At 38.0% G+C, this 51,599-nt stretch overlaps 4 protein-coding genes across 4 annotated transcripts in view; 3 read left to right on the top strand and 1 right to left on the bottom strand.

Annotated features, from left to right (window-relative positions):
* Positions 1-4,008: 4,008 nt before the first annotated feature.
* On the top strand, positions 4,009-21,033 carry LOC125238222 (uncharacterized protein K02A2.6-like). The gene is made up of 4 exons (XM_048145497.1): positions 4,009-4,209; positions 16,574-17,101; positions 17,498-19,481; positions 20,126-21,033. Exons 1-4 carry the CDS (start codon positions 4,009-4,011, stop codon positions 21,031-21,033), a joined length of 3,621 nt encoding a protein of 1,206 aa, XP_048001454.1.
* Positions 21,034-31,622: 10,589 nt separating this feature from the next.
* Positions 31,623-32,063, top strand: LOC125238221. The gene has a single exon (XM_048145496.1). The coding sequence runs from the start codon at positions 31,623-31,625 to the stop codon at positions 32,061-32,063; it is 441 nt and encodes a 146-aa protein (XP_048001453.1).
* A 6,051-nt stretch (positions 32,064-38,114) lies between these two features.
* Positions 38,115-39,739, top strand: LOC125238238. The gene has a single exon (XM_048145514.1). The coding sequence runs from the start codon at positions 38,142-38,144 to the stop codon at positions 38,901-38,903; it is 762 nt and encodes a 253-aa protein (XP_048001471.1). The 5' UTR covers positions 38,115-38,141; the 3' UTR covers positions 38,904-39,739.
* Positions 39,740-47,409: 7,670 nt separating this feature from the next.
* Positions 47,410-51,599, bottom strand: part of LOC125238220 — a 6,399-nt gene continuing 2,209 nt past the window's right edge. Inside the window, exons 3-4 of the mRNA XM_048145495.1 lie at positions 50,793-51,076; positions 47,410-47,752 (exon numbers count right to left, since the gene is read on the bottom strand). Coding sequence (XP_048001452.1) covers positions 47,681-47,752; positions 50,793-51,076 — 356 coding nt within the window. The 3' untranslated portion in view covers positions 47,410-47,680. The remainder of the gene's footprint in view (positions 47,753-50,792; positions 51,077-51,599) is intronic.

Here is a 51,599-nt window from a genome sequence, read left to right as displayed (position 1 = left end):
TACATTTTATGATTGCGCGGAGACTATAGTTATGTCCCAAATTGATTTGTAATCGTACACAGTTACAATACAGTGCAAAAAGAACATTATTGTCTATGAAGCTTACATTTTACAATCGGTGCGTATGACTTTTTTTTTAAATTTTAGATTTCAAATATAAACACACAAAATGGATGACATTTAAATATGAATTTCTTTTTTTTTCCGTTATAGGTTTTGGCCGGCGATGCTATCTAATATAACCGAAACGATTTTTGTCCTGTGTGGTGACGGGTAAAGAATTACGACACCTGGGGGCCGATTTTTGAGTCTCGGCCATTCGATTTCGTGAAGTTCGTTTTAATAATATCTCCACTACTAGCGATTTAAATTCTACTAACAGAATCGAAAAAGAGTGGTCATTACCACTAGTTTGATAACCTAACCACAAAATTATAATTTTGAAAAAACCCCCGACTGCGACATAGGGGACCGATTTTCATGAAACATGGCTAAGAACACTCCCGACTAACTCAGCTTTCAGACAAAAAAACGAAATCTAAATCGGTTCATTTGTTCGGAAGCTACGATGCCACAGACAGACACACACACAGACAGACAGACAAACAGATAGACAGACAGACACGTCAAACTTATAACACCCCTTCGTTTTTGCGTCGGGGGTTAAAAATAGTCATTTCCGTCCGTCAGCCGTTTCGGCCATTTCGGCCGCCCTTTTTCAAAAATAGCATAACGTCGTTTTCCACAAACTTTCAAACGGCGAACTCGTGCTTTGAAATTCAAAAATCGATCCCCTGTCCTCTCGTCGGTATCGTAGAAGTCGACTGGCAACTTGTCACTGCATGTCATAATTTCGTGTTCGTTCAACCCCTGAATTGCTAAAAGTGGTACTGAAAATTGAGCAGCTTCATGAGCTCTGCCTACACCTTAAAGAAATGTATGAGTATATTATGTATAGTATGGTTTTGTACTTAAAACTTAAGTTATATATGTATATAATATTTATTAATTCTAATTTATTATTATAATTTTATTACCTATTATTTTTAATTGTGATTTTTAATTATTATATAAATTGTTCTATTGATTTTTTTTTCGTTATAATTGAAATATGGTTTTGTTTTAATGTACAAATAATATTAAGACATCTTTTGTAATATTTTAATATTATTATAACAATGTTTGAAAGTGCATGATCAGTACCAATAAACGTCTATCTCTATCTCTCTATCTCTCTATCTCTATCTCTATCTCTCTATCTCTATCTCTCTATCTCTATCTCTCTATCTCTATCTCTCTGTCTCTATCTCTCTATCTCTATCTCTCTATCTCTATATGCACGTTAGATACTAGAACATGTAACTAATACGCACTAAATTTAGCAGCGATTTTGACAGCACCCCCCCTCTTGCATAATAATTATGTTACTTTAAACATCGGACTTCTATAAATTTATGACGTTACTCCTTGCTCCATCAAAATCGTTGCAAAATTAGCTTGGTCTGACTCTAGTAAGTTGCCTAATCTACGTATCTTCGTGGCTGAAAGTAAGAAGGTGGCACGGCAAAAGCTGGCTCTGTATCAAATTTATAGGACTACATTTCCTTAGCTATGGTAGCTAACCTTTCTACGAGTACAATTATTTCAACGGGGACTAGTACCAGCCTAGCCATGGTGACAATCACTTGCTCTACGACAAATAACAACGCTCAGTGTGCATAGCGGAATGCACAAACGCTCACGATAATATCTCTCTCGTAGCTATCTATCTCTATCGCTCTTGCGTATTGGCGCGACAGAGCTTAGACTACCTTTCGCGGCGTTTCTTTTTCGTTTCGCGTCGTAGAAATACCATTCGGCTACCAGGGGATCAAATGAACGACGCAGTAACTTACCATCACGCGACACGTGTCTCCTCGTTTGCCACCTATCGCATATTTTTTTACGTAAATTGGCTTTTAACATAGTAAATAGTTGCCCCGCTGCTGCGTTGCTGTTGCCCCGTGTGGTGACGGGTTACGAATTTCACCACCCTCTTTCTTCCCGTGGGTGTCGTATAAGTCGACTGTGGGATATGGGTTAAATTGTGGCGTAGGCGAGAGGCTGGCAACCTGTCACTGCAATGTCACAATTTGGATTTCTTTCAATGCCTGTTTCCAAGAGTGGCACTGAAACTTAGTAGTTTATGTGCTCTGCCTACCCCTTTATGGCATACAGCCGTGATTATGTGTATGTATGTATGTAGGTATGTAAATAGTTTTTTTTAAGTAAGTACCTAGCTGAGAAGCGCTGGTAGCCTAGCGGTAAGTGCGTGCGACTTTCGTTCCAGAGGTCGCGGGTTCGAACCCTGGCTCGCACCAACGAGTTTTTCGGAACTTATGTGCGAAATGTCATTTGATATTTGCCGGTCGCTTTTCGGTGAAGTAAAAAATCGTGAGGAGACCGAACTAATTTCAATAAGGTCTAGTTACCCTTCTAGTCCATGGGCCAGCTGGTCCAATTTTGCCAAACGGTATAATTTGGGGGTACTAAGTTTCCTTTTTACAGCAGTTAGGTAGGCTTATAAGGATGTTAAAAAACCATGATTGCCATCTCAAAATGGTAGCTAAACAAAATGGCCGCCAATCCAAGATGGCGGATATTGAGTTTTAAAAAATCGACCATAACTCCAAAAGTATTGGTCCGATTTCATTTTTCTATTTTTTAAACGAAAGCTCTTTTTGTGTACTTAAATACTTGTCATATTCTATGTTTCGCTAAATTCAACCATTAGTTAGTAATTAACGAAAAATGTAAAAAAAAAATATTTTTTTCTAAGACTTTCTGTCAAAAATCATGTTTCTACAAAATACCTTGCATATTCTAATAAATATTTAAATGCAGAAAAATAGTGCCATTAATCACCTTTGATTTGATGTATAAAAGATACAGATTTAATTTACAAAAACACATAGAGGCTTAAATTTAAAGCTGCCTTCGTTGAAATTCACCGTTGTGCATACAGTACTAAAAGCTTCAGGTTGGAGTGCATAGAGTACTAAAAGATGTGTGCAGTTAGGCTGCATACAGTACTAAAAGATGTTGTAGAGTACAAATATGCTATTTTTAGTTTATTTTAGCAATTGTACAATTATATTATATATAGTTTATTTTAGCAATCGTATTCCGGATTGAAAATCGTTCCGCATTCAAGGACTCTCAGATTTGAAAAAAAAAACCTACGCACGAGCGGGTTAGTGAAGAGCACCCCCAGAATTCGGGCAAACTTTAGAAATGTTCTTTAGTACAGCATTAATAGATATTCCTTACCTATATTTTACCGATTACTAAACAACGAAGCCGTGAAATACCGGTTGGACAAACTTTGAGACATTTATCACCGCTTAAAGTAGAGCCAAATATTATTAACATGTATTGTTGGTCATTACCGAACGAAAAATGTTAGACGTTAATAACAGACGTTTTAATTACCTATTCACGTGAGTTGAATTTTCATAACAGGTGTACCAAAATGCGAATTTTTCTATGCAACCTGCTATTGAATCAGAAGAAAAGTTTGCACCCGTATCGACGAATCTCAATTATTAGAGAGGAACTCCGGGGTTATGCAATTTGGCCAAGTTTTTAAACAGGAAGGCATTTATAAAAGCCTCAATAGGGATGATAGATTATAAATGTATGCCTCAATTATCTTCGATATGCGGATAACATCGTCATCTTCAAAGAAGCACATGTTCCCCGTCAGATGCTGGAGGAACTGTATGCCGTCAGTGAGTGTTGGGCTAAAGTAGTTAAACATATGTACAAATTGAAAGTTACGGCAAGGACAGGCTTATCCAAAGCTCCATATATCAGCCTTTATAACAAGTAACAGAGGACAAGTTATCCGGAACAACCAATAAAGCTTGGGTTAAGGAATCCCATAAACGACTAACAGAGGTAAGTCATAATAACAAAATCATCCTTCAATCAAATGGACCAAAGGACACAGTGGATCTCGAGGTGATGATGTGGTCTACGAGCTGGCCAGGCAGCTGGGGTCGACTGCCGATTCTCCTGATGCCCCTCAACAAGGTATGCTCAATAGGAAACTACACACAGCACACTGGCAAAACCAGATCAAATGCTGCTTTCAAACAAGCCAAGCCTAGCATCAATGGAAAACCCACAAAGACGCTGCTTCAACTAGGAAAAGTCCGCATGAGAATGGTATACCATCAATGTCAGAACAGGTCGTAGACTATTTAACAAACATATTTTCATAACAGATGCTATGAACATTCCTCTGTGACGAGGGTGCCTCTCACCTGGTGATGGAGTGAGTGGCTCCATACAGGAAAAAACATATCGGATCCCCGAGAGACCTTTCCAAAGTTCTCCTACTCAACATTAAAGATCTAATAGGATTTCTCGAGGAGATAAGCGGGCAGGACTAGCTAAATCCCCCTCATCACGCAAAATAGGCACAAACGTCGAGTTGAGGCGAACCATACACAATACAGAGACTTGGGTCGGCCTCGCTGCCGGCGGAGATCACAGGGAGGACTTGGATGGCCTTTTCTAGGCTAAAGGACGTATTAAGGGCCAGAATACCAGTGACTGAAGACCAACATGTTTGATCAGTGTGTAACTGGGTACTTCCCACCGTGACATAAGCTTGCGAGACGTGGACACTAACAATGTACTAAATGAAGAGGCTAAAAGTTGCATATAGAGCACAACACGTTCGGTATGTCTTTCTACGATGGAAGCGAAACGAGATGATGTTGATGCGGCGACGGGTCAGAGTTATAGAGATCGGATTGCTACTATAAAATGGGCTTCGGTCGGGCCAGGGCACGCAAGTCGTGATTGGAGGTGGAATATGCGTGTATTGTTTTGGAAGCATAGCCCAGAAACAAGAAGACCTGCCATAAAAGTTCGAAAAATTAGGAGAAAATTAATCTGTTACCTGTGATTGTCTTGAAGGCTTGATATTAGTGATATTGGCTCTACAATCTACATTAGCAGTAATAAGTAATATATTTCTGTGCGTAGGTGAATTAAGGTTTATTCGGTAGGTACCTATATCACGTTGTTTATTAGTAGTCGGATACTTCATAGATATGCCTTATTAATGCATTATATGTATTTTATATTTTTCTTTTGGGGTGTGTTCTTCACCTTTTGTATGCAAGGATTATTTTAACTAAATATAAGTTTTCTCGAACACGGATCAGAGATCGCTTAACCTTTTAAACGCCAAATAGTGAAAAAGAATATGTCGTGCCCCGGACACCAGACAGACGTGAATCGCGATTATTTGAGCAAAATTAGGCGTTAAGAAGGCCCGCTTGGGTCCCAAATGTAATTGGCAAAACTGATGGCCATGGTTAGCGTCCTTAGGAAGCATTTCCAACGACGGCCATATCCCACCATGGTGGTCAAAAGGTTAATGTGATGAGATAGGAACTCAACAATGTCTAGTTTATTTATTTTGTATTATCTCGGTTGGTTGGCGCTGCATAACTAAAGAAATTTTATACATATAATCACATATCTAAAACTGTACTTTACGTCCTATGAGTCCTATGACGTATTTTATTATATTCTTAAAGCTAATAAATTTCGGATACTATCATGTTCAGTTCTTTTCTTAATAAAATTGTAAGTACAATTGCAGAAATATCATATAAATATATATAATCATGTCTTTATTAGTATTCTTTACATATCCCGCACCTTTTTTGGTCTTCTCTGTTTGGCCTAAAGGTTGACTGGTAGAGAATGCAATGTAGTATGAAGTCCGCCTTTTGTAACTGTATATTTTTACTGTGCAATAAAGTTTCAATAAATAAATAAATATACTAAAAACAGCATATTAGTAATCTACAACTTCGACCTGAAGCTTTTAGTACTGTATGCACAACGGTGAATCTCAACGAAGACAGAATTAAAATTAAGCCTCTATGTGTTTACGTAAATTAAGTCTGTATCTTTTATACATCAAATTAAAGGTGAATATAGGCACTATTTTTCTGCATTTAAATATTTATTAAAATATGCAAGATATTTTGTAGAAACATGATTTTTGACAAAAAGTCTTAGAAAAAAAGATATTTTTTTTACATTTTTCGTTAATTACTAACTAATGGTTGAATTTATCGAAACAATGAATATGACAAGTATTTGAGTACACAAAAAGAGCTTTCGTTTGAAAAAAAGAAAATTGAAATCGGACCAATACTTCTGGCGTTATGGTCGATTTTTTAAAACTCAATATCCGCCATCTTGGATTGGCTGCCATTTTGTTTAGCTACCATTTTGAGATGGCAATCATGGTTTTTTAACATCCTTATAAGCCTACCTAACTGCTGTAAAAAGGAAACTTAGTACCCCCAAATTATACCGACTTCTTCACTGGCCCATGGACTATTCGGGTTGGAAGGTCAGATGGCAGTCGCTTTCGTAAAACTAGTGCCTGCGACAAATCTTGGGATTAGTTGTCAAAGCGGACCCCATGCTCGGACCGGATGCTATGAGCCGTGGCAAATGCCGGGATAACGCAAGGAGTTATAATAGTTAGTTAATTATTAGTTATTCACCAATATATTACTATTTATTTTCAGCAACTTTTCGTGCTACAATGTGAGCACTGAGCACCAAGTGTAGAACTCAGTTCAATTAATTTAGGAAGTATTTATGTAACACTGATTTTTTTACTTCTTTAGATATTACATCGCAGATAATTTTATAGTGTAAGATCCAACTTCAACATTCTATAGCTGGTTATTTCTATTTTTTAAGAAGAAGAGAATTGAATTAAATTACTCTCAAAGTATAATCCGAAAATACATTGAAGTTCATGTCTAAAATTCATTTTGCTCATATAACCCGGCAACCTTAAAATCAAGAGTGAACAGGCATCTTCTGGGCGAGCTCACTCCATCGTAGGCCACGTCTTTGCCTTGGCTAGTCTGTGGCCAAGAGTAAGCCCATTTATTTATAATAAAAAAAAAAATGAGAAAATATTCACTTTTGTATATGCATTTCAAAAATTGATTTCGTAACCACACTGGGCGAAAACGCAGTTAGTAATTACTGTAGCAAACGGTTACACTAATTATTGAATGTATTGTCCAGTTTTTTATAACGTAGCCCAGTATTTAGTTCATCACTTTCATCAAATAGCCCAGTTAATTTTAGATTCCATTAAGGGCCAGTTGCATCGACCACATTTGACAGACACATCATCGTCACGCAGCAGACGTCTATGGAACTTCCCATACAAAAAAACAACGAACGCTTTAACGGAGACAGACAGGTTTGGTGCAACCGACCCCAACTCTCAAATAATAGTTCTTACCCTGAGCAGCCTCGCGGGTGCTGTCTCTGCTTGTGTCTCATGATACGGGCAAGGGCAACATCCTCTTGGTGTACCCTTTTACAAAGGCCTGTCAAAAAGGCTTTTACGCGTTGGCTTCGGCCCCGCGCACGCCTCCCAAAGGTCCGGAACACCATTGTTCCATGATGGGAAAGACTGTAACAAACGCGTGTATCTCTAATTATAACATGGTTCCTTATCATAACTCAGTATTTTATTTCAGTAGGTGTGACGATTTCGTTTTCTTTTAACCTTAATTGCTAAAAGTGCCACTGAAACTTGAGCAACACAGAACTAAATCAAGATAGAAGGAAAAAGTGTATCTACTTCGCGTGCGGAAAAGTTAAATAGCGAGCAACATTGTTCGCCGCGCAAGTCAGTCTGCTCCCGACCGCTGCCCGCGAGTGACATACAGTGAAAAATACAAAATGGGTCGGTATTCGATAATTAACTGTTCAAACAGCACCAATAAAAGCAAGGGTGTTAAACAAAGTGTTTCCTATCATCGGTAAGTACCATTTGTCCTAAAATATTTTTTATTAAATAAAAAACACGATTTTCCTATTTTTATCATCAAAACATTAGCTGACGTACGGCCGTCAAACTAGTTTTCCATTGCGGCTTTAATTTGACGAGTCCGACTTGGCGTGCGTTTAAAACAAGCGATATAAAAATAGGCTATTCAAACTGTCGAGACAAAGTGAAGGTAGATTTGTTATTTTGTCCGTCGAACTCACGTCGAACTTAAGAATAGTGGTGCACCACGGAACTATATCGTCATGTAATCATATGCTGCGATTTCCTTATTCGATTTAAATCGATTTTGCGAAGCAGTGGAAATTATAATTATGTTTTTATATTGTTATGAAACTATACATATAAAGTACGAGTGAAAAGTAAATTTAACTTTGAAATAGGTTACAGTTACGGTATTAACGTTGAATTTGTGGTCGGCAGAAAAACAAATACAAACATAATACGCTCTATATTTATTATGAATAAAAATAACTCTAAAAATGTGTTAATGGTTAATTATATTTATATATTACGAAAAGTTGTAACAAATAACATGAGGATAATGCTGTGAGTACATGGTCGATTTTCTTAAAAATATTACGAAATATTAACTAGTATTAATACCTACCTACTAAAATCTTTGTTCCTGGCCTTAGGCAAATTATATACCTACTAGTGAATTGTTTGTCATCACACGAATACAGGTATATACTTACTTCATTTCACAACGAAGATGAACATCCGATATTTTTAACTTCGGCGGGCATCCCGCACGCAACCTCCACAATCGATCGAATGGGTTACGCGGCGACAACGTTCCCATCACTAAAGTACACTCGTGACGTCATAGGCTCGACACAAAACGTTACACGCTCGGTTTCGCTGTTAATCGCCGAGCATTTTCCTTCTATCTTGATTTAGTTCTGTGTTGAGCAATTTCACGTGATTTTATGTATGTATGTTTGTATTTATGTATGTGTAAATCATGTATAGAAATATGCAATCGTCTCTCAGAATACATTGCGTAGATATTACAGGTATAATAGCAACACGCGTATCGGATCGAGGAAATGTCGGACCTCATTCGTTACATTATATTTCGCTTGTTAATCTGACGGAAACTTATAATATTGATTGATGAGTAATCGTATTTTAAGGCCCAGTAGGTTGCAGTGTGTTAAAGACTATTTATATATCTTGATGTGAAGGAAATAATGGAAGTTTTTATGTGACTTTCGAAATTAGACGACTTTTGAAATTACCCTAATGCACCCTACATTCTTTGAATGTTTTTATTGTAAGATTATTAGTCATTAGTGTCATATTACTATTTGCTCAATGTACTATAACATTGCATGATGGTTGACAGTTAAATGTACTGTTGCTAATTCTTCAGATTTTTTGTGGGAAATTATTATAACTTAACTTTCATAGTGTAGCACCAAGCATTTTTAACACGCTTTTATTAGGTCGTCGTGTATGTAACTATGTATGTAATGGAATCTAAGGAAGCTAATTTAACCATCTTCCAGGAGTCTTAGCGTAATGAAAATTGGCAGCTATATGTAGTTCCGATGACAATACAATAATATGGTACTGTTGAGCTGATCTGATGATGGAGTCGGAAGTGAACTGGAACTACATGATGGAACATCGTATTAAAAAGTCTTGTAATGAACTTTGACTACGATTAGGTTTCAAGGTCTGATGATGGAGCCGGAAGATATGAACTGGAACTACATGATGGAAAATCGTATCATAGCTGTTTTTGGGCTTCTTAGAAAAGTCTTGTAATGAACTTTGACTACGATTAGGTTTCATGGTCTGATGATGGAGCCGGAAGATATGAACTGGAACTACATGATGGAACATCGTATCATAGCTGTTTTTGGGCTTCTTAAAAAAGTCTTGTAATGAACTTTGACTACGATTAGGTTTCAAGGTCTGATGATGGAGCCGGAAGATATGAACTGGAACTACATGATGGAACATCGTATCATAGCTGTTTTTGGGCTTCTTAGAAAAGTCTTGTAATGAACTATGACTACGATTAGGTTTCAAGGCCTGATGATGGTGCCGGAAGATAAGAACAGAAAAAGGGGGGGCTCGAGGGGGAAGCATGAAAGAAAGATCAACGTAGTATTTAAAATAAGTTGGGTTAGCGTTTTCTTGTGACCTTTCAGAGCAAACAAAGGGGGCTCGGGGGCGAAGCCCCCGCATAAAAGAAAGATCAACGTTGTATTTAAAATAAGTTGGGTTAAGGTTTTCTTGTGATCCTTAAGAGTAAAGAAAAGGGGGCTCGGGGGCGAAGCCCCCGCATGAAAGAAAGATCAACGTAGTATTTAGAATAAGTTGGGTTAGCGTTTTCTTGTGACCTTTAAGAGCAAACAAAGGGGGGTTCGGGGGGCGAAGCCCCCCGCATCAAAGAAAGATCAACGTAGTATTTAAGATAAGTTGGGTAAGCGTTTTCTTGTGACCTTTAAGAGCAAACAAAGGGGGGCTCGGGGGGCGAAGCCCCCGCATAAAACGAAGATTAACGTAGTATTTAAAATAAGTTGGGTTAGCGTTTTCTTGTGACCCTTAAGAGTAACGAAAAGGGGGCTCGGGGGCGAAGCCCCCGCATAAAAGAAAGATCAACGTTGTATTTAAAATAAGTTGGGTTAGCGTTTTCTTGTGACCTTTAAGAGCAAACAAAGGGGGGCTCGGGGGGCGAAGCCCCCCGCATAAAAGAAAGATCAACGTTGTATTTAAAATAAGTTGGTTTAGGGTTTTCTTGTGACCCTTAAGAGTAACGAAAAGGGGGGCTCGGGGGGCGAAGCCCCCCGCATGAAAGAAAGATCAACGTAGTATTTAAGATAAGTTGGGTTAGCGTTTTCTTGTGACCTTTAAGAGCAAACAAAGGGGGTCTCGGGGGGCGAAGCCCCCCGCATAAAAGAAAGATCAACGTTGTATTTAAAATAAGTTGGTTTAGGGTTTTCTTGTGACCCTTAAGAGTAACGAAAAGGGGGGCTCGGGGGCGAAGCCCCCGCATGAAAGAAAGATCAACGTAGTATTTAAGATAAGTTGGGTTAGCGTTTTCTTGTGACCTTTAAGAGCAAACAAAGGGGGTCTCGGGGGGCGAAGCCCCCCGCATAAAAGAAAGATAAACGTTGTATTTAAAATAAGTTGGGTCAAGGTTTTCTTGTGATCCTTAAGAGTAAAGAAAAGGGGGCTCGGGGGCGAAGCCCCCGCATGAAAGAAAGATCAACGTAGTATTTAGAATAAGTTGGGTTAGCGTTTTCTTGTGACCTTTAAGAGCAAACAAAGGGGGGTTCGGGGGGCGAAGCCCCCCGCATGAAAGAAAGATCAACGTAGTATTTAAGATAAGTTAGGTAAGCGTTTTCTTGTGACCTTTAAGAGCAAACAAAGGGGGGCTCGGGGGGCGAAGCCCCCCGCATAAAACGAAGATTAACGTAGTATTTAAAATAAGTTGGGTTAGCGTTTTCTTGTGACCCTTAAGAGTAACGAAAAGGGGGGCTCGGGGTGCGAAGCCCCCCGCATAAAAGAAAGATCAACGTTGTATTTAAAATAAGTTGGGTTAGCGTTTTCTTGTGACCTTTAAGAGCAAACAAAGGGGGCTCGGGGGCGAAGCCCCCGCATGAAAGAAAGATCAACGTTGTATTTAAAATAAGTTGGTTTAGGGTTTTCTTGTGACCCTTAAGAGTAACGAAAAGGGGGCTCGGGGGCGAAGCCCCCCGCATAAAAGAAAGATTAACGTAGTATTTAAAATTAGTTGGGTTAGCGTTTTCTTGTGACCTTTCAGAGCAAACAAAGGGGGCTCGGGGGCGAAGCCCCCGCATAAAAGAAAGATCAACGTTGTATTTAAAATAAGTTGGGTTAAGGTTTTCTTGTGATCCTTAAGAGTAAAGAAAAGGGGGCTCGGGGGCGAAGCCCCCGCATGAAAGAAAGATCAACGTAGTATTTAGAATAAGTTGGGTTAGCGTTTTCTTGTGACCTTTAAGAGCAAACAAAGGGTGGTTCGGGGGGCGAAGCCCCCCGCATGAAAGAAAGATCAACGTTGTATTTAAAATAAGTTGGTTTAGGGTTTTCTTGTGACCCTTAAGAGTAACGAAAAGGGGGCTCGGGGGCGAAGCCCCCGCATAAAAGAAAGATCAACGTTGTATTTAAAATAAGTTGGTTTAGGGTTTTCTTGTGACCCTTAAGAGTAACGAAAAGGGGGCTCGGGGGGCGAAGCCCCCCGCATAAAAGAAAGATCAACGTAGTATTTAAAATAAGTTGGGTTAGGGTTTTCTTGTGACCCTTAAGAGTAACGAAAAGGGGGGCTCGGGGGGCGAAGCACCCCGCATAAAAGAAAGATAAACGTTGTATTTGTAATGTATGTGGGTAGATTTAGGTTTCTACAATAGAGGGTAGATTTCTCACATTGTTTGTCGATGGATTAAACGTAATACTGAACGGACGTGTTTTGTGATCTCCTCATATCCTGGATTCCCTAGACCCTCGGCAGAAACTCTTCAGTGGCGACGAGAACAATTGGACATCAGTGCATTTGATAAGTGTTTAGTTTGTTATAGACAGTGTACGATATGCCGGTGGGAAAGGTCGGGCCGTTTGACCTTAACAATGACAACTGGGAACTGTATGTTGACCGTTTAGAACAATATTTCGTGGCAAACGAGGTTAAAACTGACATGAAAGTGGCTACGCTGATAACAGTGATGGGCGGTGACGCTTATGAACTAATGGTGAACTTGTGCACACCCGCGAAACCAGCTAGTAAAACGTATAGTAAGTAAGTAAGTAAGTAATGTATTTATTGTAAGCTGTGTACATAAAGGTGTTCAATATTTCAAAAACAAAGTATCAACAGTTGCTCGTTACGAACGTACAATATAGAATCTTAAAAAATAAATAACAACTATATACATTGTAACATCTTAGAATCTAATACATTTCACTATCTGCCTCCAGCACTTCGAAAAATTCTTTGAGGCTATAAAAAACATTATCCGTAAGAAACTTTTTCAACTTAAATTTAAATTTCTTACCATCTAACATTTTAATATAATTAGGCAAGGCATTAAATACTCTAATAGAAGTAAAGTAGGCGCTTTTGTAGAACAAAGTATTTTTAGCCTTTGGACACACTAAATTATACTTGTACTTTTCTCTTAGATTGTCTCTTAATGACGATTTTTTAGCGAAATATTCGAAATTATTTTTTACAAAAGTACAAAGTTCTAAAACATAAATACCCGTAAGAGTGAGTAGTCTTTTATCTTTAAATACATTCCGAACTGATTCTTCAGTACTCATACGGTATATAGTGCGCACGCATCTTTTTTGTAAAAGAAAAGTACTTTCTACATCTACGGAATTTCCCCAGAAAATAATTCCGTAGGATAGCAGTGGAAAAACATTTGCATAATAGGTATTTCTGACAATATTTTCAGAACAAGTACCCGATAAGATCGACAAAGCGTAACATTGGCTGGAAATCAATTTATTAATTCGAGCAATATGCTCTTTCCAGTTTAGGAAATTATCAATAGTGACACCCAGGAAACGAATATTACTAACTTCTTCTATTGTTGTTCCGCCTTCCGTAATATTTAACTCTATAGGAGTTGTATTATAATGTCTAAACTGAATGTATTTAGTTTTATTTAAGTTGACTTTAAGATTAAGCGAATGAAGCCAATCTATTACATTTTTAAGGGTTGAATTTATATTGTTCTCCATATGTGGTGTGTTACGTATATCCCCAGAAAAAAGTATAGTGGCATCATCCGCAAACAACACGCACAATTATTCGTCAACAATTTTAGGAAATTCATTAACATATATTAAGAACAAGAGAGGCCCCAGGACACTACCTTGAGGTACCCCTGTATTAGAAGTTTCAAAAGTCGAAAGAGTATCAATTAATGTTTTAAGTTCTTTGGAGTAATTGGTTACCATAGTAGCTTGTTGTCTATTTTTTAAATATGACTTAAGTAATCCGAGAACGTGACCTCTTACTCCAATATTGTCTAACTGTTTTAAGAGTATATCGTGTACGACGCAGTCAAAAGCTTTAGACATGTCTAAAAGCAAAGATACACAAGGTTGCTTATCATTAACTGTATCCCATATGCCCTTAAACATTTTAAAAATTGCCAGAGAAGTAGATTTTTGTTTTTGGAATCCAAATTGATTTGGATTCAAGATTTTTTTATAATTCAAGTAGTTATCTAGTCTTATATAAATTACTTTTTCGAAAATTTTAGAGAAACTGGACAACAAAGCAATAGGTCTGTAATTATTTATGTTATCCATAGCGCCCTTTTTATGCAATGGCTTTATGATCGCTATTTTTAAGGAAGTTGGAAATATACCTGTGCTTAACATAAGATTAATAATATGGACAAGAGGATCAGCTATGTAGTCAATACTTGATTTAATAAGTTTCATGGGAATGCCATCATGTCCAGAACTTTTCTTATTCTTTAAAGATGCTACTATTTTTCTTATTTCATACGCATCAACGGGCACTACATACATACTATTACACACCTTATCGGTCATAAGTTTGTAGTCTTGTAAACTGTGTGAGAAATTGGTTTGCGGATCAGTGAAAAATTTATTGAATGTATCAGCAATTTCTTGTGGTTCCTTTATAGTTTTACAATCTAAAGTTAATTTCTCAATTGAAGGAGGAATGGTGTTTGTGGTTGAGGTGTGTTGTTTTATAAGGCCCCACATAGCTTTAGTTTTATTAACACTGTCATGTATGTATTTATCGTTTGCTATTATTTTTGATTTTCTAATTACTTTTTTAAGAACCCTGCAATACCTTTTATATCTCTGTATGTAGCCGTTCTTAGGATTTTTTGATTTAGCAAATACATTGAGCGTTTGATTTTACATGATTTAATTATTCCTACCGTCTTCCAATTAGGTTTCCTTTTATAAGTTTTTTTTATTCGTTCTAAAGGTATGCAGAGATTATATATCAGTTGATAAAGGTCTATAAATGCTTCGTAAGCTGAGTTTACGTCTGTTTTCTCATAGACATGTAAGAAACTTATTTGAGATAAATATTTTATAAATATCTCTATGTTCGCATCAATTTTTCTAGTGTGTACATACCAAAACTTTTCGTGAAAGCTAACACTAGTAGGTATTTTAATGATTTGACCAGTGTGATCAGAAAGCCCCATATTCATAATTTTAGAGACGCACTGTCGTTGGTTAGTTAGTATATTATCTATGCAAGTTTGACTTTGATTTGTAATCCTGGTGGGTTCAAATATTGTCAAAAACATATTAAACTTACTTAGAGTTTCCTTAAAAGCTATTGTTGATGAGTCATTATTCAAAATATTTATATTGAAGTCACCTGCAATGAATAGTTTTTGTTTTAAATTTCGGGTACGTAGAGTTAATTTACACAATAGGCATTCAAGTTTTTCTATGAACAGTTTAAAATCACTACCCGGTACTCTATATATAGTTACTATAGAAAATCCTAACTCAGGTATAAAGATACCACATAATTCAATATGCATTTCAACCGACATTTCAGATACCCATTGAAGGTTTATACAATTTATAGAGTTTTGTACGTAAATACATACTCCACCCCTCGTTTTACGGGTTCTGCAAAAATACGAAACCGGTTTGTAACCATCAATCTGACATATAGGTACTTCATTATTTTTTAAGAATGTTTCGGTGAGACATAGTACATGTATTTCAGTGTTAGAAGAGAGTAGCTCAATCTGACTAATTTTAGAACGCAAGCTTTGTATATTTTGATGATATATATTGAAAGTTCTATCATTAGTCACGAAAAGTCTCGGTAGCAACCGAAACCTTTTCTGTCATGGACGTTTCAGCATCGGCCATCAAGAGAGTATCGGTTTGGGTCCCTACGCATACCGATGTAATAGCCTTTTTTTCAGAGCCAGGAGTAAATGCCTCAATATTAGTCGGCACAAAATTATAATATTCATACTTATAATTCAAGCATGATATGTGATTTAAAAACGAACGGCATAGATTTAACCTGCTAGATTTTTTATTAGAATTATATCTAGAATCAGGTTTTACATAAGTTGTGTAAGTTTTAAATTCAGCACTTAGTGACTGATATATGTTTTGTATTTCATTTCTGTCCTTAGCCCGGCAATACATGTCCGATAGCAAAATATTTGTATGTGACAATTTATCTAGATTATTATACAGTACATATTGAAATTTCATGAGACTCGAGTTATTATTGCCACAGATAATAACAATATAATCACACTCAGAAAAGTCATTACACAAATTTAAACAATTTTCCAATAATTTATCAATAGAGGCATGTTGTTTATACCATGATGTAACGATAAAAGAGTCCCCAAGCTGATTTTGTAGAAATCTTCTCAATAAAACACAATTTTGGTCAGAAAATATCATGATTCTCCTTTTTGTATGATCAGCTGGTCGAGTTAATGAAGGGTCATTTAAATCCAAAGCCTAGTTTGCTCGCAGAACGTTTTAAATTCCGTCAGCGGGTGCAAAAACATGACGAAAATATTGCGAACTTCGTAACGGACCTTAAAAAACTTAGTAAGGACTGCAGTTTCACAGGGGATAGTTTGAAGACTTTTTGAAGGAAAAGTTGAGAGATCAGTTCGTGTGCGGTCTGTTAAATGATGACATTAGACAGAAGTTGTTCACGGAGGACGACACGATCACTTTCGATCGGGCGTACAAGCTCGCCGTGGCCATGGAGGCGGCCGAGGTCAACGCGGCGCTAGTGGAGGACTGTGCTCGGAGTCGAACCAGCGACAGTATGCCAGCGAGTGCGACGACATCGGTGCATCATGTGGGTCGGGCCGGCCGAGGCCGGGCGGCGGACGAGCCACAGCGGGCCGAGCGAGCCGCGGGAAGATAACGGGCGGCGGCGGTCCAAGCGCCATAAGCGGAGCGGATAGCGGGAAGTGGCGAGGCTTCGGGCAAAACAATAACACGGAGTTAAATGGAGCATGTAAAGTGTGCGGAGCGAAGCATGAAGCCGACAGATGCAAATTTAAGAAATATGTCTGTCAAGTGTGTAACCAAGAGGGACACTTAAAAAGGGTATGTCCTAAGTTGCGGGGAAATTCGTCTCTATACAACGTGAGGGAGGAGAAGGGTGTGTATTGGGACAATTCGGACAGCGGAGACAGCAGCGGCAGCGACAGTGAAGAGGTAAACATTTTTCCGTTAAGTAGCAGCGATTCGCTTGTATGTGAACCATACACCATAGATGTTAACATTGCCGGAAAGTGGTTAAAAATGGAAATAGACACCGGTGCTGCGATTTCGTGTATAAGTTTAGAGTGTTATAAAAAGTTATTCTCTCATTGCAAATTACAAAGAACTAATTTAGTGTTGAATTATTATAGTGTAGATGTTAAGGTAAAACCTGTAGGTAAAATAACAGCGAATGTGCAGTGTAATGGAATGTGTAAAGAATTAGACTTATATGTTATTGAAAATGGTAAAACTAGCCTATTAGGTAGACGCTGGATAAGGGCGTTTAATATTATAGATAGGGCTAAATTAGAAAGTTTAGAATGTAAACAAGTGGTTAATGTAAACAAGTTGTTTGATGAGGCGGAATTTAGTTCCAGATACTGTGAGGTGTTTGCGGAGGGCTTGGGCCGGTTCACGGGCGGCACGGTCGGGTTCCACCTGCGGCCGGGCGCGCGGCCGCTGTTCCTGCGCGCGCGCCCGCTGGCGTACGCGCTGCGCGAGCCGGTGGAGCGCGCGCTCGACCAGATGGTGCGCGACGGGATCATCACGCCGGTCGCCACCTCCGACTGGGCCACGCCTATAGTCCCGGTAGTTAAGAAAGATGGCACCATAAGGGTATGTGCTGATTTTAAATTAACGCTAAATAAATGTCTAGAAGTGGACCACTATCCTTTGCCGAAAGTAGAAGATTTGCTGACTAAATTACACGGGGGAATTAAATTCACAAAATTGAACCTGTCGCAAGCTTACGCCCAGTTTGAATTAAATGATGAGTCTAAGAAGTATACGGTTATTAATACCCATAAGGGTTTATTTATGTACAATAGGTTAATATATGGGCTAGCGTCTAGTCCTGGTATTTTCCAAAGAAAACTCGAACAGTTGTTTGCAGACATGCCCAGGGTAGGTGTCTTCCTAGATGACTTGATCATAACAGGGGTCGACGACCGATCGCACATAGACACGCTTTACGAGGTGTTTGAAAGGTTAAGGAAATACGGTCTAAAGGTTAAAAAGGACAAATGTACGTTGTTTGCTGACTCTGTAACGTATCTCGGTTTCGTAATTAGTAAGCACGGCGTGCATACATGCCCTGAAAAAATTGAAGCGATCAAACAGGTACCGGTTCCTAATAATGTGTCAGAATTGCGGTCATTTTTAGGTTTAGTAATGTACTATGCGAAGTTCGTACCAAATATAAGTACCATTCTGACGCCCCTCTACGCGCTTTTGCGAAAAGAAGTGAAGTACGAGTGGAGTGACGCTTGCATGCGCGCGTTTAAGGAGGTAAAGCGTATGTTGGTTTCGGGCGATATATTAGCGCATTATTCACCAGACCTTCCCCTGATTCTGACTACAGACGCGAGTAGTGTAGGGGTTGGCGCTGTGATATCGCACCTCGTGCCCTGCGCCGGCGGCACGGGCGCTATCGAGCGGCCGATAGCGTACTCGTCGCGGGTACTGAACGCCGCGGAGAAGTCGTATTCGCAAATTGAACGGGAAGCACTTTCAATAATTTATGGGGTCCGAAAATTTCACCAGTACTTATATGGTAGGAAGTTTATTCTAAGAACGGACCATAAGCCCTTGGTGACAATTTTCGGCGATAAGGTAGGAGTACCTGTAATGGCTGCAAGTCGTATGCAGAGGTGGGCAGTTATTCTAGCTGGTTACGATTATACCATTGAGTATGTGCGCAGTGAAGGGAACGCGGCCGATGCTTTATCTCGCTTGCCGGTGGGTAAGGAGAAAAAGCAACGAAAGGAAGTGACATATTTAAATTTTATCCAAAACTTCCTGCCGATTACGAGGAAAATGGTACAAGATCACATTAGTAAGGATGAAGTAGTAAAGAAAGTTTTTCTGTTTGTATTATCCGGCTGGCCTGCTAGTTGTGACGAGGAAGCTCTTAAACCATATTACCTGCGGCGCAATGAATTGTATATAGACCGGGGTTGCATAATTTGGGGTTATAGGTTAGTCGTTCCAGAGGCCTTGAGAAGCAAGTTACTCAAAGAATTACATGTTGGCCATTTAGGTATAGTGAAAATGAAGAGCTTAGCCCGTAGCGTGATGTGGTGGCCCGGAATAGACAGCGATATCGAGGAGTTAGGTAAGCAGTGCACGACGTGCGCGCTAGAGGGCGCCGCGCCGCCGCGAGCGCCGCCGCAGCCGTGGCCGTACCATCCGGAGCCCTGGTCACGTTTACATGTTGATTTCCTGGGTCCTTTTCATGGTGAAACTTTTCTAGTCATTGTAGATTCTACAACTAAATGGTTGGAAATATTCAAAATGGCTAAAACGACTGCTAGGGGAGTAATTAAAGCGTTACGTGAGACTTTTGCCCGCTTTGGGTTACCGGCATACCCCGTAATCGAACCGGCAAATCTGTAGCAGATGTACGTCAGGGTTGTCACTACCTATGTATGTACTTGTACTACGAATACAAAAAAACACACATGTTATTGAACATATCTTTATTAACTAAACATCTTATTTACCTCCACAGAATTTTGAAATAAACTATGCTTCTGTATAATTACGTCCTTATCCATGAATGTAATGTATGAAAGGCACCATCGTGAATTATATTTAAGTTGTGATCCATCTGAACCTTCTTCTCTATTGTATATAGTCACTCCATGTTTCCACTTCATACACTGAGAGAAAATACAACCAGTTTTCATGTTCGTTCAACTAGTTTTTTGGTTAAAATAGCGCCTACGTGCTCTTTGGTTCAAATAACAAGCTACTTGTCATTTGAATCGGCAATATATTTGAATCATCAAGTCGAAAATGCGTGCTCTTATGAATAAAATAACATACACATTTAAACGCATTTAACATTGATGACATTGACATATTAATAATCTATTTTCTTTGATAGAAAATCAAACAAGGTTTTATCTAAAGAGGGTCAGTAAGGTTATTTTTACTTATCATATCATTATTAGTACTTATCAATCATACGTGCAGTATGCAGTAGAGTAAAGAAATTATTCATCGTGATCGCCAACCCTGACATCAAACTGTCAAATGCTATGGTTTTGCTATATCCGTTACGAGGTATGTTACCGGTAGAGGTAGTTTCGGACAATGGTCCTCCGTTCACTTCTAAAGAGTACGCACATTTTATGGAAACTAACGGTATCAAAATGACGTTCACGCCAGCTTACCATCCGGCCTCGAACGGCGCTGCGGAAAACGCGGTGAAATTATGCAAGCGAGCCATCAAAAAGGCACTTCGAGATGGTTGTGACGTCGATGAAGCTCTTCAAGCATATCTCATGATGTACAGGAACGTCGAACACGGTTCCACGGGGTCTGCTCCAGCTATGTTGTTACAACGGAGAAGGCTGCGATCGAGGCTAGACTTATTAAGGGGTACTCGGCAGGTCAAATCTAGGGTACAGCAAGCTCAAGACAAACTGGTGTATAACGCGGGAGGTAAACCCAGGGAACTTAATGTAGGCGATAACGTATGGGCGCGAGATCATGCCGGGGGAAGCTGGGTAAGTGGTCTGGTTAAGGAGAAAGTAGGGTCCCGGAATTTTATTATAGCTAGGGGAAGTGGTCCACAACTAAAAAGGCATTTAGACCAGATTAAAAAAAGGCGTAGTAGTTATACAGTGGCCCTGCCAGAGGTGTCGGAGGCGGCGCCAGGCGAGGAATCCGCACCCGCAGTTAACGGGACTGAGGCAAGTCAGAGCTTGCGCGCGCCGGACTCTGTGGTGGAACCCGATCTTAAGGAACCACCTCAGCCATCTATAGAAATCGGGTCTCAAGACGCCGTACCCAGTCGCACGGAATGTAATGCGTCTCCTGCGGACCGACCCAAGCGCATGCGTAAACCCATGCAAAGATATGGCTTCGAGTTCGATTAAATATTGTATCCCATTTATTTTGTTACAAATAGCATACTACACGTACCTAGTTGTAAGAAAAACGTGTATTATTAAGGGTGAGGGTGTAATGTATGTGGGTAGATTTAGGTTTCTACAATAGAGGGTAGATTTCTCACATTGTTTGTCGATGGATTAAACGTAATACTGAACGGACGTGTTTTGTGATCTCCTCATATCCTGGATTCCCTAGACCCTCGGCAGAAACTCTTCAGTATTTAAAATAAGTTGGGTTAGGTTAGAGTTACGAAAGGTTAAGAGTAACGAAAAGGGGGGCTCGGGGGGCGAAGCCCCCCGCATAAAAGAAAGATTAACGTAGTATTTAAAATAAGTTGGGTTAGCGTTTTTTTGTGACCTTTAAGAGTAAACAAAGGGGGGCTCGGGGGGCGAAGCCCCCCGCATAAAAGAAAGGTCAACGTTGTATTTAAAATAAGTGGGGTAATGGTTTTCCTGTGACCCTTAAGAGCAAATAAAGGGGGGCTCGGCAAAAAAGAAATACTTAAATTTTGTTTGAATTAGTTGAAATGTGACAATATTTTCTAATCGAGTCAAACAAAATCCCACTAGCTGAGAGCTTCAAAACAATGTATGGCGAAAGTATGTCTCTCTAATGTCTTCTAAAAGTCCGCGATGGCACATGTCTATATTGTCTATCTTTCACGGATAACTTACTAGGTATAAACATTTTTATGATAATACCGTAATAAGAAGGTAGCCGCTAGTTATTATTAAGTAGCAATTAGCAATAAGTACACGTTAAGCCACAAATGGCATGTAAAATCCGCCTACTTGAAATAAATGTATGTATAAATGTTAAAAGTATTTCATTATTAATGACTAAAAAGTATAAAATAAATTAATAGTTTAAAAACACTATAAAACACGCTTTTATAAATGCACGTAAAAGCCAAAAATAAATTATGGATCGTTCAAGTTGTCTCTATTTGTGAGCTGAAGTTTAAAAACTATGTGCTTTTAATTATAATATTTGATTGTAAAAGCGTGGGGCGCTGGAACAGGAAAGACTTTCTTGTAAACAAATACTAATCCGAACTTCCTGGCGAATGAAGTAGCATAAGAACATAACGTTTACATATGCCGCCTAAGGGTTACCAAAGAGAACCAAAGATATCTCGTCCACGAACAAGAACTCTGCATCCTGTCACTGTAGACACTTTCCCCTTTTGTACTTTGATTACCGGAAAAAAGCGGCGTTCTAAGTGTCGGTGACTGTCGACTCTCCTCGCTACTAGCGCATATTTTGTCTGAGTTCGACAAACTGGTACCTACTTTGAACACTGACTTCTAATTGATTTGACTGTTTAATGTAGAACCTACTAATCATGCTGCAACTCCAGTTAGCGCGTCAATCTGTGTAACCTCCTTCCCGTAACATAGCATAATTTGATTTATCAGCAAGTTATACAAAAGTCTTTCCTGTTCCAGCGCCCCACGCTTTTACAATCAAATATTATAATTAAAAGCACATAGTTTTTAAACTTCAGCTCACAAATAGAGACAACTTGAACGATCCATAATTTATTTTTGGCTTTTACGTGCATTTATAAAAGCGTGTTTTATAGTGTTTTTTAAACTATTAATTTATTTTAAATGTCACATGGTGACATAAATACAAGCATAGGGCCCGTCAGATAATATTAAGCAGTCACCGTAGCTAATATATACTCTTGCAACTCGAGTGGTGTGACTCGCGCGTTGCCGACCCTTTAGAAATCTCCTTTTTTTGAAAAACCTCAACAGGGAGCTTATTCCACAGCCGGAGCGTTAAGTTTGCAAGAGGAAATTCCTCTAAGGGCCAGTTGCGTCAACCAGAGTTCAATGACGCATCAGTGTCACGCAACTGAAGTCTATGACAATTTGCGTCCTAGTCAAATCAGCTTCTTTTTAAGAACTATCAAATCAAATTTCAACGTCTTGCTAATATGGAATTAATATGAAATCGAATTGAGTGTCGTCACAGTCAACTCGGTTACTTTATATATTTCTACCTGTCTTATTAAATAGAAATTGGGTTTAAAAATAACTTATATCCATGTCTTTCTTACATGGTATAAAATATTTTATTTTAAGTACAGTCAAGTTCCTTATTACCATACATAACCTAACCACAAAATTAAAATTTTGATAAAACCCCGACCGCGACATAGTAGACCGATTTTCATAAAACATGGCTAAGAACACTCCCGATGAACTCAGTTTTCGATTCATCCGTTCGGGAGCTACAATGCCACAGACGGACACACACACACACACACACACAGACAGACAAACAGACAGACAGACACACACACAGACAGACACGTCAAACTTATAACACCCCGTCGTTTTTGCGCCGGGGGTTAAAAAAAGTGTGAACTCTAAGTTCGTAAAAGACGGTTAGGCAACCGCAAAGTGTGGGATCATGTAGGCTACAGGGTTTGAGGGTGAACGTTCGAGCGACGGTGAGTGGTGAAGTGGTAGAAAGAGGCCGATGGCATCATGTTAAACATCTCGTCAGAGCACAGCCTATAAGCTTTAGTTACAACACACACTATACGCTCACACTGCGAGAAAAAACAACCAGGGGGTGTAGCCGAATTTCTGCGACGCGAAACGAAAACGAAACGCCGCGAAAGGTAGTCTGGCTCTGTCGCGCCAATACGCAAGAGCGATAGAGATAGATATCAACGAGCGTTTCGTTTTGTGAGCGTTTGTGTCATTCGGCTACGCGCCTAGTTTTCATGATCGTTCAAGTTTTTTAGTTAAAATTATGTCCTCTTTGGATCAAACAACAAGTTAGATTTTGTTAAGTGTAACTAGTACATTCTACAAGTTACTAAGTCATATGAATCAACAATATATTTTAATCAAGAAGTCGATTTAATAAAAGTGACATGACACATATTGTTTTAAACATAAATATTTCGCTGATTCTATCAAATATCTTTTAGTAACAAGTTTGACCTTGTTCGAACAAATTCGGCTTGTATCATCAATATTGTGATTTATTCCGTTTACTAAAATACTTACTTTTGTTTCAAATGGATAAACACGCAACAAGTCGAACTTGTTAAATTCACAATGCAGGATTCGCTTCGTTCAGGAATCAATGTATGCCCTCGCCGTAGATATGCCATTTTGCTCCCTTGTGACACAATCTACTAAGTATTTAAATGTACATCTCACTTACCTCGCAATCTTGATCGTGTAAATTCACAAATTAGACAGTAAAAGTCTCAAACTATGTTTTTGCTACTTTCACTAGTTAATGGGGCTGTTATAAGTAATAATTGACGGAGTAAATACAGGGGTAATTAAACATAACTTGTAGTTTGTAGGAATACAAAATCATCATCCTCCTTGCGTTATCCCGGCATTTGCCACGGCTCATGGGAGCCTGGGTCCGTTTTGACAACTAATCCCAGGATTTGGCGTAGGCACTAGTTTTAGAAAAGCGGCTGCCATCTGACCTTCCAACCCGAAGGGTAACTAGGCCTTATTGGAATTAGTCCGGTTTCCTCACGATGTTTTCCTTCAGGGAAAAGCGACTGGCAAAATATCAAATGACATTTCACACATAAGTTCAGAAGAACTCATTGTTGTATGAGCTGGGTTCGAACCCGCGACCTCCGGATCGAAAGTCGTACGCTCTTACCGCTAGGCCACCAGCGCTTTCAAAATATGCATGCAAAATATGGGAGGGTAAAATTTGACGTAATTTTGTCACAATGTTTGGCGAGTGCAACAGGAAAGACTTTTTCAGAATTTCGTTTGGATTTGAACTTAAAACGTGCGGACTCTTTAGGTGAGGATAATAATCTAAATAATAACAATAAGCTGCAAAAATAACTATACTTACCTCAAAAATTACATTACCTCGGGGTAGTCAGTTTTACCTGCAGTTGGGTATATAATTAGGTAAGGTACAGCGGGGCAAATCTCGACTGGGGGACGACCGGTCTGGCTCAGTCGGTAGTGACCCTGCCTGCTAAGCCGCGGTCCTGGGTTCGAATCCCGGTAAGGGCATTTATTTGTGTGATGAGCACAGATATTTGTTCCTGAGTCATGGATGTTTTCTACGTATATAAGTATGTATTTATCTATTTAAGTATGTATATCGTCGCTTAGCACCCATAGTACAAGCTTTGCTTACTTAGTTTGGGGCGAAGTTGATCTGTGTAAGGTGTCCCCAATATTTATTTATTTATTTTAAGTATTTAATTGTAACTAATCCATTTTTTTTATTATTATACTATGTATAGTGTTGAGTTCTACATGTATCCACTGAACACGCCTACCATACTGGTGGACACTCTATTTAATAATGCAAACATTGTAAATTATGAAAAAAATAGACCAGTTACATTTGCCTCCCAGTCGAGATTTGCCCCGATGTACTTATTATTTATTACTGCTTCTTTCTTATTCAGTAATATTTACATACATTTTTTTGGGTAAATTTAATGTCATCGAATTTAATAGTAGATAAGATAAGATTACATACTTAGGCCAGTAAAGTAAGATTTTTACGACGGAGTTGGGATTTGGGAAGCTGTTCAGCGCAGAATCCGAAATTTGACGCTTTCCGGTCGCAGCGCAGGAAACAATATTCATTTACTACTGTTTCATTTTACTTACTCACACTTCCTATACACATCTTGATAACAATAATCACCGTGACGTCACTTCGCTCTCTAATGACAGTTGACACCATCATAATTTCGTCACGGGTTCAAAAATGACATGACTTTCTCTGGGCGCTTGAGTGACCTTTTTGAGCTGGATTGTGCGAACTACTCGTATTGTGTGTTTTGGAACGACGTTACGCAGTTGGCTTGCGTGGACGATGGTCGCGTGACGGTCGCGCGACGGCGATGCGACGCGATGCGGTGCGACGAAATCAAACCTTCGATCTCTATGGAAGTGTCTTAGGTAGGCGACGTCGATGAACTATCGATGATAGGCGATGCGATGCGACGCGACGGTCGCCCACGCAAACTACGGCGTCAGTCCATCAATGTTTATAGTTTGGTATCTCAAGATGCACGACTAGCACTATCCTCGTTTTTCTACACCGTGTTTTTTATTGTTTTCCGTTAAATTCGACATGCTGTTAGGTTCATCATCACGAACCAACCTGTATATCGCTTTTTGTTAGTGCCTTCAGAGCAAAAACTAAACGAAATGGTTAGCATTAACTAAGCATAAAAAATAAGCTTCGTGTATCAATTGAGTCGATACTTCTAACTCGTTCCATCACATTGTCCCTTATGTTCTCCCAATACTGAACCACAGTATAATAAAAAGTACTATCGTACAGTATGGCCAATTGGCCACTCCCGCTCCCCGCTGAAAGTGCAGCCCAACCCCTCTCGGTTACCTCACAGTTATCGCCTGTCTAAAACGCGAACAGTCGACCTAGACGTCATATCTCACTCATACAAGCATGGTACGCGTTCACCTACACGAGCTTAGAATGTGTGCTAATAACGCTCCTCTTTCATATATTTTGATCGCCAGTGTCTGAGATGTGATTGAACTCTATATAAAAGAAAAGTTCAAAGCAGTTTTGAACACTTTCATTACCAAAACGACTCGAAAAGTTGATGATTATTGTCACATCAACATGGATGTGCACAGGGCATGTAAAATGTTTAGTATGTTTACATGCACGCGTAATTGCGTATGGTGATTTCTCTGAAATTGTTTTACGTGGGTACTTTAACTAGTACCTACGGGTATTCAAAAGAAAGAATATGACAGATAATATGTGAATTAATAACGTGCTAGTCAACCAGTTTTTATATGCAATTAATGATCTCACCCATTAATGTTTATGCGTGGAAACACAAAAAATAATACGCAAATCAATTTTATAACAAACCACCACCAAAAATCTTAAAGGCCGGCAACGCACCTCCAACACTTCTGGTGTTTCGGGTGTCCATGGACGGCAGTGATCGCTTCCCATCAGGGGAGTTCCCATCGTGGTTGGTAACTGAACTGGGTGACATCTTCGCAAAACGCGTCAAGCGAGGAAATGTCACCAGCATTCTTCGTACAATGCGTCGAGAGCTTTTTTTAGATTTAAACTAGCTATTTAATTAATGTCTTTCCCATCACGGAACAATGGTGTTCCGGACCTTTGGGAGGCGTGCGCGGGGCCGAAGCCAACGCGTAGAGGTCCTTTTGACACTTTAATGAAATGTAAGGGGTACACCGAGCGGATGCTGCCCTTGCCCGTATCATGGGATACACGCAGAGACAGCACCCGCCAGGGTGTAAGGACTATTTGAGAATTAATGGAATCTAAAATGAACTGGGCTATTTTGATGAAAGTGATGGACTAAATACTGGGCTATGGATAAAAAACCGGACGCCTGCCTAATAAAATGGTATCCAATTTTATTTCCGGCAGACGGTGACTCGTCCCCACAAGATGGGCCCCCACAAAAAGCGACATCCAAGATGGCTCAAAGGCAACACCGGTGTGAGAACTCAAGGGTGTCGAGAGGTGTACACCGCTTTCTGCCCAGTGGCTGTTAAGCCACTGTACCAACTCGCGTCTTATGCAAATTTTCACTTCCACCCCTGGGGCATGTAGCCCTAACGACTCCACTCTGGACGGCCAGCCAAGGCAAGCCAGAGGTAGAGAGTACTGTACTGTCCCACCCACCCGCCTTACGGGTAACAGAACTCCCCAGGAGCACTCGGGTACGTGGGGTCGCTGTTCCCCAACAGCTCGCCACAAGCTGCCCTGCGTTGACTGATTGCACTGGTTAAACATGTTATCATTAATTAGTGTTATTTTTTACTATACATTTTTGTTCAAAGTAGGGACTCATTTTTTTTTGCATGACCTAATATAAAAAAAAAATGTTTTTGTTTTGAGTCTAACAATTTAAAAAGTTACTACTAAATGATAAAGTCTTTATATTGATGTGATTTTATTCTAGCAGGAAAAAAGTCGGCATTAAAGTAAAAAAAAAAACAAATTAACTTGCGTAATAGGTACCAAAATACTAAATTAAAATCGTAACTTTGTCCCACAGTTAAAGATATCGATCTCAAGATGTGGGGCAGCAGTATAAGTGTTCAATTACCTATAATAAGTGCAGATTATGCGTTCCGTTCGAGTGACTGGCAATGCGCGAAGACGGGCTTTGTGCGAAATGTCTGAGTATGCTTGCACTATGAGAATTTGTAATTCATACCTACAAATTTATGAAGTAAAGGTAATTTTAAGTATGTGTGATGATCTTCAGAAAAAAAATAATAATATATTATTTTTTTCTGAAGATCATCACACATACTTAAAATATATTATAATTATTTTTGTTTCACTATTGTCTTGTAGAAACTTTTTTGGCGAGTCGGATGTGTGGAGGATGCAAGATACCTAACATTCCTCCTCGCTTCGCTCGTCGTCGTACCTAAAGCGGGTGGCTCTGGGACAGTATCTGGGACCTTTTTGATGACGTGTCATAATTCTGCTCTTGTAGTAGTATGGTATATGATTATTATGGTAGGTATAGGTACTTAAAATTATGATAAATCAACGTCGACCAAATGTTCTGTAAAACAATATTCTGCCAATTGTGTCGAATGCGTGGTAGCGGCATTCGGTATTCGACCGAAAGTGTGTTTCTGACCAAAATTATTCTGTCAGACCCATATAACCCCATATATTTTTAGGGTTCCGTACCTAAGGAACAAAATCAACCGCTACGTTTCGACTCTGTCGGTCTGTCTATTTTTTTTATGGAATACTTTCAAATTCATATTTTATCGGTCCACCGTCGCAATGACGTTGGTTTACGATCTACTTTGCAACCCTCAACTGCCTGTGGTGAATTTTTGTTGTTAGTCATGAAATGGATTAAATCGCGTATAATGAATTTAATATTCATCCTGACGTTTCGAACTCTTTACAGCGTTCGTGGTCAACGGGTGACTCGGGGGGTTGATCACGAACGCCTGTAAAGAGTTCGAAACGTCGGGATTAATTTTAAATTAATTATACGCGATTTAATCCGTTTCCATAGTTTTATTTCATGAGTAACTATCGCGGTAACCGAAGACAATATTTTGTTGTTAGTATTAATAAAATATTTTTTGACGCTCTAGTTTTTGAATAAGCTAAGTTCATATTGTCATTTAGTCTAATATAAGCACCATAAGCGTGGCACTTAACTGTGTGTGACTAAAATTACTACGTATTTTTCAAATTCGTTTTCTCTAAGCGTATCGCGAAGGTTGTTAGGTACTCAAACTTAAGGGCATATAATTAACCGGGCAACTAAAATATTAAACGGGAAGTTAAGTCGGGCATACAATAATATAATTTGGCTGTGTTTTAATATTGTGGCGACAAAAAAAATATATGAGCCTCAAATATTAAGCATCATTTTTATTGAAAAAACGGCAGCAAATTTCAAGCGACAAAAATATTTCCGAGGAACATTAAACAATACTTTGGCGACTAAAATAATAATTGGCACCTAGTATAATATTGTAAAGCGTAAGATTTTTAATATTTGTAGTCATATAGATGTTAGCACCTAAATAATTATACTTAGCTCATCATTTAAAGTAGTATTTAAATTGCGGAGGCAACTAAAAAAAATAATGGGAAGTATGTTTTTTTAAGAACACATATAAAATCGTTTTTTTATGAAAACGGGTTGATGGTAGCTACGTACCGATGGTCTCATCGGAAGATCAGCGCTGGAAGTCACCAGCAACACGCTGAGGTAAGGCCATTTCGTGGCACTTCATTCCTTTTTATTTTGTTGTTATTATGTGTATTTTGTCTTGCCTGTGTTCATGAATATATGTTTATTCTATTCTATTCAAACATCGTATTTGCGACCCTTAAACCACGAGTAGTATTTAAATATCTCTATAAGGGAACGCGTACCATGTCATTTTAAGTACACAGCAAAAAGGAGTGTATAACCTTCTAATGGGTCGGTAACGCGCATATGATACCCCTTGAGTTGCAGGCGTCCATAGGTTACGGTGACTACTTTCCATCAGGCTGATCGTATGCTTGTTTACCACCGACATGGTATTTAAAAAAATACCGTCATAATCGTATAGTATAATATTAAAGGTACAAGAGCAGAATTATTTTCTGCTAGCAGAAAAGTGGGTTAGGGTTAGATTATTTTTTTAGTAGAATATAAGTCCTACCAAATTTGCTGGGGCATAATTCTTAGGTATTTTGTATGAAAAAAACAACGATAGCAAAAAGGAAATGAAATACAGTCCCAGAGGCACCGTTAGCTACGACGACGAGCGAAGCGAGGAGGAGTGTTAGGTATCTTGCAACCCCAACACACAAGACTCATTATCAAAACAGAAATAGGAAGAAGATGGACAACTTTTTACTGCCTTAATATTATGCAAACAAAAATCTACAGAAATATTCTTAATTTAGAAGATTATTTTGCTCATTAACATTGTGCCAGCATAAGATTCGATATTATAAAATCTGCGGAACGATTTATGAAAAGGCATTACGGTTTTCCTGCCAAAAAATGAATCTTTCAGAGTGATGTTAAGACTGCGTAAGACCGGCCTTAGATTTGATAGAGTAAACGTCATGAAAAGTTAAATTAAATGTATAGACGAAGTTGCCAGCACCCCCAAACACCTAATTTCTTACCCATAAGTATAATATTTTGTCGACCTTAATATTTTATAAGAATTCTTTTTTTTAATTAAAATGACAGCTCAGGTGATGAGTCCCGATGTATAAATTTTAAATGTACTTTTTATGTTAATTTGCTATATAAATATTTTAAAAGAACTGTATATTTTATATTAATAGATAGCCGTTTTCCGATTAAACTGTATCTCTTAAATTGTTTCCAATATAATAATTCAGTTGCTAGATAAATAGTTGGTACTCGCGTCAAACTTAAGACATTAAAATGCTACCTCAATTGTAAGAGGCCCCATTTTGTCTGATACCCATCTATGGTTATTTAGTTGATCTGCCAACTTAAGCACTAAATTAAAGTAGAAGTTTCTTAGTTGCTGTCATTTATACTTTATTGAAAAACAAACAATATAACAACTATAAATAGACTTAGAAATAAGAATAAATAAATTAGATTAAATTAAAATAACTTATTAATAAAAAACCTCACCCAAGTCGCTGCCACCGGGTAGTGTGCCCAGAAGGCTGGCCGCATTGCCACGTTGGATGGCAATGCTTATGCGTTGAGCAAAATATTTATAAGTTTTAGCTAGATGGAAATCAGTGCTCAAAGAAAGAAGGATATACAGGACTATGTATCAAATGCCACGTAGGGACGAAGGTTCGAAGAGTCCAGTGGCCTTTTTTTAGAATAGTCAATTGTCGCTCGACTACGCATCAGTAGAACCAAGACAGAGTTTATGGAGTGTAATTTCGGAGGAGCGGCCGCAATAGGGAATGATATATTTATCGATAATGCCCCTCTACCAAAAGTACCGAAATTCAAATACCTGGGCTCTGTAATCGCCAATGATGCAACTGTCGATGAAGAAGGTCGCTTACTGGCGTACTATGTGACCCCAAAATGCCCATCAAGACGAAGGGTAAAATATACAAGTCCGTAGTCAGACCAGCCATGCTGTATGACACCGAATGCTGGACCACCAATAAGGTACACGAAAACCGATTGCATGTAAATGAAATGAAAATGCTGAGGTGGGCCGGTGGTGTCACGCGGCTGGATAAGGTCCGGAACGACTACATACGGGGCACATTTAAGACCGCTTCTATTACCGACAAGCTGAAGGAGGGCAGATTGCGATGGTTTGGCCACGTCATGCGACGAGAAGACACCCACACCGTCCGCAAGGTGCTCGATACCCCCAATCCATCCAGAGGAAGAGGAAGACCGCCCGCCTCGTGGTGGTCCAATGTCCAGAGAGACCTCAAGCAACTGTCACCAACCACGACAACCCGGGACAGAGCGTCCTGGCGCCGAGCCATAAGGAGGCCCGACCCCAACTAGCGAGCTGGGACCAGGGACAGAGAAAGAGTCAATTGTCGCTCGACAGTGACACTTCGCCGTTCGTTGCTTGTTTAGAAAGGAAATATTGACGCTGAGTAACAATGTTTCTTATCAATCCAAAAATAAGCACAGAATTATAATATTTAAAAAATAGTACTTATGTGTAATTTACAGTGATCGGGGATTTGGATGCCACACGGGGTGAATGACTTCAAACATTATGCTAGTATGGATATGCCGCGGGATTCCAAACTTTATGTGGTTAGAAAAAGGACAGTTTTTTTATCGTAATTTATTTACCTACCTTTATACTATTATCAATTTATTGCTATTACGGGTCAATATTTTAAATAATAAATGCGACATCAAATCATCATTGTTATTACTGCTGAATTTATTTTTCTTGATCAGTTTAGTATAATAAAAGTAAAATATGTGATTTATAAATTAAAGTGAAAATTCACTTTGTCATCGATAAATAATTTAGTGCAAAATTTTCACATAAATTATTTTCTTAGTGACAAAAAAAGTTTGATTTTTTTAATATTACATGGAAATAATACCTACAGTTTTAACACGTTCCCTGTGCATGTATCATATGTGTAGCATTTTAGGGTATACATGATACGTGCATGCATCATGGGTGATGCACGACCCCTCGTGAACTTAAGGCATCGCCAAAAATTGCACGTGTGAGCTAGATGTTTTTTATTTGCGTGCACATATTGGGTACGAAAAGTTTGACAGAAAACACGTGCGTCCGGAGGACATTCTCATAATGTTGCCAGGTGATGGCTGTTTAAAGAAAAATATGTTTTGTAGGGTGGTTGGAATAAGACGCCAAGTAGGAACCAGTTGTTTATTGGTTTAACTTCCAATATTACAAATAATCATCATACAAGTGGAGTACCTAGCTAAACATGAGTTGAAGGTCCTCAGGGACGACCACTGCAAGACCAAAGGCCAACCGATTATGAAGCTTATGGGCGGTCCGTGTAGACGGTCTCGACCCGTGCTTCATTTGTTGGTTGGACTTGGGGCATAGCAGAGGCCGTCTCCCAAGCTAGACCACTAGCTAACAACTGACTGATCGGCGGCCGCGCGGCGCCTTTTATTACGGTTTCCTCGCCGCCCGCGCTCCCCGCGCCGCTCGAAGTTCTTCACGCCCGCTCGGGTAGATCGGTCCGCTGATCGTGACAGGTAGTGATGTGCGAGCGAGAAAGTATTCGGATCCGCGCGCTCGCGCGTGATGTTATTTTGTCTCGCTACATTCTCCCCCTCTGGTACTCTTTGACGTCCCGTGAGAGTACCAGGAATAACAGGATCTGTGTTGTCTCTCCCTCTGGTACGTATGCAGACGAGAGAGTATCAAAACGTGTGTAGATCGGTTTATACTCTAGTTCCATGGAGTTGACGAAACACTGTACTGCTCTGCTTGTGAGGGTTTGTGAGAACCCTCCCCCTGGAGTGAAGCTGGTCCAGTAGTGTGCAACAGTCCTTTGCACATGATATTACGTTGCTTGCATCCTTATTTCTATTCCAGAAAATATTGTAGGGTAGGTGCAACTTCTTCTTTGACATTGAGGGTAGTTGTCATTCATGGGCCCCACTTGGGCGCAACTTAAGATCGGGGGCGGTACGCATCGGCATTCTCATCCCCTTGCTCTGTCCACTCACGGCTAACCGAATATGAACTTATGGGCGGTCCGTGTAGACAGTCTCGACCCGTGCTCATTTGTTGGTTAGGCTTGAGGCATAGCATAGGCCGTCTCTCAAGCTTCACCGCTAACGAGTGAATGATCGGCGGCCGCGCGGCGCCTTTTATTACGGTTTCCTCGCCGCCCGCGCTCCCCGCGCCGCTCGAAGTTCTTCACGCCCGCTCGGGTAGATCGGTCCGCTGATCGTGACAGGTAGTGATGTGCGAGCGAGAAAGTATTCGGATCCGCGCGCTCGCGCGTGATGTTATTTTGTCTCGCTACAGTTTTTTATTTTAAATAACTAAAGAATATTAATTATTTGCATTAATGTCACGTTATATTGAAAACAAAAGACTAATCAAACAAATTTGTAAACTGTGATGCAAGGATTCAACTAGATAAAGCTCCAGGTTGTCGGTTGTCAGACGTCAAATTTGGTACTGGCAGCACACATTCTGCATTTTGAACTAGAGGCGGCAAACCTGGTTCAGGCTATGTTTTAGTAAGTTTTTGCAAAGCCACGTAATCTCCAATTGTTTGATTCTGGAATCTTCAAGATAATCACGATTGATAAAGTATTTTATGTCATCAATAGTCCAAGGACGATACAGGCCCATCACCAGAAATGTTAGAACCATCAATTTGCTCCAATTCGTCCATGATCTTTTCTATAACTCCCTCTAAAATTATCTATATTTATTAGTAAGTAGGTATATGGCAAAAAATAACTAATCGCATTTAGTTTTCAAGAGTATTTCATGATTAACATCCGTCTTACCAAACACTTCTGACAATTGACTAGGCATATTCATATACCAATCAAACTTTTGTCAAACTTTCTTCTTTCAAAAAAATGTCATAAACAAACGTAAGCCACATATATAAAAACAAAAAGAACGTCAAATTACTTAAAAATATGTATATAAACATAGGAGTGATGCACTCAGCAATGAGATAATACGTGCATGCATCACGTTGTGGGCACTAGTTTAGAAGCCTATACGTGTGTGCATCACATGTGGGTCACTCGGAAAAGTGGGAAAATGGGGAAAACGGTCGTCATAAAAGATGTATTTGTATATAAATATAACAATACCTAGGTTACTAGATAAGTTTTGCAATACACAAATATGACACAAAGAAGTGGCCAAGTACTATTTTTTTTTAAAACTATAGTTCCATAGACAATGTTTGGCGGGAAAACATTTTCGTTTTTTTTTTTAATTTCTTAATAAAAAAAAACTTTGAAGTTTAATCATGTCGGCGTGGTCTAGAGACGACATAAGAATTGTAATTCGCTACAACTTTGAGAGGGGCCTGTCGTTAGATGACTGTCTTAAGGAAATGCAAACTGTTTTTAAAGAAAACTGCCCTCATCGTACGACTGTTTATCGTTGGTTTTGTGAATTTAAACGCGGGAATTTTGAGGTTTCTGATGCACCAAGATCAGGACGGCCTAGTGACGTGTGTTCTTCAGATAACGTATCCAAAGTAGAAGAAATGCTGCGAGTTGACCATCGAATGACCTATAGGCAAATAGAAGAATCCCTGGGCATTAGTGCACCAAGTGTTCACAAAATTTTGCACGACATTCTCGGAGTAAGAAAAGTTTGCATTCTATGGGTACCTCACGACCTTACCGAGGAGCAAAGGGCCTGTCGAGTTAAATGGTGTAAGAAAATGTTAAAACTATATGAAAACGGGTCAAGTGCTTATGTAAACGGCATTATCACAGGAGATGAAACATGGCTGTATTATTATGACGTACCATCAAAAAGTAAAAATAAAGTTTGGCTCTTTGAAAATGAACCTACGCCAACACAACCCCGTAAATCAAAATCTGTCAAGAAAAAGATGATAGCTGTATTTTTTACAAACCGTGGTATAGTGGATCGAGTTGTTCTAGAGAGTCAGCGTACGGTAACAGCTACCTGGTACACTACAGAATGTTTACCTCGGGTGCTAAATAAACTTCAGGAAATCCGTCCGAAGTCAAGACTCGGTACTTGGCATTTTCACCATGATAACGCACCGGCACATCGAGTGGCTCAAACAGTCAATTTTTTAAAGAATACCGGGATAAAAATGGTTGAGCAACCGCCATACAGCCCCGATCTAGCACCTTGCGACTTTGCATTATTCCCTGTTATCAAAGATAAGCTGAAAGGTAGAAAATTTACCAATGATGAGGAACTTTTAAGGGCCTGGGACAATGAGTGTGCTTTACTTCCAGAAAAAAAATGGAAAGATATTTTTGATGATTGGTTTTTACGCATGAGTAAGTGTATTAATTGTGACGGAAAATACTTTGAACGATTGTAAAAAATAAAGTTGTTTTGCAAAATTTACCTAGTAACCTATGTATAATACAGTTCCGAGTTAATTTACAACAAAATAAAAATGCACGTGAGGAGTCAATTTCTGGTTGTCGGTTACACAGGGAACGTGTTAATCATTACTATTTACCTAAGCAACACTTGCTTATTCAATATCGTTTATGTTATAAATATATTACACAAAATCGTGACTTGAAACGCTTATCAGATTGGAGTCAGAATTATGGTCTTAAAGTAAATCCAGGGAAAACTCAAGTGATTGTGATTGGCAGCCCTAAACTGATTTCCCAAATCGATTTCGTTAAGCTTTCTCCGGTGGTGTTTGATGATGTCCAAATCCCTTATTCCAACCAGGTCAGAAATCTTGGCGTTATCATGGATAACTCTCTAACCTGGGTACCTCAAGTGAGCGAAGTGAGCAGGAAGATGTTTGCCGCTATAGGTTCCCTCAGGCGACTTCGTAACTTTCTACCTATTCCTACAAAGATTGCGCTTGCTCAGACATTACTTCATCCCATTCTTGATTATGCTGACATTTCTTATTTGGATATTACTGAGGATCAGCTAAGTAAGCTTGAACGTATTCAAAATGTCTGCATTCGGTTCATATTTGGGCTGCGCAAATACGACCATGTTTCCAGTTTTCGATCTCAACTAAAATGGCTCCCCATCCGTCGTCGTCGGAATTCTCACATAATTTCTCTTCTTTATTCTATACTTTTTAATCCAGCAACTCCCCGCTATCTCAAGGAGCGTTTCTCTTATCTTAATTCAATTAGATCCTCTCAAAATTTCCTTCTATCTGTGCCATCTTCATCTTCCAAATTTTATAATCGTTCATTTACTTTCCAAGCTATTCGACTGTGGAACTCTCTCCCTGTTGAGTTAAGACGTTCTCAATCTATTGCCTCGTTTAAATCAAACCTTAAAGAATACTATCTTTCCCTTCCTTAGATTTTATGAATGACACTGTTGTTTGTTTCTCTATGAATATAAACCTTTTTATATATATATTTATGTGTGTATGTTTATGTATGTTTATGGTTATACTTATTTATGTATGTCTATTTGAATGAGTGTTTTGTGTTGTTTGGTTGTATTTAAATTCTACTTCTCATATTTTTAGAGCCACCTACCATATATTCTGATTATATTAACTCCAGTACCCAAAGGTTGTCTGGAAGAGATCGCTCTTCAGCGATAAGACCGCCTGTTGTTACCTCTGTTTAATTTGTTTTGTTTCTTGTGTATTACTTGTAAACTATGTGAGGTGTGCAATAAAGAGTATTGTATTGTATTGTATTGTATTGTATATTACCTACACGGAAATTGCGTTTATTTTTCGACCAGTTACTTGTAACCTCATTGTTTATGAGCTACGATAGTTGCTTACCATTAGGCGCTCCGTCTGATCATTTGTCTACTATGACATAAGAAAAATTATCACGGGCGGACGGCATATCCGTATCACTGTTTCTACTTGACATCCCGCAGTGTGGCATCCAAATCCCCTATCACTGGTAATTTATGTTATTCGGACGTTTTTAATGGTTACCATAACACTATGTTGATTATGTTACATCAGTACACTTTCTTTTACCCATATTTGCAGAAGAATGCGAGCCTAGGGTATCTTTATTTTGTTTTTGCTAACACGTTTATCTAAAAATGGTCTACTTCTATATATGACTGTAACACGCAACACTTTTCAGAAAAAAACTGGAAAATTTGCACAAAGCCCGATAACGCAGCATTGAACTTGGCATTGACCACACCGCAGACTTACTGCGCGAACCTACGTCGCCGGCCACCAATACATCGTCACAACACGCACACATTCACACAGGACACATGCACATGCACGCCTCAGTGCACGTCCACACGATGCAACGATTGCACGCTCTAAAAGATTTATAGATAAATGCAGTTCCCGGTGAAAATAGATAAATGCCAGTGCTCATGTGTTTTCTGTGCATTTCAATAGACGCAAGCGTACACGCTGGACATCGGTCCAGAGCTGAGATAGGGCACCGGTTTCAATCAAAATGGAGTGCCGCGGGACTATAGTCCTGTTTTTGAGTGTCGTCGCCGTGGCCTCGGCTGATTTCGGAGCGGGGATGAAGCTGCTCGGAAGGATGTATGACACCTGTGAGAAGTCCCAGGAGATTGTCAAGTGCTTCAAGATTCAGGCGGCCAAGTTGGTAGACCGGGCCGCGAGGATGGACTCCCTTCCCATAATCGACGGGATCAGCCTCGTCAGCAGGCCGGAAGCTCAAAGGGCTTTCCCTTCGTCTCTCCCTGAAGGCGACTTGAACTCTCTCGAGTCGGATCAAGTGGATAAGTATCTTCAGTTAGCTACTTCTAAGTTGATACAGACACACCGAGTGATCATCTCGCCGACCAGCGTTGGAGCCGACATGGGACGTTCGATGAACGAGGCTAGGAGCAAGCTTAAGAAGATGATCGGACCTATCATAGCTGGCGTCGCAATTAAGGGAGGATTCTTGGCCATCGCATTCCAGGCCATCGCTTTAATCGCGGGCAAGGCACTGCTGATTGGTAAGATTGCGCTACTGCTGTCAGCGATCATCGGTTTGAAGAAGCTGGTTTCAGGTGGAGAGGCCCATGAGAAGACTACGTACGAGATCGTGAAGCATCCCCAGGTCAGCCACAGTCAGACTTACTCGTCGTCCCACTACGGAAATGACTTCGATACCACCGGTCCCGGAGGCCACTACAGAAGGAGCGTGGAAGATGAAGCCGCGGCCCAGGATAGGGCATACAGAGCTTACGCCAAGAAACAATAAGGAAGAAGGCTCGCGACTCTTTAAACAAAATTATAACGACGACTAGGCCCTCCGTTTAACCAAAACAGAAATAAGTTTTGGCCTTTTGCGGTAGCAACAGGAAACAAAGATTTATTAACATTATGTTAATTTTATTTATTGAGCATTTTATCCTGACGACACTGGGACCGTAACATTTAAGATTATTTATTTGCTAATTAATACAGATGTTACACATCTCATGCTTAATCCAAATATTTAATGGCATTGATAATAATAAACATATTAACATTATTATGTAAATAAGTAATAATATGTGAATATTGATTGATGTATATATATTTATCTATTGCGATGCAATAAAGTACTGTGTAACCAAATGCACCAAATATAATAGGTAATTATTAATGTTTTGAATATTTCGATTGACTATTATTAATTTATTGAAATACTATTAATAGAATTAACATAGGCTAGTCGACGGGTATTGTGCATTTCTATTCTCACGTTCAAGTGTCCAATTTTGTAAAAATAGTTTAAGATTAGTTAGTTACTTATATATAAAGGTGCTGTTTAAGGTAGGTAGATAGAATAATATATTTTTCCATTTATATATTTTAATCTATATCTATTTATATATTGCCGTGCATCGGCAAGGTGGTTACGCGAGTACCTTTTTAACATTGAATATTTATATACAAATAATAATGAGTACTTATAATAACGCTATATATAATGTTAATTATTAATTGTTATAGCATAATAAGTATTTGATGATGAAAAATATTCTAAGCAAAAGAACAACAAGATTGAAAAAAGACTATTAAATTATACTTAAACCGTGTACTTGTTTTATTCTGGAATTTTATCTTAACATGGTCAGTCAATAAGAGTTATATGAAAAATATAATATTGATTTGACATCGATAAGTGGTTTTATTTTTATCCCACTACTTTTATACATTATTGTTTCTCTCAAAAAAAATCGAGTAAAACAATAAATATATACAGGTTATAAAAAATCGGATCTACTTACAAAAAAAAAATGCTTCCGTAAAATCAACAGACAGAAGTCTGAAAAAACAAGCTTAAGACATTGAATAGATAAGTCAAATAATAACAAAACTGGAGTACCTAATAAAGAAATCAATTCATTCAATATCTTTGAACTGGTTTTTTTTGCCATAGTTTCGTTTTCTTTTAACCCCTTATTTGCCAAGAGTGGCCCTGAAGCTTTAGTAGTTTCATGTGCTCTGCCTACCCGTTTATGGGATACAGGCGTGATTGTATGTTGTTGTTGTTGTTGTTTTTTTTTATAAACTGATCTACTGACCAATGTAATTTAATTTGCAATTTCGGGGTAAGTAGTGTTTGAACAAAGTATCCATACTAATATTATAAATGGGAAAGTGTGTGTGTCTGTTTGTCCGTCTTTCACGGCAAAACAGAGCGTCGAATTGAAGTGATTTTTAAGTGGAGATAGTTGACGGGATGGAGAGTGAGATAGGCTACTTTTTGTCTCTTTTTAACGCGAGCGAAGCCGCAGGCAAAAGCAAGTAATTAAAAATTGCTGATTTACATTGACGTTCTGACAAAAAATGCACTGTAAACAATTTCCATACATGTTACGAGCTGTTTCATGTGCTCTGCATACCCCTTTCAGGAATACAGGCGTGAATGTATGAATGTACGGATTATATTTTAAGTGTAATTTAAATTATGGCGTTATTGTGATTTTGTGAGGTGTTAACGTTAAACATACATTTATTTCCGTGTAACACTACAATTTTCTAAGACAGCTAAATAAATTTATGTCGATTATCATTCACTGGTATTTACAAGTATTTAGAAATGTTTCGCCGTATCGGCATTTAGAAATCATAGTGAAAAGACTTCACGGTCGTCTTGGCACCTTAATTAACGTGAGGTAGTGTGACCATGCAGTGTAAGCTGAGCAAAACATAGTCATGTTGTAGGAAAACCAACCTAAGGAGATATTATGTCAAGTTCCACTAGTACATTTTTTTATTTTTCTTTTTTCTTATAAACTATGCCCATTTGACCACAAACTAGCCAAATGCAAAGGTGGCATACGGTGGAGTGAGCTCGCCCAGAAGATGCCTGTTCACCCTTGATTTGAAGGTTTCCCGGTTAATATGAGTTTGCCTAAGGCGGTCGGTGCGTTACGAGATTGAAGATCGCGCGATATCATTGCCCTGAGACGGGTTGGAGGTGCTGCAAGTTCAAAACAATTTTCCTAGAAAGTCTGTATTAAGTTCTACTTTTGTGATTTTTTCATATTTTTTAAACATATGGTTCAAAAGTTAGAGGGGGGGGGGGGACGCACTTTTTTTCCTTTAGGAGCGATTATTTCCGAAAATATTAATATTATCAAAAAACGATCTTAGTAAACTCTTATTCATTTTTAAATACCTATCCAACAATATATCACACGTTGGGGTTGGAATCTGGGAAAAAAATTCAGCCCCCACTTTAATGAAACAGTCGTGTTTTTTTCGCCAATTATTTTTTATTTTTGCACTTTGTTGGCGTGATTGATATACATATTGGTACCAAATTTCAGCTGTCTAGTGCTAACGGTTACTGAGATTATCCGCGGACGGACGGACGGACGGACGGACGGACGGACGGACGGACGGACGGACGGACGGACGGACGGACAGACAGACATGGCGAAACTATAAGGGTTCCTAGTTGACTACGGAACGGACTATTCTAGATTGTTAGACGAAAATGTAATTTATAAGTAAGTGGCTGTTTATATGTCCGACATCTATCCGTCAACGTGCAAAAATAATTGACATACAATTTACATATTCCATTGTCATGATGTATTTTTAATAATTACCGTCGCGATTCCGTCAACTAACAAGTCATTATCGATATTATTACGGATATTTCGTACACGATATAAATCGTGCCATTCATGAAGACGTCTCCCTTGGTTTTTATTGAAATGCTTCTAAGGTTAGATTTGACAAAATCGCGCGACTTCGTCAATGACACTTTATTTATTAGTACCGCATTCTTCATAAGCTACTTGATGTACATTTACATGGTAATTAATATCAATACTATGTTTTAATTAGTCCGTGATTTTGTGAAATTTACTTTTTACGTCACCTATTCGAAATAATTGATTTTCTTCCTCGTTAGGAATGATCAAAGTGACTTGAACTTGAGGGGAAAAGAGTAACATTTTTCTGTTTGAGGAAAACATTTCTCTTGTTATTTTTTTTAGGTAAAATAGTGTAGTTTAAGAAGAAATTTCTGGCCGCAAACGCTCCGACTGGGGAATGAGCTTCCGAGGGTTCTCCAAGGGAATAGTATGGAATTCAGAGTTCTTCAAAAAACGAGTATATAAATTTCTCGGTCGGCAACGCGAGCGTAACTCGACTTGATTTGAAGGCGTCTGTGAGCTACGATGACTGCTTACTATCGCGGGTTGTATAGAGAAGCGCCTAGCCGTTAATATGTAACTTTGCCCCCTTGTAACAAAATTTACTATACCGATACGTAAATTGAATGGTTATTTTTAAGAATAGTTGTGTAATTTTTAACTATTCTTAAAAATAAAAAATAAATATGGCATTTAGTAGGTATTTTCTTTCCAATACATTCAAATACATCGTTTTTTCTTCTAGTTTTTAAATCGTTAAAAATATGCATTCTAGACACCATTACATGTTAATATAAACGCAGTATGCCTTTCCAAAGATAATTATCTTTATGACTTAGCTTATAATTGGAAAAATAACTAGTAATTTACAACTAATTTCTACATTTATAACACCTTGTATATCAAGTTACTGATAAGATTATTCATACGGATAGTTAATAACACACAACAAATATAATAAAGCTTGGGTCCGTTCCTTAAAATGGGCTGGGAAGTATCGCTGGGGCACCTCGAGAGGTTAGGATTTTTTTATAATGTGTTTATATGTTTTATATTGTTTTGTTAGTGTTTTTTTTTTATTTTATTTTTATACTCGTATTGTACAAAACCTAACTTAAGAAGGAAAATAAATAAACGATATTATAATATTTTTAATTTAATTTCAAAACATCCCGGAAACATTAAAGACTAGCTTTTTCCCGCGGCTTCGCTCGCGTTAAATTTAGAAATTGCGGTATGCTTCATACAACTTCCACCCCCATTTTTAGAAAAGTGGGGTATTATATAGAGACAAAAAGTAGCCTATGTCACTGTCCATCCCTTCGACTATCTCCACTTAAAAAATCATGTCAATTCGACGCTCCGTTTTACCGTGAAAGACGGACAAACAAACAGACACACACACTTTCCCATTTATAAAAATTTGTATGGATAATCGTACCTATATGAATCGAATCACAGGGAGAGTAGTGGCCTAGCGGAAAAAACTTCTTCAAAGTTTTTCGGAACTTAAGTGCGAAATGTCATTTGATATTAAATTTGCCAGTCGCTTTTCGGTGAAGGAAAACATCTTGAGGAAACCGGACTGATCCCTACAAGGCCTATCTACCCTTCTGATTCGGGTCAGACGGCAGTCGCTTTCGTAAAAGTAGTGTCCGTAAAGAGGACCCTAGGCTCTTAAGCGACGTGGCGAAGGTCGGGATAACGCAAGAAGAATTATGTTGTATTATTTTGAAACTAATTGGTTTTTGTGAACTTCGGAATAAACCGCATAGCAGATACTAAAAAATGTTTGACTCAGAGGTTATGAATAATAAACTAATCCTTTGAGGAACAAAGAAGTTCTGGTAATTCATCTATCTGGTATAAAGACTTGACGCAGATTTCTGTGCGTGGGATGATTTTATGCTATTATTTTAATTAATAACGACAATTTGCCTTTCAGCTTTCTCCTTCTACGTGTTAACTCATTCTATTCCTCTTTATTCTGTCCATGAAAAAATGTCATATCTCATTTTGGGGTGTAGGATTCTCTTTTTTATTTTAAAGGATCTTTGAATATTTTACAGATTATCATTATAAATTATAAGTCGTTATTTATTGAATTATTTTAATCCATTGTAATTGATAGTAAAATAGATATTTTTTTAGTACAACTTTATGTCACGCTCCCTAACTTGTTAAAACTATAAACTTTTATCAAGTAAGTACCTGTTAAAAAACTTTTTAACTCAATGAAAAACCAATAAAATAATTACCCAAGCTACCGTATGCCGTTTGCTCACTTAATGCATCTATTACACGGATTTAATAAACTGTTCTTACCATCCTACACTAAAAAGAACATAACCAATAATGAAATGTATAAGTAGATACGACTTTTTGTTTCTGTGGTGCCAGGGCCCGCTATCCTGATCCCGATGCGTGATCAAACTCAAATACATAGAAATCAGAGCAAATCCACCGCTACCTAACAGACCAAACTATTTAATTACCAGATAACTTCACAACAAAACAGCCTAAGTGCCTCTTCACACAATAGACGATAGAACCTTCTAGTTTGCAAGCGAAAAGGTGATATAAAAATATGAGCAGTTAATGAGTTGCGATCTTTTCAATCTCAAAGCAGAAGTAATTACAGTAAAGAAAGCTTAGATTCTCCTAATTGACACGCAAAATTGTATCGACATAAGTCACGAAGATATGGCACGCGATATAACACACGTTAGTTGATAAAAAGTCATGAAAGCCGGCGAATGCCGTGGTGGTGGGTGTTTATAAATGTTGGTGTTGTATGCTATAGACATTTTGCAGGTGATATGATCATACTGTGTGGTTTGCGCGACTTGCAGCGAGAGACGGTCAAGCAAATCTTGTCGCTAAAAACTTGCCACCTTTTTAGGGTTCCGTAGTCAACTAGGAACCCTTATAGTTTCGCCATGTCTGTCTGTCTGTCCGTCCGTCCGTCCGTCCGTCCGTCCGTCCGTCCGTCCGCGGATAATTTCAGTAACCGTTAGCACTAGAAAGCTGAAATTTGGTACCAATATGTATATCAATCACGCCGACAAAGTTCAAAAATAAAAAATGGAAAAAAATGTTTTATTAGGGTACCCCCCCTACATGTAACGTGGGGGTTGATATTTTTTTTTCATTCCAACCCCAACGTGTGACATATTGTTGGACAGGTATTTAAAAATGAATAAGAGTTTACTAAGATGGTTTTTTGATAATATTAATATTTTCGGAAATAATCGCTCCTAAAGGAAAAAAAAGTGCGTCCCCCCTCTAACTTTTGAACCATATGTTTAAAAAATATGAAAAAAATCACAAAAGTAGAACTTTATAAAGACTTTCTAGGAAAATTATTTTGAACTTGATAGGTTCAGTAGTTTTTGAGAAAAATACGGAAAACTACGGAACCCTACACTGAGCGTGGCCCGACACGCTCTTGGCCGGTTTTTAGTGACAAGATTTGCTTGAATGTCTATGTCTATATCAGCCTATGTACTTATTACTTATGTAGTTTCTTGTAGATTACATCAAGGATTTGCTTAGTTGAAGTTGGTCGATACATTTCTCGTCTACGAATCATCGGATTTACCTAATATAAGTATTATTTAAGTTCTTCTGAACCTTTAAAATTAGTTTTTGACTAATTAAAAATTACGGAATTAGGATTTATATTTTCGAGTATCTATTTTTTGAGTAACTAATTCAGTCAACAATATAAGCTTTAAAACATTAATTGTACAAGTAACGATTAAGGCCTGAAAGGATAGAACACCACCGTTCAAAGAATCTAAGGTTTATAAGTAAATAACCTACATTTCTCTTGTATTTAACGCTAAATCAATGTCATTTTAAGTTGTAGATTTAGATATTCATGGTAAACACATAATTTCGTATTATGTCCATAAATTTGTGTGTAAAATAAATAAGAAGTTTATAAATTAAATAAACATACAAAATTATATACAATTTTACTGAATAAAAAATATAGTATACATTTTCCGGGAATTTATTTACAATCATTCCCACGTGAAATATATTTACGATAATTAGTAGTAATAATTAATCGACAGTTAATTAATTAATTCAAGACCATTTATTCACCATACAAAATAAAGTTAAACATTACAGTAAAACTTAGTTATTAAACCGTTCACAATTAAATACACAAAGTTCAAAGGCAACCCTTAAAAACCACACACTTAGTTTTTCTGTATAATTATTTTGGTAAATTCAAAAATATTCAAAACAAAAACAATTCACAACATAAATACAACAGTATCGTTTATCTACATACAAATACAACAGTACCTAATAAATATTTTTGAATGCAGTAACACATGTTAAGTTCTTACAACTAAAAAATTAAATGAAATCAGTTACCTATAGTACTTATGACTCACGACAATTTAAACCCCATAGACCACTTAGAAGCGTACCTAGTGAAAAATGTCGAACGTCACTTAAAGAAATTCGCTTTCACCCCATTTCATCGGAAACACATCCTCGCAACAACTCAGGCGCATTTCCAACTATTTAGAGCGTGTAATCGCTGCACAATACAGGATGCTCCTAACAAGACCCACCATGCTATATTTTTCCATTTTTAATTTAAACTCTGCTGGTAAGAAAATTGGAACTAGTGTTGTTTGTTTTAAAAGCAATGAATCAAAAGAAATATTACTTTATATGGTTCATGAATGGTTCTAAGTAGATTGCCACAAATATGTACATTGTAATGCACATTGAGTCTCACGAGGTTAACCGGGACATGTGAATGAGTTATGAGAAATTGAATCATCGGTAGCTTTAGAATTTTTATTAATTACTTATGTAAATTGGATATAAATGTAAATGAGATAAAAAGTAAAACAATGACAATGTGGAAGATGATAATCATAAACAATGTTACGACAATGAACGATAGTGGGGAAAATAGAGATGCGAGAAATAAAGTGATAAATGACTAGAAGTGTAATTGGTTACAAGTAGAGCATTGAATAAATTAATGGATGTTTGAGAAAATTGTATGGAAGGTAATCGGAAATAGAAAGAAAAGCCTATTCAAGAAATAAATAAGAAGTTAAGAAGAAAAAGCAAGAATGACACACTTAGTATAAAATAAGTTAACAAAGAAATAAATTAATGTGAATACAAGTTTAAATAGATAATAGCACTACATTAAATACAAAACCAAAAAGCAAACTTCATAAATAACTACCACAATGATTGATATATATCATTCAACTACAATTTATACAATAAAAACATTGTCTACAAGAAATGGGAAAGTAAATATTAGCTCGAGCTCAACGAGGGTGTGGTGTGCTGATGACGGGATGACTTACAGAACTGACTTATTCCGTCTATTGTCCTTTGAGTCGTCGGCAACCCGAACCCTCCTTGGAACTTGTGCACTCCTTTTTGCTGTGTATTTAACGCAGCAAAAGGGAATGTACAAGTTTCTAATGGGGTGGCAACGCGCATGTGACACTCTTTGAGTTGCAGGCGTCCATAGGTTACGGTGACCGCTTTCCATCAGGCGGGCCGTACGCTTGTTTGCCACCGACGTAGTATAAAAAAAATATATATATATACTTGTTTTGTAGTTATAACTGCACTTATACATGGTTTACAAAAACAATTACGTCTGCCGTAGAGGACAGAATTTGGTCAATCAAATCTAATGAAAACTAATCAATAATCTGTCAATCAAATCTAATGACAACTAATTTAAGTCACTATCCCACATTGATAGGCGTCCAAGCGAAATTTCTTGCGTTCCTAACCTTAGTGGCTTCTCTATTAGGGTCGTCATCTTTTTTCGTGATGAATAGTCGTTCTAGTCTATCTTTCAGTTCATCAGGCGTTATAGGTGAAGCGGTGGATTCTGCAGACTTGAAATAGTATTCCGAATGGTGAGGATGTCTGTGGTAGTATCCTGAAAAGGTTAATGGTTCTTAAAGAGAAATAAAAATTTACGAATCGTATCCTAATTTTATAAAACGCTGGTGGCCTAGCCGTAAGAGCGTGTGACTTTCGATCCGGAGGTCGCGGGTTCGAACCCTGGGTCGTACCAATGAGTTTTCCGGAACTTATGTGCGAAATGTCATTTGATATGTACCAGTCGCTTTTCGGTGAAGGAAAACATCGTGAGGAAACCGGACTAATTCCAATAAGGCCTAGTTACCCTTCGGGTTGGAAGGTCAGATGGCAGTCGCTTTCGTAAAACTAGTGCCTACGCCAAATCTTGGGTCAGAGTTAGTTGTCAGAGACGAACCCCAGGCTCCCATGAGCCGTGGCAAATGCCGGGATAACGCAAGGAGGATGATGATCTCGTATTTAAGGAGATCGGTTGGCCTTCATTTGGAAATTACTTGCATATCTATGCAAGTAATTTACAGGTTTTACCTATCTAGGTAGAATGGAAAAGTGGGTCAGAAAACTAACCCAACGGTGTTATCAACGACATGTTTTTCATATTATTATCATTTTACACAATACAAGAATGTATTAATAAAGGGCTTAATGCTAAGGCATTCACTACCCATCGACCAGAGTTCGTATTGGCTTCACCACAAAAAAAATGTCGCGCTTTCAAGTGAGGCATGTCAATTCAACCGTAGTTTACGCTTATAGTGGCGAAGTCTATACATGTTGCTCGCTTAAAAGGGTTAAGATCTAATTTTCATTCCTTTTTTCCCGTTCTATTTTTGTATCTACTTTAGGTAAGATATTCTAAAAAAACTTTTTATTAGACATACTTATAAAGGTAGGGATTCGAACCCAAAACTAAAAGAAAAATAGGCATAATTAACAATAAAACTCACATTGCTTGCTTCATAGGCACTGAGTTTTAAGTCAATGGAGCTGTCGATGGCTTTAGAATAGAGCATCGGCATGAGGTCAATGAACCTGCGATCGAAAGTTCTTTATGATTCCAGAGTCCATAATTCCAGATATAATTACTGCTTACTACTTTTTCCAAGTGCCTACATAATTTAAAAAAAAATATATCCACAATTTTAAAAGAGTATTTTAATGTTCACTCCGTTGGTATTTTTTGTTAAGCGAATCATGTTGGCCTTTTTTATTGAATTTATGGACAACATTACTAAACTTATACAACAAAAATTATACATGATGTACTGGACATCATGAAGGATGGTGATAGGGCAAATTTTTTTTTTGTTGTATGGTACCAAATTTGGCATGTCCTACCTCTTCTGACAAAGATTGCACAAATTCTATATCACTTTTTTACAGGCGTTTGATATTTATGCATAAATAAATAAATTGTCTTTCAGAAATTATTAGTTTTGAATGAATATTAGTCATATTATTAATAAAAACTTCTGTTTGAAGTCAACAAAAGTGTTGCTTTTCCCATGTCCTACCATGAAGTACTTATGTTTCATAGGCGTTAAAATATTATTTTTGTATCATAACAATATGTTTTTATTTACTTAAATATATCTTTGTACATTAATTTCTAATTTAAACAACGCTTTATCTATCAAAAATAGTTTTAGAATACTAAAAAATCATTTCAAACATAAACCACAAAAAGTAGCTCTGTGGAAAATCCTACTGAGTTACGGAGAAATTTCGTCAATATTTACTTATTTTACTACTAAAGTGGTAGGTTATTTTTTATTCTGGCAACATAATAATGTCTTGCCGTGTACGCCATATTGGTTATTTGTTGTCAGTCGCACGCCACAACTCGTGAAGGAAGTATTTGTTCGAGCGTGTTTTAGAGGTCCGTTTCTGAGTTCCACATAGTGACTACGTTTTCGAAGGTATATTGTATATTTTATTAAGAAACTACCTGTTCATATTACTAGTTAGTTTATCTATTTTAATAATATATAACGTTTATGGGAAGAGTTTGTATAATTTAATTTACAACCAGAATTTTGTTTCTCAAAGGCGTAACCGTTACGTTCCATTGAGAAATATTGTTTTTCAGTGGATGAAAAAGTAACTCAGTGGAACGATAAAGCCGCGTTATAAGTACACATTTATATTTTCATATCATATTACATTTAAAAAAAAATATCGTCACTCTTTTATATGGAAATTTAATTATTTTCATGAATGTGATGCAATATACAAAGAAAACAAATTACTAAATTAAGGGCCTCAGTTTTCATACGTGAGGCGTAAAATGAGTCCAAAAAGTTAATATTTTGAAGACACTGAATATGTACACTTTTTCTGAAAAGGGCTCAGTTAATTTTTTATTTTTGTATTTGAGATATTAACATCCACGTAAAAAACAGTTTGCTGAATTGTTTGACGTAGTTAAATTAGCTCCATGTTAATCGCACCCTTAGTTTTATGTTACGTTCCACTGAGAAATTGTCCTAGCATTTTCTTAGATGTAAATTTAAATTTTTATAAGATTTTGTTAGCCTTACCTACCTGTGAGTATGATATTATATAAATTTAACATCTTCTTTACATTTAATAGGAGTTTATAGTTAATTTTTCTACAGATTTTTATGTTTTTACGAAAAAGTTTTGAAGTTTTTTGACCACAATGTCACTCAGTGGATATGTAAAAGTGATTTTTAGAGGGTTCTTTTGTGTTTATTCTACTGTTTTTTTTTAAATTTAAGTTCATTTTGTTTTGATTTCTAATATTAATAAAAGATTTCACATATATACGTCTTTTTTTGTTATTTTTATACATTAGTAAGTTTGTAACTCAGTGGATCACCCAGCTCCAGAAACACCGATTAAAGTTAATTTTTTTCTCAGTTCTTACAAAAATGCTATTAATTTCATTGAATTTTATGTAGATGAATGACTAATGAACACGAAAAAACAATTATTATCATGCAAACTAACAACATTTATAAAAACACAAGTTTTTCAAAACGCTACAACAAAATAAAAATCCGCCCAATAATGACTTATTTTGATAAAACCCAACAAAAAAGCAAATAAGTCACAAATTACGTATTAACACTCACCTCCCCAGAACCGCTTGATCCATGGTGTCCATGAAAATATCCAGGACTATCATAAGAAGTATACGACGACAATGGAGAACTAGAAAAGTCTCCATATCCAGATCCATGTCCCCAGCCAGATCCTCCACTAAATACTGTAGTCGCTAATAACGCTATTTTGGCCAGAAAGAACGCTTTTTTGCTGGCGATCAGAAGAAGACCAAGTAGTAATGGCAGCAAGGTTGATAGTTGGAACTTGAAGCCGAGGAGAAATGGTACTAGTAAATTCCTGGCTAGAAGTCGGCCTGCGAAAAGAAATAGATAATTAAGTACGCATAGAAAAGGCAGAGACAATAAATTAACTGGTCATAATTAATTATTAAGAAAATCAATTACATTATATTGTGTTCTAGTGCTTAGTAACAACCTACTTATATGGTTTTAATTTAAAACTCTCATCATCCTCCTTGCGTTATCCTGGCATTTTCCACGGCTTATGGGAGCCTGGGGTCCGCTTTGACAACTCATCCCAAGATTTGGCGTAGGCACTAGTTTTACGAAAGCGACTGCCATCTGACCTTCCAACCCAAAGGGTAACTAGGCCATATTGGAATCAGTCCGGTTTCCTCACGATGTTTTCCTTCACCGAAAAGCGACTGGCAAATATCAAATTAAATTTCGCACATAAGTTAACATTTGGTTAATAAAGTTTTTTTTTCTATTTCATACGCTTGAGAGGCATCATCCAATAAATACGGTTAATGTGGTGTACACTGTACAGTACTAGATCACTGTACCGCTTTGTTACTCCATTTAATCTGCTCTTAA

The sequence above is a fragment of the Leguminivora glycinivorella genome, chromosome 23 (genome assembly GCF_023078275.1).
Source record: "Leguminivora glycinivorella isolate SPB_JAAS2020 chromosome 23, LegGlyc_1.1, whole genome shotgun sequence".
In the NCBI taxonomy this organism is placed as follows: Eukaryota; Metazoa; Arthropoda; class Insecta; order Lepidoptera; family Tortricidae; genus Leguminivora; species Leguminivora glycinivorella.
The sequence above is the reverse complement of the archived record's forward strand: the minus strand, read 5'-3'. Positions and strand labels throughout refer to the sequence as shown.

Bases quoted from the DNA above. Each gene is read 5' to 3' on its own strand.
- LOC125238222 (XM_048145497.1), top strand. From the start codon at position 4,009: ATGTGGTCTACGAGCTGGCCAGGCAGCTGGGGTCGACTGCCGATTCTC. The intron at 4,210-16,573 runs GTATACCATCAA...TGATGACATTAG, and splicing joins GAAAAGTCCGCATGAGAATG to ACAGAAGTTGTTCACGGAGG. The intron at 17,102-17,497 runs GTAAACATTTTT...AATGTAAACAAG, and splicing joins GCGGCAGCGACAGTGAAGAG to TTGTTTGATGAGGCGGAATT.
- LOC125238221 (XM_048145496.1), top strand. From the start codon at position 31,623: ATGCCCATCAAGACGAAGGGTAAAATATACAAGTCCGTAGTCAGACCA.
- LOC125238238 (XM_048145514.1), top strand. From the start codon at position 38,142: ATGGAGTGCCGCGGGACTATAGTCCTGTTTTTGAGTGTCGTCGCCGTG.